The sequence below is a fragment of the Pollachius pollachius genome (assembly GCF_949987615.1).
Source record: "Pollachius pollachius genome assembly, chromosome: 8".
NCBI classification, from domain to species: domain Eukaryota; kingdom Metazoa; phylum Chordata; class Actinopteri; order Gadiformes; family Gadidae; genus Pollachius; species Pollachius pollachius.
In genome coordinates, this window is record NC_136941.1 from 11,064,938 (window position 1) to 11,132,611 (window position 67,674).

At 40.9% G+C, this 67,674-nt stretch overlaps 5 protein-coding genes across 8 annotated transcripts in view; 3 read left to right on the forward strand and 2 right to left on the reverse strand.

Annotated features, from left to right (window-relative positions):
- Positions 1–1,205, forward strand: part of tshz2 (teashirt zinc finger homeobox 2) — a 39,220-nt gene extending 38,015 nt beyond the window's left edge. For both annotated transcript variants that reach the window (XM_079741788.1, XM_079741789.1), the window contains exon 2: positions 1–1,205. This exon is cut by the window's left edge and continues 2,502 nt beyond it. In XM_079741788.1, coding sequence (XP_079597914.1) covers positions 1–527 — 527 coding nt within the window. In that variant the 3' untranslated portion in view covers positions 528–1,205.
- A 29,501-nt stretch (positions 1,206–30,706) lies between these two features.
- Positions 30,707–36,918, reverse strand: znf217 (zinc finger protein 217). The gene is made up of 5 exons (XM_079742234.1): positions 36,747–36,918; positions 33,657–35,025; positions 33,422–33,529; positions 31,895–33,274; positions 30,707–31,777 (listed from the first exon to the last, which is right to left on the reverse strand). Exons 2-5 carry the CDS (start codon positions 34,972–34,974, stop codon positions 31,668–31,670), a joined length of 2,916 nt encoding a protein of 971 aa, XP_079598360.1. The 5' UTR covers positions 34,975–35,025; positions 36,747–36,918; the 3' UTR covers positions 30,707–31,667.
- Positions 36,919–41,214: 4,296 nt separating this feature from the next.
- Positions 41,215–54,239, reverse strand: bcas1 (brain enriched myelin associated protein 1). Of its 3 annotated transcripts, XM_079742068.1 has the most exons (15): positions 54,115–54,239; positions 53,917–53,973; positions 53,612–53,690; positions 52,603–52,748; positions 47,913–48,089; positions 46,822–46,881; positions 46,460–46,498; positions 45,979–46,194; positions 45,780–45,842; positions 45,379–45,417; positions 44,828–44,869; positions 44,412–44,456; positions 43,998–44,120; positions 43,227–43,445; positions 41,215–42,226 (listed from the first exon to the last, which is right to left on the reverse strand). In XM_079742068.1, exons 2-15 carry the CDS (start codon positions 53,953–53,955, stop codon positions 42,146–42,148), a joined length of 1,368 nt encoding a protein of 455 aa, XP_079598194.1. In that variant the 5' UTR covers positions 53,956–53,973; positions 54,115–54,239; the 3' UTR covers positions 41,215–42,145. The 3 variants fall into 3 exon arrangements, with proteins under 3 accessions (XP_079598194.1, XP_079598195.1, XP_079598196.1); XM_079742069.1 differs by lacking the exon at positions 45,780–45,842; XM_079742070.1 differs by lacking the exon at positions 43,227–43,445.
- A 1,838-nt stretch (positions 54,240–56,077) lies between these two features.
- pfdn4 (prefoldin subunit 4) lies at positions 56,078–58,998 on the forward strand. The gene is made up of 4 exons (XM_079741003.1): positions 56,078–56,131; positions 56,703–56,810; positions 57,127–57,267; positions 58,663–58,998. The coding sequence occupies exons 1-4, from the start codon at positions 56,105–56,107 to the stop codon at positions 58,792–58,794; spliced, it is 408 nt and encodes a 135-aa protein (XP_079597129.1). The 5' UTR covers positions 56,078–56,104; the 3' UTR covers positions 58,795–58,998.
- An 8,093-nt stretch (positions 58,999–67,091) lies between these two features.
- LOC307079840 (putative N-acetyltransferase family 8 member 5) overlaps positions 67,092–67,674 on the forward strand; it is a gene marked incomplete at both ends in the record, with an annotated part of 1,355 nt that continues 772 nt past the window's right edge. Inside the window, one exon of the mRNA XM_079742348.1 lies at positions 67,092–67,110. Within this exon, the coding sequence (XP_079598474.1) occupies positions 67,092–67,110 (19 nt within the window). The remainder of the gene's footprint in view (positions 67,111–67,674) is intronic.

The window sequence follows — 67,674 nt, forward strand, 5'->3', positions numbered from 1 at the left end:
AGTTTGCCTCAAGCCTCTTCCAGACCTCTGAAGGAAAGTACCTTCTCTCAGACCTCGGGCCTCAGGAGCGCATGCACATCTCCAAGTTCACCGGACTCTCTATGACCACCATCAGCCACTGGTTAGCGAACGTGAAATACCAATTGCGGAAAACAGGCGGTACTAAATTTCTGAAGAACATGGACACTGGCCATCCAATTTTTTATTGTAATGACTGCGCGTCGCAGTTCAGGTCACCCCCCGCATTCATTTCTCACCTGGAATCCCACCTAGGCTTCCAGATCAAAGACATGTGCAAGTTGCCTGTGGAACACCAGACAAAGATGGAAGAGCCTGAACTGTCAAAGGCCCTTAACGTGAGACCTACAGAGCCACCGGGCCTGGAGGAGGATATTGACTCAAAATTCAGATGTAAGCTTTGCTGTAGAACATTTGCAAGCAACCATGCGGTTAAACTCCATTTGAGTAAAACTCACAGCAAATCCCCAGATAACCACTCACAGTATGTGGAAATGGAAAAGGAGTAGGTTTTAGTATACTCTCTCGTTTTGTGGGGAGTTTTGTGTTTGTTTGTCTATTTTACTTTTTATTTTTTACATACACGGGTCCATTATTCCAGTCATTTTTAAATTTGATTGTATAGTGTGCATTATTATAACGTTTCATTCACTTGAGTACACACACTGGTTAGAAATAACTAAGGACACACTTAAAGATACCTTTGCACCCTGCTCAAATGCATCACCAGTAATAAGAAATGTATTACTGCTTGAAGAAAAATGATTGCTAATGTTTGCATGCAATAGCTCTGGCTATGACTACTATTTATTTGTATAATATTTCAAGTTTCAATTGTATTTCAACAAGAACTAATGAATCAATTATAATTTACAACGTATTCTAAGTACTACAGTAAATTGCATAAACGTGCAGCTGTTTGAAAGGGTAGACAGACATGTGATATCACACACACAGAACTGTACAGAGCATTGCTATGTAAAGCGTTTTGTGTTGCAATGATAAAAGAAAAAAAGCACTTTAATAAATGTTTAATCACCAGTTTAGACTTGGATTCTGTAAATGTTGAAAAAAAAAGGTAATTTGGAAACAGGAATATCTCACATGTAAATATATTTTAGGGGGAAAACAGTGCATTTCATGCGATAAAATTATTAACAGCAAGAAAAAATATACCTGCACCTTTTTTTTACCTATTCAAATAAAGAGTTAACATTTGATAACAGCTTGTGGTCTTTTTTTTCTTGCGTCTGAAATATTAATTGTAGACAACAATGGCAACCAAATGGTGTGTGCAACCAAACCAAAAGAAAAAGTATTTCTTGTTGATATAAATCGAAACCAAACCTACACCACACATTTATGTGTTCATTAAATCTTTCAATCTCAGATGCATTCAATATATTTTGATGATTTGAGAATTTAATTTGGAGATTAAAAGACCCATAGTCACACCATGGTTTTTACATACACATGAACAATATATTTCCATGTCAGCTTTTACTGCCTCACTGTAAAGGCTGCTACTGTCTCTGCATGCTGGTATCATAACAATTAAACATATTTCCTCCAGCTATATTATTTCAGAGCTATTAAAAATGATTTCCTCCTAAATTTATAAACATTTCATGCAATTCATCTCTTTTCAAGCAATCAAGTCCGCAATTACCTCCTCCCATCAAATCTCTATTTTATAACGGGAAAGTGACATTTGATGGTAAAGGGGAAAAGGCACATGGGCACTGTGGTGATTTGAATACCGTGACACCGACTTGCCCCCTATTGTTGGAAATGAGCAGGCAATCACGTTGTTCATCAGATGACTCCTAATGCAGTTAAAGTATTCAGCTATAATTTCTCCCTGCATTTATAATTACTGTCATAGACCACACTCCTCAGTGAGCAGATTAAAGCCATAAATTATTTAGTGCCTCTCATTACAGACGGAGCTCACACTCCTCTGTAAAGCCATTGTGTTTTAGACTAGCAACCTATTCTCATTTGAAGAAAGCAATCATTTCTAAAATGGCTCCCAATGTGAAATGCTGCAAAACTCCTTATTTGCACTTATTGAAATCCAACGTTATGGTGTGTTATCAATTATTGATGTTAAGTGTAAAAGGGAAAGAGAAAACACCACAATACTTGAGATAAGGTTTAGTTGGAGTTGTATTTGTCTTTTTATTCTATTAAAATGTCTTTATGGAGAGGTATGGTGCAGCACAACATGCGATTAATACAAAACTAACCCCATCAGCAATGTAATCAGCAGGAGGAAATGAGTTGACCATCAATCTGTCAAGTATATTTATATATATATATATATATATATATATATATATATATATAAATACATGCACACTGGATTAATACAAATGTTATTCGGCTAATTAATTAAAATAAACACATAATTATTCTTCTGCTTTATATTAATTTATTTGGGATGTTTGCGTATTAATGCAGCTAATCGTACTGTATATCTAACATGTCATGGCTAATTACAGACCACAGTGAGGTGTAATTACGCACACACACACACACACACACGCTCACACACTGTAGACTCGCTCTTCTGTCTACACATCTATACAATAATCCTATGCTTTCAAATTTGAATGACGTTTTGATATGCAGACACAGTGATACATGTCTGCATGCCCATACATATAACATATATAAATATATATATAATGTCCTATGTTCACACCATCGATTCAACACTGACTTAAGGAGGACACATCCTCATATTTCAGTACAGGCCAACCATTTTATTTTCAAAATAAAAGGTTTTTTTCTGGAGGAATATAATTATATATGTCACAGTTTAGGTAGTGTGTCATTTATAATTTTGCTTGAAAATAACATTTTTGGAAAGATTTAAAGTGGTAATCTCCAATATCTCCAATGATTTTCATTTAAACCAACATCGGTTCAGTCACTATCTATCACCGAATGAGGTCAAACCATTGTGATGAGACTATGGCCTAATGACGAAACCCTTTGCCTGTGCAGTATGACCAATTGTGTGTTGGTGGCGTAATTCATACGAATCCCAAGCAATGCACATTTAGTGATGCATTTTCCATCACCCAGCAGTGTTTGCTGGGTGATGCCAGATATGGTGGCAGAGATGGCAGACAGAGCCACAGAACACAATTGCTCCAACTCACTTGTGTGTGTAGCACTGTACTGTTGTTCTCAGCTATAGGGGGCACCAAAGAGAACAAAACTGACATCTTCGAGATGACCCCTTTAACATTTGCTTTTATTTTTATTCAACACTCTTAATAGCCGAGTTGAAAAATCAAATTATGCACATAAGCTCCCTTGCCTCTCAGTCGTAGTTCAACCCTGACTTACAAAAACGGATGCCAGTTTGCATTTGCGAACCCTTTGTCAATCTGTCATTAAACATGCTATCAAATAATGATAAGTGTGCGCTCCTTGCTTGAACTAGCGTGCATCTTGCTGATGTTGATACGCCGTAATGGGACAAATGTGCATCGGAATTTGTCTGCTCGGATAGGCGCAAAACATTTACAACGTGGCTCGGTTTGCTTCAAAGCGACCGGGGGTAGACAAGCATGGGCTGTCTTGCATCATCCTGCCTGTGAGCCATAGAGAGAGACGGGGGGGGGGGGGGGGGGGGGGGGGGGTGAAAGTGTTCATCACACAGACCAGGGGTAATGACTGGCTCATGTGCTTAATGAAGGGCTTTTGAAATACTTACAGTATAATGACCAACATCCTCATTCTTTTTTTTTGGTGTTCATTTGTCCTTCCTAAAATCTATAGTTCATTAGGTCCAAGCCACGCTCTCAGATGATATTACATTTCCCCCTTTCACTGTAATCAACCGTACGGGAGATGTTGCAAATGATTTCATATTCCATAGGCTAATCAGGATCACTGGGATTGAGTCGGGTAACAACAGCATTGTCCAGTGATTCACGCCACACTACTATGGCTGCTGCAGAGTAGCCTTTGATAGGGTTGAATAATGAATAAACCGTGTTAATGCGAGCAGTTGTCAAGACACAAAAGCAGTGTGTTGTAACTCTTGGACTCCGCCATACCTCTAAAATAAGCCCATAGGCCTCCACTGATGACAGTGTTGCTTGGGATATGCTAATTAGGGAAAGCACATGATGAATAGATTTGATCAATCAAGTAGGCCCCTGGTGCTGCATATTCATTGTACATCATGAATATGAAACTGAAAGTAATTTATCAAATATCAATTGTGTATTTGTATCTTATTAATCACAAATGCTGAAAACTTCACACGTGTCACCGAAACGCTAAAGGTTGATGAAGTACTTCATACCAAAATGATACTGAGGGCGCATGGGGAGGTTTTGGTTGTAAACCCAGGGGGTGTTTTCATATGTTGGGAATCTCAAATAGTCAGTCAGAGTTATTTAGTTATTGAGGAGGTCATCTTCCTCCGTCTTCTCGGCAGTGTCCTTTAATCCTTTAATAAAGGATTACATTCACACATGTGACTTGACATAACGTGACAATGTCTCCATTATTAATTTCATTACCCCCACTGTGCGTGTCTCACAAAGTCCCAGTGATCATCTTTGCATAACACTATTTATATCCCGCACAAACTATTTAAAAACTCAGTGAGAGATGGACTCATAGTCCCGAACTTTCTTTCGCAAGAAAACTTTCACCAATGTCAGCTGCAGACGAATAAAGTCAACCTTCCCATTCGGAGGTGGACGCAAGATGCCCAGTCAGCAGAAAATGTAAAGCTAAAGGATGCAGCCTTCATAGCGAAGAAAGGAACATGTTATGGACCTGTTTCTGCCACTGCCAAACCCTTCTCTGTGACCAGCCAGGTAAAGATGTATCAGGTGTAGGCCTGCACACTGTTGTAGCTGTTGAGGATGGTGATGATGATGTCAAATAATATATTATTGTATAAAATACATGGTAACACTTTACAATAAGGGCATGTTAATTAACCATTAATTAACATGAGTTAATGCAGTGTTAGGCATTGTTATAGAGCATAAGTGGTGTTAAGGCTTGTGTTAGGGTTAAGGTTAAGGTTAGGGTTCGTGGTTATGGGTTAACACGCTAACCCTATTAAATAATGTATAAATTAGAAGCTTAGTTCACGTGAACACCATTACCTTATTTACCATGAACACCATATGAACACCATTAGTAAATGATTACTAGAACATTACTAAGACAAAAGTTCAGTGATTCAAAATTAGAAAAAAACAATGCAGTTCATCAAGTCAGAGTATTTCAAGTAGACCTAAAGGAAATCCTTTGTTTGTCGATCCATCAGAAATACAACACGTTGCCTGCGTCAGTCCTGCAGAGAGCTTTCCGAGACACTTGGCAGAGGCCTCTCTCACTTCCTGTGCGTGCAGCACAGAGGGTTTTCATTGGCATCCTACGCTGGATGAGAGAGAGCTACCCACTTGATTGCAAGCAGTTCATCAGTGCATCCTTCAGACGTGTCATGCGGGCCGCCTCGAGGCACTGTGCTGGCTCAAATTGAAGCTGACATCTCCCAAATATGAAAGCAACAAATCACACATTTTTATTGGGCTTAATCTCCAGCTCCGACCCCCTTTTGCAGACGTCAGCACTATCACGGACGCCGCTCTAATTCTTGCAGACTGGATGCTTGTGCCTCCCAAGCATCTCTTGAGTCACCAAACGGCGGCGGAGATGCGCCTGACACCTACGCTTATTAGAGCCCTTTAATACGGCGGCAAAAGGATGGCGTGCACGTCGGCGGCCCACAGAACGGGCGCGGGCCGCCCCGCAGTAATCCACAGACGTGTTGTTACTAGAGATTATATTTGATACCATGTTTACGTTAACGCTAAGTAGGTCACGTGACGGTTTAAAGATGGGACAAGGCGGCGGAAATTGCGTGATGTGTACGTTCTTGACCACTGGGTTTTAGGCTAGCTGCTGTTTTCGTTTCAGGAGTACCTCCCTGGAAAACAATCATTTCAGGTTGTGGGTGCATGGAAGGGACAAGACATGAGCAAGGTTTGTTTAGCTTGAGGGAGCCTAGCTTATGCTCTGTTACAGTGTAGCCCAGGTTCATAAGATGGTCTTACATAGAATAGTGTTTCATAAAACAATTGATGTAGAGGGAACAAATTTGCTGTACAATTAAGGGAGGTTCTTTCTTCATGTTGTCACTTCATGTTACCTCGCATTTATTAACAGTACTTTGGGATATTTTCTTTGCTGCGTTAAAATAGACCAACAGTGGCTTATCCAAATTGCCTCCTGGGCTACTACTACTAGGTGTTCAAATGTCCATTTAGCAGTGGTTTGTGGAAAAGTCCTCGAACAGAAATTATCTGCAGGTGTCATTGTACGTTCAAATGAAGGCCAACATTCAACAGCGTAACTAGATCTGCTGCGGTTGGCTTCAGGTGTTGATGCCCATGGGTCACATCCCAACGTCCACAATGAAAATGAATCACTCCCCTTTTACTCATTAAGTTGTTGCTGAGACGTTTTTCTTTCCTATTGTTTATCGCCTAATTGGCCGCATCCTTTGCACCTTTCTATTATTAGATGTTTTACTTGTAGCCATGTTGGCCCTAAGCCAGCAACACTTACGGTACAGTAGGCTACGGCTGCATGCATGAGGCTATACTGTACAAATACTACTTTGTGTATACTGTAGTGCGTAGAGCGTTTCACAGTGTGTCATGACGAGTCCCCTAATTTAAACTATTTAGCAATATTGTTTTGACATAGTCTTTGCACTTACCAAAACCCCACAATAATCACTCACTGTACCCCTATGTTGACCACCTCCTCCATTCAGTGCTTAACAAAGATAACTGTGTTATTCTACCTTCAACTGTGTAGGTCTCGACAAAATTCTGAAATGATGGGAAAAAAAAACCCTTCTATGTTCTCATTTCCTGCTGTCTGTCAGCCTGCCATGGTGGGGTTACGGTCGGAGTAGGGGGGTCCATCGGCTGTGTTGATGGGTGGGGGGGATGGCTGGAGAGGGAGCCAAAGGGGCTCCTGCCCTCTCTGTTGTCATCTGTTGCCCCCGCAGCAGGCCAGGGGTGGTTGGCGTTTTGCTCACTTGTAATACGTCTCACTGTCGGCCGGCCTTCAGGTCAGCCGTCACTCAGGGTGACGTAAATCAGCATGGACGCCAGCACATTGAAGCCTTTTCTTTCCCTCTGTAAACAGAGCCTGAGTCTGTTGGACCCCTGGCACCAGGAAAAATAATACTTATACTAATCTTAATAATAATCATAATGATACTTATACTGCTAATAATGACTATACAACTAGTACTATTACTACTACTAGTACTAATAATAATGATAATGAAATACATCTTACATAAGCAAAGGAGATCTCTGACATTCTGACCGGCTGTCACATCTGGTTGTTGTCAGTTTAGGTATGGATAGTGAACGTTTAACATGTTGTTTGTGAAGTGTGTTTGACAACTCTGTGTCCTCATACTAACACATGATGACCAGGGGCCATACACATTATATGAAAATGTTCACAATAAGAACAAACCAAGCAGTTGTAGCATTAGGCTAACGACATCATGTGACAATATGTTGCTTGTTGGGACATTATAATGACATTTTTAAGTTTTATTTTTTTTAAATGTATAGTACTTAATTTGAATTTCTGTAACTATGCTCTTATGCAATGCTGTGACACCAACATCCTTATGGAAAAACAAAACTGAGCTAAATCCTGCTATGTTTATGCCATAAGTTGATGACAGTTAGCCATTGTGGCTAAGATTCAGACATGGAAGTTACCAATCTGTCCCAAAAAGAGAAGAAAAAGCCAACCAGCAGGCAGACAAGTAAATCAATACAGCGTTTAGTTATCCATCTCTATCCTTACAGCTTAAAACAGAAAGATTACATGTCATAGAATGAGACTGGGCAGGGAGGTGAAGATCTATCATGTAAAGACTCACTGGCCTTTCCCTGAGTAAATCATGTGTCACATGGGCTGCAAGTTCATTCTCCGGCCATGGAATACATTCAGGCCTTGGACCGCAGCCTTTCATTTTTCTCTTTTGATTGAGTGCTCTCTCACAGCACCGGACCTGTAGGTAGATTATGTTCTAACACACACACACACACACACACACACACACACACACACACACACACACACACACACACACACACACACGCGCGCACACATGCACACACACACACACACATCTCCTGTTTCTTCTACTTCCTGCATCAAATCCAACGGGAAAAATTACATTATGTAGACAAAAAAAACAAGTGATTGATACATTTTAATTATTCTGCCTCTCCTAGGAATGTTTCTGTCAGTCGCGGAGTTCTTAATGTGACACATGTTTGACGAGACGCGAGGCAAATGACGCACCTGTGGCTTCTTCTGCTGTGTTTCCCCACCCATCCGGCCGTCCTTCACGTGTCATCCCAGAGCTTTCTTTAAAGGACTCCTCGTCAACACCACCTCAGATGGGACCGATGGCGCCGCACCGTCTCCTGACTTCATTACTTACCCCCCCCCCACACACACACACACACACACAACCCCCACCTCCTCCCACAACTTTGTAGACATTTGACAACCATCTGATAATATTATAATATAATAATATAGAATAAGAAGAAGAAGAAGAAGAAGAAGAAGAAGAAGAAGAAGAAGAAGAAGAAGAAGAAGAAGAACAGCAATAACATACATAAAAATAACAATAACAACAAAATATAATAATAATAATAATATTATTATTAAAATAATATAATTTTATAACACCATGTATGGAACAGCAACATAAATCACTGCTGGCAATAAAGTTGGCTTTGTTATTAAATATTAGTCTGGAGATGAAAAACAATCAACCAAGAAAAATCTTCTACCCTGAGCTAAGATTGTGCAAGCCTGTAGCCACGCCGTCATGTGAGCATACGTTTAGTCCTAAAGGCGATATTACACAACACCTGATCAATGCTGGAGATGTTAACTCCAAACATATCTAACAAGGCCCACTTTTCTTTTTTTTTTACGACATTTCTTTCATTTGCATAAGAATGGAATGGTGTGCTTTAGCTACACAGTGGGGGCTATATACTCCACAGGTACAGTTTATCCTCAATCTCAATTATGGGATGAGTGCAGGACCAGCAGATAGTCACTCATTCAAGACATCTATATTACATCTGCGAGATGAGGTCTTCCAGAGACAATGGTTTCTACCGTTTCTACGCACAGCCCCGAAGAATCATCCTATGTCATGAAAGTATGTGAGCACTGAAATTGTCAGACAGCTCCCACTCCTTGCTTTTATCATCTCCGTTCCCAAAGCATTTCTATTAAATTACACCGCGGCATTGAGAAAGAACTTTCTCGCCTTCTTTTAATGAAGTTTCAGAACTTTCCCAACGCAGTTGTGTAATGCAAGCTCGGTATAGACTGAAATGTTTTACTCTCTGAAAAATATCATCCATGTTTTATACGGCCGCTATAGAGAAAGATGTGATGATCAGGTAAGGTAGCTTATTATCTCAAAACGTAATAATAAAAGTTAATAATAAAGGTGAATACAAGGTATAAATAATGTACCCCTACCCCCCACGTACACATTCACACACACGCAAACACCCACACAAAAACACAGAAACACACACACACACCCACACACAAACACACACACACACACAAACAAACACACACACACACACACACACAGGCATGCATACACACACAAACACAGAAACTTAAACACACATACACATGCCCACATTCACACACACACACACACACACACACACACACACACACACACGCACACACAATGTTGACACATATGCACACATACACACACAAACAAACACTCCAACATTTACAGTTTATAGAGCCTGGTCAAAGGTAGTACATAAAGACATGAACAGTTTCCTATGAAAATCGTACACATTATTATGAAAAAAAAACATCCAAACAAGCCAAAGAGTAACGACTTACTAACAATAAACCAAATAATAAACAGTAAAACAAATGTAATAATGTTACCCGATGTTTAAAACGAAAACCGTCAAGTCGTTTGTGCTGCAGCAAATTGAAGCTAGCCCCCTACATCAGAGCCGAGCCGTGAGAGGAGACACAAGAGCTAACCCAAGCAGCACTAAACGTGACGTCGTCCACGAGGTGGCACGGTCCCAGCGTCACGCCGTACAAGAAGCCCCCCAACAGAGTCAGACACACGGACATTATCCCCTGGAATACCGAGCAGGGCCCTGTAGCCGCCCATATCACACTGAAGGAGAGCGGAAGGCGCCGTCGCATGTGAGCGCCTCAAGGCTTAAACTAATACAAAAACTCTAATCAGACTAGCAATCCCTGATGTTAATGAAGGTGTCACACATTCACAAAGAAAGTTGTGCCTGGCAATCTTCCATTTTTCGGCTGCCTACACCAGTGACATTTCATCTCACATTCAAAGAGCGCCGAGGCCCCTTAATGAAATGCATAATTAACATATTCTAATTGTGCTGAGCACAGTGATGGTTCTGACAGAACTCACTTTCCATGTCTAATTCAATGCTAATTTAATCTGTTCTTTTCCCGCCGACATGACCTTTCTTGATTGAGTTTCACCGCAAAGAATTTTCTGATGGATTGATTTATCAACCCTCACGGAAGAAAATGGCAACAAAAGTGCCTTTTTTTTTTGGACGGACATAAAAAGGAAGAGCAAGGAGAGAAACGTAAGACAAAAGATAGCGTGCTATCAGAAGAAAATAACACAAATCCGAATAACAGAAAGACAACAGCAACGGAAAGGTTGTGGTTTATATGAGTCATTCGAGCTGAAACCCCTTCTGGAGGATATCAACACACACGGGGTCGTGAATGCCACACGACTAAATGGCATCCATCTGAACATATTTTAAGCCATTCAGCTGGCTTACCTTTAACGCGGGGATTAGAGGGAGACTTAAGGCTTTCTTTGTGACGGAGAGAGCTGAAGACACTGGCTCTATTCAGGGATGCTTCTAATCGCAGTGTTTACCAAAGGTTGATGCTGAGCAGGCCGCGCACCCTTTCCTAGCCCCCGCACAAGATGAAATTCCGCCCCCCCCCCCCCCCCCCCCCCCGTTTTTTAAAAACCAGAAAGAGAGAAGACAAACGACATGGTGTGATCAAGACCAAATAAAAAAAGGTACAATCTTCTAGGGCCTCTTCCTCTGCGAGTATATATTATTATAATTTGTCTTTCTTGCGTTAATAGTACGATTTAATAAGCCCTCACTCACGCTCAATCCTACACAAGCTGAACCCACATCAGACACATTCATTCATCAGAGTTCAGGTATTATCATAATTTATTTTTCCACTGTTCAGGATTGGAATCTGTAGAAATTAAAAAGTACCTTCCACAAGGCGGCAATCTGTGTCCAGGGTTATTTTGAGGGTGAAAGAAAGAAAAGGTGTTAGGAAATGAGTGGCAGAAAGGCCGGGGATGGAGGAGTACTGTGGGCCTGTCAGTCAGTCAGTCAGTCAGTCAGTCAGTCGGAAGGGGGATTATGCAGAGCTCAGAGCCGTAATTGAACAGCGGCGGGCCCGCCCTCATTTACATCTCTCCCCTTCCGCCGGCTTTGATTGGCAGCTGTACATGAAATGCCACATCAGTTGAAAGTATGTTGTGAGCTGGCACTAACAATCCTGTGGCTCCGGGGAAACCTGCCACATTGTAATTTGGTTATCAGGCATGAAGGAAATAATTCTAAGTGCCAGGAAATGTGAGACAGAATAAATGCTTCATTCCTGCAAAGTTGCCCAGGGTGACAGTTCTTATTTAATGTACAAGAGCGTCCTGTTGCCGCTCGGTGTGTGTGTGCGTAGGCGTGTGTGTGTGTGTGTGCGTGCGTGCCAGGGAAGCTGAAGCTGGATGAGGTGGGGGAGGTAGACATAGACTAGCAGGAGGAGTTCTCCTCAGAATGGCGGCGAGTGGATAGAAACATGAAGGGCTAGACTGAGAGGCTGTCAATGCAGCGGTTCATTAACCAATCGTCACTGTGCTCAACGGAGGCACAGCCGGCGCTGCAACAGGATGACTAATCTCGGGTTCAAATCACAATGTAATTTTTTTTTTTTAAAGAAAGAGATATATATATATATATATATATATATATATATATAGACTGGTGTACGTGAGCGAAGAGAGAGATGGGGAGGGAGATCGGTCTCTCGCAGCCCGTGCCGTGCGGCCCCCCTGTGGCGCACGTGGTGAACACGGGTCTTGAGCTCGTCGCCGCCTCCTTGAGCGGGCGGGGCCTTATTTGTTTTGATGCAGTGTGTTTTTTCTCATTGCGGGGCGGGAGGGAGTGGCTCGTCCTCCTGGGATGGAGCTGTCACGCTGTCAGGAAGAAGCCCCCCACGCCTGAAGCCCCCCCCCAGGCTCCAGGAGAACAAGATAAATCATAAAGCAACGTCGTCCTGATGAATCAGAGAAGACCTCCGCATCCCCACAACATGGGACTTAATGGTGGTCCCAGGGGCAGGCTGCGAATGTGTGAGTGTGTGTCTGTTTGTGTGCCTGTATTTTAATGTGTGTGTGTTTGTGGGTGTGGTGTGTGTGTGTGTGTGTGTGTGTGTGTGTGTATGCCTCTGTGTGAGATTGTGAGTGTCTGTGCATGCATGTGTGTGTGTGTGTGTGTGTGTGTGTGTGTGTGTGTGTGTGTTTGGGTGTGTGTGGCTGTGTTTAGGTTTGTGTGTGTGTGTGTGTGTGTGTGTGTGTGTGAGTGTGTGCTTGTGCGTGTGCATATGCGAGTGTCTGTTCATGCGTGTGTGAATGTGTATGTGTGTGTGCAAGTGTGTCCATAAGGACTTTGCATTAATCTGTTTGGCTCTCTGAGTCAATTAACTGATGGCTAGTTAGAAGGATAGGTAAATATAAATCTACTATAGCTAAACATATGACATATCATACTATAATTCTAATAACATACCATAATATCTTAGCTGCAACTCATGTCCACACTGTTGCTGTTTAAATGTCCTACGGTGTGTCCTAATGGCGTCGGTCTGGTAGATGACCGGTCCTCACTATCAGCCCTCCTTTATAGGACCCACAGGGACTTAAAAAGAACCAAACAACAATTAAAGATTGCTCCATCGGACAGTGGAAGGGGAAACACACTCAAAGAGAAACATAAAGATGGGAAGAGGGTTCCACAGAGACGGGAAGGCGGACATTATATCGGCCGGGGCTGGGCTAATTATTCCCTAAACTAATAGGGTTAATAAGGGCTGGCCTTTGCCACGGTGTTGCCGTGTGAATGGACTGACAGGGAGCCTTGACGGGTGACAGTCCTGCCAGAGCGGGGGATCATTTGTCCACAGGAATAGGGGGGCTGCCGTGCTCCAAATGCCATGGTGGGGGTGTCCAGACAATGGGGCACAAGGCTGGGCTATTATCCCCAGTGTCAGTTGGGATTGGCCTCCCATTTGAAGAGGGCCACTTGTCGGCATCCAGGATACTTTTGAGGAACATCATTAGGTGGGGCCTGTCAATTTACCACCCCAATACTGTCTGGATGCTATAAATACCCTGGGAAAACAACCATGCGCCAACGCACACACGCACACACATGCACGTGCACATGCATGCAGACACACCACCACACGCACGCACGCACACACACACGCACACACACAAACACAATCTCTCATCGTCTCGCTACATTGCATACACACACATGCACACACCCAAAAAACACACACACACACACACACACAAACACACAAACAAACACACACACACACACACGCACACACACACACACACACACACAAGCCCCACCGTCCCGCTGCCTTGCCAAACAATCCCTGACCTCGTCCTCCATTTGTTTTCCTCCCCGGGATACGAATGGAATAGTGAGGTCACAGCAGCCAAGCGGCGGCATGAGGGATGATTGGATGAATTGTTTTGAAAAACGACGGTAAGAATAGAGTTTGGTCCATTAAGTAATGTGTGCTTTTGTAATGTTATACCAGGGTACACCACCCATCTACTGCACGGATATTTGTCTTTGGTGATGAAACGCTCTCCACCTCTCTCTCCTCTCTCTCTCTCTCTCTCTCTCTCTCTCTGTCTGTCCCTCTCTCTCGCTCTCTCCCTCCTTCTCCCTCCCTCCCTCTCTCTTTCTCTTTCAAGCACATTTTATCCTTAGTAAGGCTTATATATGTACACAGAAGTGCCAGACAGTGTACTACAAAGATGAAATAGAGAAGTCTAAATTATGCAAATATTGAGTGTCGGCTTGCCAAACCGAGGATTTTCAGGTGTGTGTGTGTGCATGTGTGTCTACATGTTTCTATGTGTGTGTGTGTGTGTGTGTGTGTGTGTGTGGGGGGGGGGGGGGGTGTTGGTGGAAACTTTAAGTGGCATTGATTTACCTTCCCACCAGATCAAACAGACCTTTGAAGGGGCCGAGCCCGGTTCATGCCATCGTCTCGTTCAGGGTGATGTTGTTGACTAGTACTACCCGCACGCTATCTCAGGAACTCTCACATATATACCCACACTAGCTACAAAGTGACACAACCCACTAAATGGAGTGCATACACAGAGTGGAAGATCTCCTCTCTCGACCCCCAGAATGAAGAATGTGCCGCTAAACACCTGCTAGGAGAGGGAGGCTTAGCCCACGTATTAGGCATCTTGTCGCCATATTGACACAGAGAATTTGTTAAATGAGTAAAGAAACACATTGGAAGCCAATTCAATCATCTCCCCCCCCCCCCCCCCCCCCCCTTAACAGACTCATAGGTCTAAAAAGGCTGAATATGAGATTCTCGTTTCAATTAAATTTGAGCTTCATTTAAACAACATATTTAATACATTACAGAAAATTGTATTTCCTTTGGATTAATACATAGAAAATGTCAACGGATAATACTCTTTACATAAAAAAATCATATGTGTAACAGTATTTGAAAAAAATAAAAAAATACACAACCATAGCAAATAATATGAACTCATTTAGTTGCTATACTATAGTTAAGCTCTTAATGCTGTGGCCTCCTAGTTGTTTGAGATCTTGGTGGTATAGAAAGATAGAGTATAATGTACACAGTATACTGTATACTGTAAACGGTATAAAGTATACTGTAAATTGTATACTGTATAATTTATAATTTATACTGTATACAGTATAATGTTCACTGTTAATTGTATAGTGCATACTGTATCATGTATGTTGTAGTTGTATATTGTATGTTTACTGTATACGTTATTCAGTATACTGTAAACAGTATACAATATCATGTATATTGTATGTATACTGTATAATGTATACTGGATACTGCATACTGTATTCAGTGTACTGTATGCAGTATACAGTACACTGTATAATGTGTACTGTAGTTGAATACTGTACAATTTATATTGTAGTTGACCACAGCAAAAAGGCACACAAATCCTCAGATTGCAATAATTAACATTGAGTGTGAAAGGCATCAAATTCATTGAAATTATGTGTACATACAATACATATTTATAAATATATATATATACATATACTTTATATACATATACTGTATATATAAATATAAATATGTATATATATAAATATATATATATAATGAGAGAGAGAGAGAGAAAGAGAGAGAGAAAGAGAGAGAGAGAGAGAGAGAGAGAGAGAGAGAGAGAGAGAGAGAGATGTGTATGGGGGTGATGCTTAGTTTGCATGAGATTTATGCGTGGTGCCGTTTTCTGACACATCTCTTACTCATGCTTTTGGCTTGTCTTTAAACCTCCTTTGGCATTGCCAGACTAAGTTATGTGGATTTCCTGTGAAGATGGGATATCTTGGAAGCACTTAGACTGCCCCAAGAGAATTGGCCTGTAAACCATCATTAGCGGGGAGAGAAGGCTAGTCTTTAAGATGTAAGATCCTGCTGTCGGCACACATACAGCCCTTTTCTTTCCAATGACAAACCAAACCATATAAAATCATGTACAATTATGGCGAGGCAAATCCAATTTGCCCCTACTGAATAAAAGGTTTTTAAACAAATGAATTATAGATTTTAAAGCGGCACAACTGAGAAAAAAGAAATGTATAATGAAAATAAAAGTCAGTTTTTCTACTTGACATAATTAGATTGTGAGTAGCATGATGAATCTTGCACCAATAAAAGAAAACAGAGTAATGTGTTGTTTAATCTTTAGTGAGGCTGCGGACTTCCAAAGACAAAAAGCTCTGACTGGTGATGCCACTATGGCAGGGCGAGGTTGCATATTTATCTGTTTTCTTCTTTGACAATCGGGGAGAAAGGCAACCTTCACAACTTCCAAGCACACATCAAACTTTGAGTGGTTCTGTATTTAAAGGTGTCACCAGTCACAAGTCGACACCTTGCCCATATTCGACAAAATCAACATTTCAAAGTCTTTGCACAGCCCTTGACTCTCTTGGCGGATCACAGAGAAGTGGATTGGCAAGACTCGATTTACATTGTTCAGGAAAAGTTGCCGAAAGTTAAAAGGAAAATGTGCCGTTTGAGTGACGTACTGTATTCATAGTATATAACCTTTAAAAGAAGTATAGCTACTCGGGTGACACGTGCAAATGCATTAAACCTTAACAGACAGCAACACAGAGATAGATTCATGGGAAATCAGACACCATTTGCACATGCAGGACTGGTCCAAAAAATACAGAAAGAAAGAACGAAGAAAGAAAGAAACAAAAATAGAAAGAAAGAAAGAAAGAAAGAAAGAAAGAAAGAAAGAAAGAAAGAAAGAAAGAAAGAAAGAAAGAAAGAACGGAAGAAAGAAAGAAGGGCAGAAGGAGTGTGGTTAGTGAAGTTGAGTGACTGGTTGGAATAACCAGATCTGCAGACCTGTCACTTGATTAGTCCTCTTGATTACCATTTATAAGAGGCCACCACTGCTCTATTATTTCCATTCCTATTTAACCACCATTTGGTGGAGGGCACGGCGTGATTAAACCTGTCACCAGGGCTGATTGACAGGGTCAACTCTCCACATTCCATCGAGCTGAAAAGAGGAAAAAAAATAAAACAAAAGTAAAACAGACAGTGAATGTGTCAACTTCCTTTTCCTTTTTCCTCTTCCATCAAGTCCAAGCTGTTCAGAGCTCTCTCGCTCTCTCTTTCTCTCACTCTCACTTTCTCTCTCCCTCCCTCTCTCCCTCTCTCTATCTCTCTGTCTCTCTCTCTCTCTCTCTCTCTCTCTCTCTCTCTCTCTCAGTCTGTCTGTCTGTCTGTCTGTCTGTCTGTCTCTCTCTCTCTGTCTCTCTCCCTCTTTCTCCCTTTCTCTCTCTCTTTATCTCTCCTGCTCTCTCTATGTCTCTATCTCTCTCTTTCTCTCTCTGTCTTTCTCTCTGTCTCTCCTATGTTCGCTACCCCCCCCCCCCCCCACACTCCCCTTCTCATTCCCTCACCCTCTCCCTCCTCACAGTCTTGTCATCTCAGATAGGTCAGGAATGTTTTAATTTTAGGAATAGATTCTGCTTGTCAAGCGAGGCTGGATGGCCCGTAGTTCAGGGGATGAGATGTGATGGGTGTAGAACAATAATACAAAAAGAGAAAGGGGGGCTGGGGGTATATAGGACTGAACAAAGAGCTCCATTTTATTGGACAGATTTAATTACAATGAATGAAGATTAAAGCAGGTTATTCACTGAGGTGTGAAATTAACCCTTGATTACTGATGAAGCAAGGCAGTGGGGCTTCCAACACAACAGTTAGAGAAATAAAGCTGAATACAACAGGATGAGGATTGACCACTTGGCAGCGGCAATCGTTGTGAAGGAGGGGGGACGCGTCAGCGACTGTGGACTTCATAATGTAATGGCTGCGACACGCATGGATGTGTGTTGATAGGTGACTGCCTTATTAACTATGCTTGAAGCGCTAACGGAGAAAGACTTGACATGAAGTGAGACTTAGCCGCTTGCTTGCATTACAGACTACTAACCTTTCAGTTGGACTGGGAATTGTTTTTCCCTGGGGGATTAGGGTTTTAGAAGAAAGGGAGGGGGGGCGAAAAAGAAAACAATTAAAAATGTATAAATGAATTGAGGCAATCTGCTTGCTGCTTCGTATCCTCATAAAATCGGGATGTTCCTTTTCCCTGATGGAACGGTATCCTGACAGACGGACGGATGGACGGACGGTTGGACTCCTGCCTAATGTTCTTTTCAATACTGCAAAAAATAAAAGGACAATAAGTGTTGTTTTGGTTTTTCACCTTTTAAAAATAAATGATTGTGAGCAACCTGCCTACATAATGCATGCAATTAAAAATACATTGCTGAGGATAAATGTGCACATTATCATCCTTATCATCTGGCTTCCTTGGGAAGCACAACGATGCTATCTGGAAGAGCGTGTATCCATCTTGTACCGTGATGATGGCGGGCTACCAAACCATCCACCAAACCTGGAGCGAAACCGGACATCTCTTCGCTCAGAGCCTGATGTTCACCACCCAGACCGGCAAAACGCATGCCAGCCCGACAAGCCAAGCTATTTGTGTAATTAGCAGTAATTAATGAACAGATCGCAAAGACTCGTTTGTATTTTAAATGATCTTAAATGAACTCATTAGCACTTGTCATCGCGGTGTACAGCAAACAGTGTGAGTACAATTAGATATTTGTCAAATTAAAGTGTTTTTTTTCTTTTTTTCTATGATGCCGTGTTTATGGCCTTCCAGTTGTTCTGTTAAATACCTGCAAGAAAACCATATCCTACCTCTCCGTAACATTTTATTCCTCCGCACGGAGATGCACTCTTTGACACATGACGTATTAAAAATACAATATTGAGGAAAATACTGCAATTCTGTTGTGTTTCCGAGGCTTGTATAATGATGTTTAGAAAACTGAATTGATTGAAATGTTCTGCTAAGCTTTCCTATCTGAATGTATGATCATTGGTCGTAGAATCGCCTTCGCCTCGCTTCTAAATCCTGAGCTGTGCGCGCCTGACAGGATGCATACAATAAAATATGTACCCTGTCTAGTACATCTCATTCTCCCCTGCTGAACCGGACAAGGGAGGAGGACCGAGCGGTGATATTAAGTGCCATAATGAATCTAAAAAGCATAATTCATTCTGATCAAACACACTCATGGATGAGTCATGCACCGGTGAACTTTCCACTGACCGCCGATGGCTCTACAGCATAGTGAGGGTGAGAGGATGGAGGAAATGAGAGAGGAAGGAGGAGATGAGAGAGGAGATAGGAGAGAGGATGGAGGAAAGGAGAGAGGAGGGAGGAGGGAGCAGAGAGGAGGGAGGAGATGAGAGAGGGGAGAGGAGGGAGGAGAGAGGAGGGAGCAGAGAGGAGGGAGGAGATGAGAGAGGGGAGAGGAGGTAGGAGAGAGGAGAGAAGAGAGGACAGAGGAGAGAGAGGAGAGAGGAGTGAGGAGAGGAGAGGAGAGAGGATGGTAGAGAGGAAAGAGGAGAGAGGATAGAGGAGAGGAGAGGATAGAGGAGAGATAGGAGTGAGGAGAGGAGAGAGCAGAGAGGAGTAAGGAGAGGAGAGGAGGGAGGAGAGGAGGGAGGAGAGGAGGGAGGAGGGGAGAGAGGAGAGGAGAGAGGAGAGAAGGGAGGAGAGGAGAGAGGATGGTGGAGAGGAAAGAGGATAGAGGAGAGGAGAGAGGAGAGTGGAGAGAGGAGAGAAGGGAGGAGGGAGGATAGGAGAGAGGATGGAGGAGAGGAAAGAGGATAGAGGAGAGGAGGGAGGAGAGAGGAGAGAAGGGAGGAGGGAGGATAGGAGAGAGGATGGAGGAGAGGAGAAAGGAGGGAGGAGAGAGAAAATGAGAGAGAGGGTGTTGGATTGACAAGAACACATCAATTCTAATTATTCCCAATATATGGGATCCTGAAACTGTCCTCACTAACAGTGGTGGCCGACCAAGCATCCCCCTCACCCCTCCTTTGCAAAACCTCCTCATCTTAAAAAAAAATGCCCACCCTAGACCTTTTTTTTTTCATGAGCAGCGTGGCTGGGACAGGTGTTTTATAGCCGGAGAAATAAAAGGAACAGCGAGTATAGCACCGCAGCAACACTGAGGACAAAGGAAACCGGGGGAAGGAAAAGGTAGGATGATCAATTAATCCCGGTGGTAATTGGATGACTGTGTATGTGTGTGTGTGTGTGTGTGTGTGTGCGTGTGTGTGCGTGTGTCTGTTTGTGTGTGTGTGTGTGTGTGTGTGTGTGTGTGTGTGTGTGTGTGTGTGCCTGCTCGCACATGCCTGTGTGTTTGTGTGTTCGTATGTGTGCGTGTGTGTGTGCGTGTGTGAAGCGGTAATGCCATAATGAAAGTCATCCATTGTGCACATTCTTTCCCTGGCCGGTGAACCATCCCCCTCATCATCCTCTGGATCTCAGGTGCTTAGCCATGCAAATCTGCCTGACAGCCCAGTACATCTCTGTCTGCCTAATTGGACAGTATAGAGTTGTTTATGGATAGTGGAGACATTTAGGACTCAGTTGGGGGCTGCTCAAAAATCATTAGCAAACGGCCCCTGTAACTGGACTGTCAACTCCGCTTCACCAGCGTCAAAGCCTGCGGAAAAAAAATGTGTATTTCTGTCAGCTATACGCCAAAGAGTTCTTACGAGAAACGGAAGAAAAAAAAAACTGGTAGGAAAACATAGTTGCATACTTGCTAAACATTCATACATGTTATGAAACAGGAGGAGCTGACTTCCAGCAGCTGGCTATAGAGCTCTCCATTGCATGGTTTTTGATGTGTAAGCAAGGTGGCGTTTTTTATTAATTAGCAAAACAATCCATCTGTGGAACTTGCAGGGGCTGGGGATGTGTACTGCCGCCTCTCAGAGGTGAGGCGGGGGTGCACACTAAGTCTCTCTTCCCTCCCTTTCTTTCACCAGGTTCGCACAATCTGTGCACAATCAGCGCATCCTTTGTCTCGGGCAGATCCAGGAGATAAGGGGAAAAGACCTACGCTTCGGGAGAATTAATGGTCCTTGTTGTGTTTCTCCTGTCTTCCAGATACATATCAACTTCATGTACGTAGTGATTTCCTATAGTGGGATCGATAGTTTCCACGGTGCTGGAGATGAGCCTCTCTGAAGGCCTTTCCCTAGAGTGACAGGGTATGGTAATGGTAAGTTATGATTGTAATAATGTTTGGGGTATGAGCTAACAGATGGTATATAAAGGTATAAAGCTTTAGGTATGAAGCTGGTTTTGATGAAGTATTCTATGGACTGTTTAGGTCAGACTAAGGCACTGTATTTGGAGACACCCACAAAAACACAATAAGACACGTACACAGACACACACACACACACACAGGCACGAACACACAGACCAACAAACACACACACACACACACACACACACACACACACACACACACACACACACACACACACACACACACAGCATCAATAAAAAAAAATCGTCAACAGGATGAGAAAATGTAATCTTTTTGTCAAACAGTCATAACTTTGTATCCTTTACATTTACAGCTAAGAATGCTAAATCTAGCCTCATGCTGCTAGCAGTAGCAAACTCCCACTGGAAGCATGTGTGGTCTGTCTTATTAATGCTTAAAATGAAGCCACTCCGATTTGCATTGCTGAAAAGGTGGGGGGGGGGGGGGTAGGGGGGCTGGGAGTCAGGTCAGGTGGCCTCCAGACATAAGCTTTAAGAGGGATGAGTCCCTGCCAATATACACAGAGGACATGTGTTTGCGCACAGGGATGACCTCACACCCTTACTTTCACCGCATGCACAGTCAGAGAATAGTAGGGGTAAGATCACAGGCCTAACATGGAGAATAGAAGAGGTAAGATCACAGGCCTAACATGGAGAATAGAAGAGGTAAGATCACAGGCCTAACATGGAGAATAGAAGAGGTAAGATCACAGGCCTAACATGGAGAATAGAAGAGGTAAGATCACAGGCCTAACATGGAGAATAGAAGAGGTAAGATCACAGGCCTAACATGGAGAATAGAAGAGGTAAGATCATAGGCCTAACATGGAGAATAGAAGAGGTAAGATCACAGGCCTAACATGGAGAATAGAAGAGGTAAGATCACAGGCCTAACATGGAGAATAGAAGAGGTAAGATCACAGGCCTAACATGGAGAATAGAAGGGGTAAGATCACAGGCCTAACATGGAGAATAGAAGAGGTAAGATCACAGGCCTAACATGGAGAATAGAAGAGGTAAGATCACAGGCCTAACATGGAGAATAGTAGGGGTAAGATCACAGGCCTAACATGGAGAATAGAAGAGGTAAGATCACAGGCCTAACATGGAGAATAGAAGAGGTAAGATCACAGGCCTAACATGGAGAATAGAAGAGGTAAGATCACAGGGTTAACATGGAGAATAGAAGCGGTAAGATCACAGGCCTAACATGGAGAATAGAAGAGGTAAGATCACAGGCCTAACATGGAGAATAGAAGAGGTAAGATCACAGGCCTAACATGGAGAATAGAAGAGGTAAGATCACAGGCCTAACATGGAGAATAGAAGAGGTAAGATCACAGGCCTAACATGGAGAATAAAAGAGTTAAGATCACAGGCCTAACATGGAGAATAGAAGAGGTAAGATCACAGGCCTAACATGGAGAATAAAAGAGTTAAGATCACAGGCCTAACATGGAGAATAGAAGAGGTAAGATCACAGGCCTAACATGGAGAATAAAAGAGTTAAGATCACAGGCCTAACACCGAGAAATTGCTGTAAAGTGCGTGTGAATGTGTGTGTGTCGTATTTTTGAATTTGTTTTTTCTTTGTGTTAATGTTTTCCATGCAATTGTCAGCTGTACTTCCAACTAGGAATGACAGCAGCAGTGGCAGTGTGTGCCAGCAGAGAAATGGCAAAGAACAAGCAGTGGTTTGTTTGGTGGGTCAAAACCAAAAACAGGTTGGCCAGGAGACCGATTTTTCTAACTTTAGACACAATATATCACGTGCAACACAGCAAGTGGCTGTGACCTAACAAAACGACATGAAGAGGTAGTAGTGTCTCTCTCCCTCCCACCTTCCCTCTCTCTCTCCCTCTCTCTCTCCCTCCCTCTTTATAGCTAACCACCAATCAATGGCAAACCGGTGTCTATTGTGTTAGGTGCTCATTCCCCCCCTCCCTTCCCCTCCTTGCCTCTCCTCCGCAACCACCAACCCAACCTCCACACACATCTCCACCCCATCCCCTTCCCCACATTACAGAAATGTTTCTTCCCATCAGTGCCTTGGCTTATCCCTTCCCGGGTGACATTGAACTTCCCATGCCCCAGCCGGGGAGACACATCTCTGAACTCCCACCATCGCTCTTCAGCCCCCACTAACAATTTAGTAATGAAGTATTGATTTCCAGATTCTTCTCTTATGGATGATATTAGATTTTGTTTGATAAACTGTGTCTGGGACTCTAATCCGCAGCGTGAAACAAAGAGCCACTGGAGGGCTAATGACCGGAGAACATCGATGAACTCATTTCATCAATTTGTAACACTTGACAATGAAAAAGGGCAGGCATTTTTCAGGCAGCAATGTCAACGTTTATTGCTCGGAGGTACCGTCTTATTGGTAGCCAGACATCTTGCGCAGCATTCAGCCTTAATTTATGGGCCCCAATGTGCCAGTTACTTTTAAAGGAAATGTTTGGATACTGGGGAGGATATTAGGGTTGCACCTGGGTTGTCTGAGTTCCAGTGCCACTGGGGATGCATGTGTCATGTCAGGAAATACTCATCCAGCGAATAGGGGAGGCACATGGTTGGGCTGCTGCCAATGAGAGGAGAATGCTATTTAGGACATAAATCACGCAATGTTACACACAAGTCACACATGCATGGGTGCATATGAATTCCACCACTATCTGGATTGTTTGTTGAGAGTTCACTGGCCTGATGTGTTCTCAATACAAGTGTGTGAGCAGCATTTTTATGTTTTTAATATATATTTATGTATTCATACATATTTTTATTTAAATGTCATTCTTTTGAAAAAATATAGCTTTAAAATACTGATTCATTGTTTAAATTGCAATCTTTGTAGTCTATTCACATTACACATGTATTTGATCACTTGAAACTAATTCTAAAGTTGAACAAATTTCAAAGCTCCTCAAGATTATTTCTATGTGGTAAAATATAACATTTTTAATTGCTGATGGAACTCGCCCGACCAAGCGTAAATGACACCAGTAAAATGACATCCGCTGGTGAGCACCTTCTTAATAACTGCTGATGCTAAATGTCATTGAACTGCAGTGATGAGAAAGGTGCTGCGTTCAAGACGACGCAAAACATTCTACAAGTCAGAGATTTGTGATTAGCAAAAGGCTAATCTTAATATATAATTTAATGAAGATTCCTGACAATGTCTTTGAAGAAGAGAGGACATGTCTGCATTGATATTATGCTGAAAATTTCACCAGTGACATAAATCAGTTTGTTGTTTTATAAAAAGGATCTACATATTATGAAGAATGCCCACATCTATATATATGCATAGATATACTGTAACTGCGTATGTCTCCTTATTTGAATCTGAAACTGAGAGAGATGGTGTGCATCTCTAATGCCATATTTTATTACTGATATTCAGAAATTATTAATCAAATAATTCTGTCATTTCTGCTTAGATTTTTTCTCTCTGTGCTTTTTACCTATGATATACCTTCAGGTCAGGGAGTCAAGAGCTCTGTATTGATGTTTAAAGTTGGTTTAAAGTAAAAAAAGTAAACTATTCAATCAGTGTGTTTAATTTTTTCTGGCTCTTTATAATAAAAGCGCTACATGGGAAGTAAGGAGTTAATATTCTTCAAATAAAAATATGAAATAATGTATGCTATATATCAAACAAAGACCTGAGAGAGAGATGGAGGTGGCACATTAAACCAGCCAAAGTGTTACCATGTTGTTGCAGGCATCCACCTGAGGGACATCCAGGTGCTAGGCTATGTTACGTGAAGGTGTTTTACTCAGACTGTAACTGTAGCTGGGCTTGCATTTGGCTAAAGAGTAAAGAAACCATGCATACGTCCTGTCTGCAGAGCATAGGAGAGTTATCTCCTCCATGTTCTGGACAACTTCACTTCTTCACAACCACTTCCAAGTTCACGTGGCACAATCGGTGAAGTTCGAACGTGTGTATACCAACATTAGCTCATACCGGTGCGTTTGAGTTGTTCTTTTTAGGCCTCTACATATTCTATTCTTGATAGTTCTAGAATTGCTTTTCTTAACTTAATAGCGGCTGTTGTGCCGACTATTTATCTCATGCAAAGTCAAATCACTTATTTCCCCTCATTCATCCTGATAGGACAGAGAGACCCAAGGAACATCAGCCAATTTAGGCCAAAAATCCCAGTTCAGCTTGGAGTAATGTGATTTCCCTCCTCCCTAGAAATCTACATTTATAGTGCTTATCAACTGCATTACTGGCAGGTAGGAGGAATAACCCAATTTGAGCTTACTTGTTTCTCTGTGTGTAGTATTCAGTGTCACAACGCATTAGAGGAGGAGCGCTATTGCCTTGTGGAGTGGAGGTGTAGTTGTCTCTATCCCCCCGCTCCCTCTCTCTCTGCTCACACAGCGACAGTATGTGCTCTCATTTAGCTGCATGTTTGTGCATTACACAGCCACTTAGGCCATGTACAGTACACAGGAATACCAATAGAAGTGGGGAATGTTCCCATCGAATCCAGAAGTACAGCGTCTTGTACAGTAGACTTACAGATCACAGCGATAATGCTGGTGGATTTTATGAGGGGAAAGATATATTCTAAAAAGGAACCCCTTTCAACATTGGACGTCTTAGAATATACCTCACATGTAAAACTATTGAAATGTTTTTCTGATAGGAATCTGGCCCCTCCCCGCCCCTCACATGGTCTGGTCATGTGACCTGAGGGACGGACCACAATGCAGGGGAGTCCCGGCCCCTCCCTCCCCCTCCCTTTCAGTAATAGGGTAATAGCAGTAATACAGCAAGGCTGCAGTAATGAATGACCCACAGTTCACACCCACATCACCACAGAGGTCAGCCCCCCCTGGAACAAGGGCGGCACTTCCACCAAGGTGATTATTGATAAAGAATGACACGCCAATGTAGCCTCAGGAGGGGGGTGGGGGAGGGAATACACCCCAGGGGCCAATCACAACTCAGCTCATGTTTTCATAGAGGGAAACCAGCGTAATCTATAAATACAGGGGCGGAACGTTATGCCCTACCTATCAAGTCTCCATAAAAGAAACGGAGTGGAAACCATCAGTGATGCAGGGAGCCATGTCAGATTCCTTTAGACACAGTACTCCTAATGTCTTTTAAAGGAGACAATTGTTTCCTTATCCTCTCTGATAAACCAAAAGGCCCCGTATCAGGCAAGGTTAATGTGTATTTAGGCATTCATATCCTTTATGCACTGTGGGCTAAGTCAAAAGTATTGTTGGATGGACTTTCTGATTCTATACCGAACAAATGATTGGATTTAATGAACATTTGTACTAAAAAGACAATGCATACAAAATAGGTGACAACGTAAATGTATATACAAGTCCTTTATGGGGCACACATATATGAACAAAGTGTATGAGTTTCTTTTTTTAAATTCTCCAAAACCGACTGCAAAATAAGCAGGAAAAAATCAAACATGAAAGACTAAATACAAAAAATGAGGTGTCATTGGCTCATTTTGAGGACATTGTAGAAAGATAGATTGGTGGAAACTACAAGACAGGGCTAAACTCTTGAAAGAAAAGGCAGTTGCTTAGGAGGGGCCATGTCCTACCAATCACTCTCCTCTCCTAAAGGGGCTCCAATGGCACCTGAGGGGGAATCTCATGGCTGTCATCCCAGAAACCCTGCCGCAATGAAGCCTGTTTACCATCTGCTCCCCATATGAGCCCAAAACAAGCCATTTTCTCCCAAAAAATGTACCTCCATCCCACTATCAACAACCCATATACGTGCACATATTGTGCATTAAGCTAGATCTGCAGTAGCCCTCCTAAAATCTTAACAATTTTGTGAAGACCCTGTATTGGCTTAGATATCGGCAACCTCTGACGATCTAACATGTTTTGTTGTCGAGTGCCTGGGAAGTGTATCACGGCCGGCCTCTGCTCGGGCCATCTGAGAGTGAAAAAGCATAACAGTGGGACCCCGTCAGCATAACACTTCCTGTAAATAACCCCTCCATGCCTTTGGTTTTATCATTCCCTGCAAATTATTCTGGGCCCCTCCAGAGCAGACGAGAAATAGCATTATTTTATGGCATGGAAAGAAAAAGAGGCGAGGAGATAAAAAGAGGAGTCAGGGAGAGAGAGGCAGTGGAAAGAAGATGGAGATGGGTCTAAAAAAGGTCCTTCAGGGAACATGGTGTAAATGAAGTTCTGGGAATGACACAGGCGTGCAATGAGGCGTGGATGGAAAATATACGCTGCACATCATCGGATAGAGATGCCAGTGGAAATGGCTTCATTGAAGTGTCAGCCCTCATCCATCAATCAATCATCCGCAAGAAACAATAACGCTGCAGTGATGGGGCAGCTTTTATGGGGCTTACTCATGGGTATCGGAAACAGCACTTAAGGGTAGTTCTGACACTGGGAAAGAAAGAATCCAGGGTGTGGTGCTTATTCCACATGCAGGGGGAGTTAAGGGTAGGTCTGACACTGGGAAAGAAAGGATCCAGGGTCAGGTGGTTATTGAACATGCAGGTGGAGTTAAGGGTAGGTCTGACACTGGGAAAGAAAGAATCCAGAGTCAGCTGGTTATTGCAGATGCAGTGAGAGTTAAGGGTCGATCTGACACTAGGAAGAAAGAATCCAGAGTAAGGTGCTTATTGCACATGTAGACAAATATAGAGCACATACAGAAAGCAAAAGGTTAAGTAGACAATCCACCCCTGGCTCGAGAACAAAAAAGGGAAGAAAGAAATCATGGGTTTAGCTTCACTAAACCAGTAGCATTGTATCTGTCTTGGATTTAAATTAGATATATAAGCTTGGGATGTGGCTATAGCGTACTACTTATGTATACAAATAAAGCAGAAACGCCTAGCATATTAAACCATTGCATTCTCCATAAAATGATTGTGCCTATACTTTTGTTTTGAGGCTGTGTACATTTCAATTAATATCTTGTAACTGACTAAATTATACAATAACTGTTCATTGGTAACCCAGTAATAACCCAGTAGTACTGTTACATTACGGCATTAAGGCAGAGGACGTTGTTTTCCTACCATGAACCCTCATTTGGTTCAGGGATCATAAAATTAAACAATAAACAAAAAAACAACTGCTAAATAGTCCATCAGTCGCTTTTGCCGTGTGCGAGTGTTTTGATTTCCCCAAACTAAGTCTCTTGATGGCTTCCCTGCAACATGAAACATGACACATCATCCATTATTCTGTACGTGTGCCTTGCTATCTCAGCCCTCTCCATATGGCCCCTGTTGTCTCCAGACACCCAAATCCCTTTCCTGAGGCCAGAGGCTGTTTTAGTGGGAACCATTACACTGCTCCTCTTCCTCAGAGGGATAGGGTGACGATGATGAGCAATCACAGCACAGCACAGCCTTTCTGCCTCAAATTGTGACAGGATATTCAACAATTGACCATATCCACATTGTTGGCCCAATTGCCGTTCATGCAACGTTGGCAATCTGGAGGGTATTAGTTGATGAATTGATTGAATGACTGAGGTAGGAGTACGTACACAGGAAGACACATACACTTGGTTTACTTAATTATATAGGAAGGCAGGAGTTAGTTTGATTGCAAACAGCAGGAAATGCTTATGGAAAATTGTCAGTTTGCCATTAGGTCTAGTCACAGAAGAATGTTACCACATCTAATGGCCACATAGCCTAAAATAAGTACACTGTCACATGGATGGGATGTTCCACACTCATTTACTATAACCCTTGTATGGTTATTTTCCTTTCAAGATTTTTTTTGAGAAAAAGATTTACTATGCTTTGGCAGCTCGGTGGCTCCATCTGCTAGTGTGCTAACCCTGTAGGTAGTACGCCTTGTAGCTCAGTGGATCAACACGCTAGTGTTAACCATGAAGGTAGTATGCCTTGTAGCGCAGCGGCTCAACCTGCTAGTGCTAAACATGAAGGTAGTATGCCTTGTACCTCAGCGGCTCAACCTGCTAGTGCTAACCATGTAGGTAGTATGCCTTGTAGTGACCTAGGCTCTATTCCTACCTGCGGTCCTATGCTGTATGTCATTTCGGTCTTCTACAATCCGCTTTCCTGTCTCCCCTCACTGCCCTGTCCATATAGGCCCATACAAATATAAACATTGGGCAGTGTCTCTTGTTACACACAAATGAGACAAAATCCATTATTGTGGTTGAAAAAATAACAATGTCATAAGTTGGTTAATAACTTTTTTTCTACAAGAAGGCCTAGAATACCAACAAGAAAAAAATGATTAATTAAAATATGCCATAAAACGTATGCATTCTCTGTATTTCTTTCCTCCCTAAAGAAATATTCTATGTGCTCAAATAAATCCCCCCAAATACATTTTACGTCATGTTTTCTAGGTTTAGAATAAATGTATTGTAATACAAGTATAACAATATAGAAATATGTCAACAAAAACCTGATTCATACAACAACAGTGTTCAGCTGTGAAAGTGCAGCAGAAATTCTCAATGCTGTTCATGTTAGCAATAACAAATAAATGTCAGTCACATTTGAGGGTTCCCAAATTGGAAAATAAACAAAAGAACAGGAAACAAAATAGAAAATGGGACATCTTGGTAACAATTTCGTACATCTTTGTTTGTAAAAGGTGCAGTTTGACATAAAAACCCTGGAAGCTTGTTGGGAAGAAAGGAAATGCATCATTTTGGGGGATTCTGAATAGCAGGAGACATGTCATAAACTATAGTCAACTTGGCTACTCTTACACACATTTGCACTACGTTTGCCACAGTGTGGGGGAATATGAGAGTGATGCTAAGTGAAATGCTCATTTTGTGATTACCGAGGGCCATGGGCAATATGCACTAATGTGAGCTAATGCAAAAGATTACACCGTGCTGGCTCAGGGGAACAGGCAGCAAACAGATGTGGTTTAGTCTGAAAGGGAGGGCTTTAAAAGCTGATGCGTTACTATTCGACATTGTTAAGAATAGCTATTTGTGAAAGATATAATTGTTGTCAATAGTCTTGGTTTAAATATGTCAACATCAAAAACCTATTTAAGAATTGTGTCTTTGTACAGGGCGTTTTTTAACTTTGACCATGGCGTTGGAATATATCGGCCTAATTGAACCAAACTGTTGCAGACATCTTCTGGCTTGATTGAAAGGCAGTATATTTGATCGTGACTGTAGCCTTTGAAAATACTGCCATCTAGTGTTCAGAATATGCATGCAACCGCACACAAACCACGAAAACTTGATTCTTAACCTGCCACAACGGTAACAAGCTATAATTTCCACTACATTTTGATTTGATATTTATTTTATAAAATTATGGCCTTTTATTATGAAGTGTTAGCAATGTTTGCCTAAACAACAAAGCTGGTGGATTGTGTCTGGGTAAGGCATAAATTATAACACTAATTATATGTTTGGGTAAACATTAGGGTACATATATATGTGAAAGGCAAATCAAAGTGGCAAATAACTTAACACAAGGCTTTATTTGTTGGAAAACATACTAATTAACACAACAGATGCATCCAATTTGTTAGTAGGTTTTGCTGAACCTGAGACTTTTCTCTTTCACAGTTTACAAAATTCAGAATTCAAGTAGTATTGCCTTGAAATTATGAATTAAATGTTACGTTCCAAGATGGAAAATACCAGATACAAAGTAGGCAGGCACTTGATACGCCTCAGTCTTCCAGGAGAAGATACATATCAGCCCATCAAATGTCAACACATAAACATCTAGCACTTACCCAGATAAAGAAAGGCACGCAGAACAGTCAACATGAAAGCTCAAGCAGCTTTAGAAAATAACTGTCAAGTCTCTAAACTGAGGTAGACCACATAAACTAACAATGTAACAGTTTGCTGTAGCCTGTTGGTAATCCACTGGTATAGGGAACCAAAATAATAATAATAAACCCCAACCATTCAGTGCTTTGGGGAAGAACAGTGCTGGAGTGCTGCACAATGATCTGACATACAGCATAAATAAAAATACCCAACTATTGCAAATACTAATACAAGCTTTAAACAAAATTCTCTCCCACATTTAAAAAAGGTAATGATGGAAATGGAGTTTCACAGTTGTTGTAGAGTTCTAGTGGCAATAGGTAGTGGGAACCTTGTATTCAAATAAGTAATGCATGTCTTAACATTCAGAGGAAAAAATGCTCTACTTTAAACATTGCCTGAGTTCTAGATAGCTTGTGCAAAACTATCTTTCATATAAACAATAAAATTAAGTAATAATAATAATAAGTGAACGTAAGAAATAAAGATAAGACCATCCTTCCGTCTTGAATCCTAGAATACAAACCCTCCTAAGAAAATAAATTGATTTGACTTTGTTAAATGACTAAAGTTGTGTACTGTAGCGAAGCAGCTTGGAAACAAGAAAGGTTCCAGATAGGATCTAGTCTAGCAGTTTTCTTAACAGTTTACCTTGGTGATATATTACTAACTCTTGTCCGCATTGCCATAACGTTCCCCAAGGAATGGGGCAGGATTCTCGAGCCTCTGAAGATGGGGCAGACTCGGTAGATGTTGGTAGTGAGTAGTTCTGCTTCCTGATTAAAAGAAACAAAGCAGAAGAAAAACATTGTTAAACTGACAATCAAATTGTGAACGTTATTATGTCTTAGAAATCATTTTATTCAATATATTTAGTTGAGGTGCTTGCATACCAGCTCTGGGATGGGCCAGCCCTCCGTGGCTTGGGAATGCCGGGTTACCATGGTAGAGTGTGGCCAAATCAGCCGGGGAATAGGATCGCAGGATGTTCATTATATTCCAGTCGGTATCCATGCTGCCTCCACCCACAGGTAGAGACTTTGATGGACCCGTGACCTCAGAGACAGTGGCGGTAGAAGAACTTTGTGATGACGTCTTCATGGTTCTCCTCAAGCCAAGCAGTTGGTTAGCTCCATCAACGTTTGGCACCCTAAAGTCATGCTTCTCAACGGGGTCAGTCTCCCTGCCTGGCGGGAGGCAATACTTGAGTCTCTTGTTCGAGGGTTCACCCAAGTCCATCTGGGGGAGGCTCCCGAAGCGGCTGGAGAGACAGAGCCTGGCCGCATTAGAGTGCCACATGACCCCAGGTCTCACCGGATAACTTCTCTCGCCAATCCCTACTCTGTCCGATTGATGGTATGGGTCCATTGCATGTTTATTGTTACTGGACTTCTTCACCACTTCTGTAAACCGAGAAGATTCCTGATTGAGTTGTTGTTGCTGTTGTTGTATCTTTGCCCCGTTTCTCTGCATCTCTGGGGCCACCTTGTGTGTGGGTACATGCATAGGGGAGTGTTTGGGAGCAACAACTGGGGGCGCTGAGGGAGTCTTGTCATCCGCTTTGCCAGCCTGGGGTGTTGGGGACCCGGTTCGACGGGGGTGTCTCCTGTCCACCATACAGAGTGGAGTGACATCGTTTCCTTCGAGGGCAGGGGGACAGCCCGTAAAGCGCTTGAGTTTCAGACTGGATCTGGTCTTTTTAGTCATGTCTGATCGATCTTTATGATTAAGGCTTTGATGCATCACCAAAACTTCGGGGTACAGTGTTTTGAATGTGCAGGATGTACAGAAATTTGGAACCAATGCGTTCTGGTGTTGAGAACTTGTCGACATGTTGAGTGTGACCTTTAGAGAAAGATTCAATGGAGCATCAGAGCTTTCATCCTCTGTCTCCGGCTTCATCATCAAGTTAATGGGTACTGGGTACGTGATTGATGTATCAAAAGTTGTGGAATCAGGCCCATTTGTTACCTTCTCTACTGGTATTTTAACTTGACCCATCAGTTTGTGAACCTTGGCGACATCACCATCCAGTATGTTTTCTGGTTTGCTATTGGAGTATGGTTTAGGCACAGGCACCCACAGTTTGGCTCTAACTGGGGCCCTTCCATTCTCTCTAAACTCTTTATCGGTTGGCGACGGCGCAGGAGACACAGGTCTGCTTGAGAATTCATTTAATGTTTGTTCTTTATGGCGTCGATCAAGGTGATACTTCAGTGACGTTTTCTGTGCTGCTGCATAGTCACAGTACATGCATTTAAATGGCTTTTCGCCTGCAAAATAAGTATATGTATTAGTTTAAGACAAATGTCACGACGCGAGCCGGTCAAGACACAAAAAACACTTCAAATATAAAAACAGGAATGGGTTGAAATCACTAGCCATCATTTCATTTTGTTGCCTCCCTTTTCTTAACATACCTGTGTGGGTCCTGAGGTGAATAGTGAGGTAATAGCTTGACCGGAACGTTTTGGAGCAGTAACTGCATTGCCTTGATCTGACTTTTGATCTGTCAAATCCGAACTCCCCTATGAAAAGACAAGAGCATTTCAAGTTTACTTTGTGCACAGTGAGGGTCGTTTTGCTCATTGTTTTTAAAATGTTTTGGAAATAAATACATGTAAAAGGGATTTTCAACACCGTCCCCCATTTTACCTGGCCCCACGGCTTCTGAAACAGCGGCCTCCTCAGAACCATCCTCCAAGCCCTCCTCTGTGTGGTCCAGTGTACCTGCTTTGGATAACTTCCCATCAGCACTGGGGCTCCCCCCTTCCCTTTCCCTTTTGTGGACCCTCGAGTGCAATACCAGTTGGTGATAGGTCCTGAAATGTCGTCCACATTCCTCACATGTGGTTGGCCTTGATTTGTCTCCTTGGATGAGAGACCTGTGGTCTGGTTCAGGAGATGGCGTCTCAACCATATTCTGCCTTTGGGGCCGCAGCTCTTTGCCCAGGCCCTCTTTTATGGACTTGTCTGCTTGACTCTCAGTCCATATATTACCCAACTCCTCTTTATCGGAGTTGCCGTCTTCATTGTCCGTGCTTGCATCCAACCCCAAATCTTTTGTGTTATTTGGACCAACTGCTATCTTCCCCTTAGTAGCGAGTTGCCAAGCTTGATATGTATTAAATGGGTCTAGCTGGGGAATCCATTTGGATGACCTTTCTGGTTGTACGTTCTTTACTACAGAGCGTGGCCTTAGTTTGAAACTCTCAAGAAAAGTTTCTTGTTTGTTCTGGGACTTGGGGCCATCACCCTGGAATGCCACCATGTTATCTCTACCAGGCTCCCCATCTCGATTGTGTACTTTACTATGCTCAGCCAAACTTTTGTGATCAGGGAAGAAAAAGCCACAAACCATGCACATTTTATAAAGGGTGACTACTGGCTGAGTGTTCAGACCCTGAGTAGCACCATTGATTGTGCTAGGGGTCTCCAGGTCGTGTTGGGCCTTTTTAGCTCCAGACTTGCTTCCATGCATCTTCATGTGGTTCTTCAGGAACCAGGGCTCTCTGAAACGCCGTCCACATACAGTGCAGCAGTAGGTAAAGTAGTCCTTGTGCTTACGCAAGTGGTTCTCCAGCTCACTGGCATCCTGGGACACCTGACCACACAAAATGCAGCTGAGCACTTCATCCTTATCCCTAGGTTGGGTAAACAGCACGGGTCGTTCTTTGCCCTCTGTGATGCGGAACTCGGCCTCTACGCATAGAACAGATGGTTCAAAAAGTGTGGTGGGGTGTTGGCTTAGGACATGGGGGCCGAGATCTGCCTGCTGATGAAAACTCTCATCACAGAACATGCAGGAGACAGGCAAACATTGTTCGGTTTGCATCACAGCTTTTTCTAAGGTTGGGCTGTGAGGTGTCATGCTAGAACCAGGGGGCCCTGGCATGTTGGCATGACTGCTGATAACATCTTGGCTGAGTCCATCTGGGCTCTCCGCAAACGCTGGTAAGGGGTGAGTGGGCATTTTCTTCTATTGATGGTGCAATCTTGCTTGTGGCTATCCTGAACTGGAAACCTGCAAAAAGAAAAAAGGCTACCTTTAAAACATGCAGTGTAAAATAATGACTATTGGTGTAACCAAATATTAATGTGATAATTGACAAGAAAGACATAATGCGTGTATACATAAATGTTAAGGACACATGCTAAGTGTTTTTCCATTGAAACAGGAAATGTGTTCCTTTAGCAATCGACTTGTAAACTCATTTCCTCTCTGCGTTAACCACTGAAAAGCTGATAGAACAAGATAAAGCAAAAGCAATGTTTCAGCTTGATTAATCTTATTTTTGTACATAGTAGATGGTTGCCAATATATAATATACTTCTAAAAGTATACAAGGCAAACTAAATAGTGTCAGTGTTTACTTTCAATATTTAAAGATTTCAGCTAACTTTGTACTCATTAGGCCTGCATGAAAACGGTCATAAGGAAGGGAAACCATACATAACCTACACTTAGGAATGACGTTTGTTTTGTTATTCTTGAGAAAAAAAACGTAGTACGGTGGTGGTATACTACCTATTATGTTTCAATATAGTATATGTTTCTATACTGAACGGCTTGAACATTTTAAAGAACTTGAATAGGAATATCAATGCTCAACTATGCTCAAGAGCGGAGTAACTTGATCAACAGTTAAATGGCTTAAGGCATATGCCTTGTCACAAACTCCTATTAATCAACAAGAGCCACAACTATATATATATATATATATTAAAAACCCAAGTATGTTCTTCTATGAAATGTGGTGAATGTACAATTAGCTAATTGAGTTAGGGGTTGGATACAAAAGTGTTTAACAAAATCAGAATAAATATACATAGAGACCACCATTGAAATAGTCGATATCATGTAATTCCACTAAACTGAATATGCTCATGGTATCACTAGGTTGTATTTAGCATGTTCGTGTAAAGTTACTTTATCGTGGTGTAACGTTATGCCACTAAAGTGAACACAGGCAGCTGTTGATAATGTTAATGAGCCACAGTTCAAGGTTTCACATGCACCCTTTCTGTAACGGATTAACAAATTCAACTATAACAACTCGTTATTCAGGGAGAAGTTCATCGTTTACTCGTTATTCAGAAGAAGTTCAGCCATAACAACGGTTACTCTTAAAGAATCCACCCCTAACAACTCGTTATTCAGATAGATTAGAGGTGACGTTCGTCGTAAAAACCAGTTGGGCCACTACTTGATGAACAGCTACTGATGTGCTTTCTAACCATTATTCGGTTGTATCTCAATCAAATTTAAATATATAGATCATATGTATTATACATAATAAGCACAGCTAGTCAATTTGAACAAAAATGAAAGTTTAAAAAAATATCAAAATCGATAGCAGATCACGAGGTTGATAACAAAAGAAAAGGATTGCAAAAGTTAAAGTTACCTATTGGCGATCAAGATTAGTGGCTACTGATTAAAGCCGAGTGCACTATGAAGATAGGAAGTAACCTGCTAGGAAAGAAATACTAGTAAGTTATCCAACCTTAATGCTTAAAACCTACTCTACTTATTAGAGCGCACCTACAAAAGATAAAGACTACAATCAACTGCTTAAAACAGTATGCACTCAATAAAGTGCAGAATAATGAATAGGTCGCCAATTCGTGATTCCATTGTAAGAAGGGTTGCGTAAGGTTTTCCATGCATTAAGACGAATGGTAAGCTAGCCTTAACCATGTCGGTAGCCACGGTTGTCTCAACTCAAAAGTGTTGAAACTCACCAACAACACCTTCCAGGTCTGAATGTCCGGATACACTTAGACTGATAAACCAGGGACTAACGTTCACCAGCTCGCCATCTCCGTGAGTTGCTTCCTCCTCGGGCGACGCTGGACGGACAGTGGTCATCAATATCGTTAAGAGTCGTCTCGGTTCTTAGGTCAATCCTCTCAGTTCTTAAGTCGTGCAGCTGTTGCGTTCTGGTGCGCGTGCTCGGCGAGTCTTGGGGAAGATGAAGCGCGTGCACCAAAGCAAACTTTCCTTAAGCGGGGTCACGTGGGCACGAAAGAAAAGATGATTAGCACACATGTGGAAGTGTACGTTTATACGATTGAGTGGTGGGATAATGGCGTTGTTTGTGCATGTCCATGTGCATGACTTTTATGTGACTCTCGTAGCTTTTGTCAATAATTGGTCGTCGGTAAGAATTGAAGTTACCATAAATATAATGCCTGTAATCATCAATGAGTGCTCCTTTGCGATGAAAATGTAGTATAAAACGGCTGACAATAAGACATATGACACATATCTAACATTTTGGTAGATAATATTTTATATATGCCATTATAAGGTATGGTAGGCCTACCTTTTTGGAAAATGGGATTTGTTCAAATCCTGTGTTCGGGCTCAACCATTTACAGCCAGCGGCTGAGGGGGGTTGGGGATTGTCTAGCACTTAACACGGCGATGGCAGGGGGGGGGGGGGGGGGGGTGCAAAGAGAAACCCAAAGAACCTGTTGAAGTATGTATAACGTTCTCGTATCTGCACCTTTTGGTTTAACCCTAGCCAAGTAGAGACACTAGGATATCTCCATGTAATCATCCATGTTATAGACGCTAGATTTGATCAGATCTGAAAGTATGCCACCATCGTTAAAGCAGATATTTCTGATTAACCGATTCTGATTAACAGACAGATAAACCGGTCAAATATTTAAGCATATTGGAAATTGCCAAGTTAAGCTTTGATTTGGCATTTGTACCTATTCAAGATTTGTTTCAATCAACTCAGTAAATAAATGCACACAAGCACATGCATGGACACGCACGCACGCATGCAAACACACACACACACACACACGCACACACACGCACACACATAGACACAGTTTAGGATTGTCACAACTCTACTCTGATATGATTTCAGAACAACTTCCCTTTTTTCATGAGCAGAAAATAACTCGCATCACACTGAACGCTAAAAGTATTTTTATCGTCATCCATAAGGTCTGACAATTGAAAAGGAAAATACCTGCTAATGCAATTATGAAATGCCACAAGGTAATAAGTCGCACAAACACACACACACACACACACATACACGCACGCACACAGACAAATATACACACACACACACACACATATATATATATATATATATATATATATATATATATATATATATATATATATATGCAGATTTACATTATGTTATAGGTTTCAGTCTACTTTAATTACACATGCTTCATCACTTAGAACTTAAGTTCTTAGTAAAGCTATGTGTAAGTGACTACAATAGTATCTGCATATTTAAATTAGCCTTGATTACATTAGCCTAAAATTTATTTTCGTGTGTATCGCTTCACAAATAATGCATCAATAAAGCATTGATGCATCGTTATTTAAATCAGATTGGTCTCACCTCACCCTCAGATCTTGCTATAATTACCCAAAAAGTGTAGAATTGTATTCAAAAGCACCACATGTGACACAAAGAATTCCCGCTCTCCCAGGCTGCCCTATTGTTCCCAGTCTGATAAAGCCTGAGGACATCTCAGGAGAATTATGTGACTACCCCATGAAGCATTTGTTCAAGCTTACCTATATGCTTTGTATGTGCACTTCAGAAAAAGTTGTATGTCGATAGGTATATCAATATCAAAACCCACCAGGAGATACATACTTCTGCAACCTTTAATTTGTTCCTCAATGATTTCCTTCTTCAATAACATAATGTTATGTGCAACCAATATGCTAAACCTGTTTTTCCACAAAGACTATCTGTCAAGGTTTGCATGGGCTTTCTGCTGCCAAAAAATACAGTATAATCCTTATAATACATTAATAAAAAACATGTGTAGTGTGAAGTTTTTAGCCTGTATCCAAATGTCCTAATGAATAATCTTGTACTAGGCTAGTTAGATACTCTTGATGGTTTTGGAGCAACATATGGGCGAGGGGCCTCTTGTGTGTTTTGACTTGTTTTTGTCTTGATGTGTCAGAAGCAGTTGACTGCATTGTTCCGCACCAGACTCACAGACTGCTTGCCTTTATAAACCCTGACTCCTGAAAGCCACTGATTGTTTTTAGTGTCCTTTTCCTACCCACTCCCTGTCATTCTTATCACACCCTATTATTAATGTTCTGATCTTGAATAGGATTTGATCAGATTACCTAATTTCTAATGTCCTGTTCACATTTCTAAAGTATTTTAATCTGGTTTTACACATCTAGATATGTTTATGGATTTTACTTTGAAATCAGGGTACTGTTGAGATGGTTTACTTATTCCAATGTTTTGGTCATTTAAGGAGAAGTTTAATAATCCAGACAGGAGAGATTATTGGAATTCACCACACCTCTCAAGATTCTCCCTTATTTGAATGTGTTTGTATCACAGTGTCTGTAATGCACTTACTCACACACACACACACACACACACACACACACACACACACACACACACACACACACACACACACACACACACACACACACACACACACACACACAAACACACTCAACACACAACTTGAAAGTAGCCCATCCCCCATAGCGGCTGATTCACCAACAAAGCAACAGTCACTGTGGCCTCGTCACCATCTTGATTGAACCGTAAACATGCCAAGAGCCGGATTGCATAGGGTCCATATCTCCGAGTTTTCTCTAGTACTACATGATACCTTGCAGCAGTGATACACATTAATGCTGACAACAGGGATCCCTCCCTCCATCGCCCCTCATGAGTGGGTCGCAGCATAACACAGTCACATTCCTTACTCTGGGATGAACTGCACCAACAGCCATTGAGGAAACCCCGATGGACCTTTTTTAAACTGCACTATTTATCGATGGCAACATTAATGAGACTGTTTGTCTGTTTATTTTTTTACGTGTGTATTCTTATTATCATATTTACCTTTCACATACACAGTTATTGTATTTTGTATGTCCTAGTACTTAAAAAAAATCTTAGCATTGTGTTGCATCTAATCCAAGCTATCTTGGTTGCATATGGGGAATGGGTTAACCTAGTGATTGTTGGTGCTTGGCACTTGCTTCTATGAACATCCTCACTGTACTGACAGCAAAATATTGTTGTTTCTCTTTCTTCTGACAAATGTTCTTAATATATGTCGCTTTGGATAAATGTGTCTGCTAAATGCCCTGAATGTAAATGTACATGAATTGCATTTGAGTGCGCTGTTATAAATTTTTGAATAGGCTGCTGCATGTTCTTGGGTAAATACAACATGAACACAAATAGAATACTAAAGCCCATCACATTCACCATAACTATTATAATCTATATACTGGGCAATAAACATGTTGTCTTCCTACTAAACTAAAGCTCTCTAAATGTTAAAAAAGTGACTGTGACCTCGGATCCTTTTTTAATTTAACTGTTAGTCATTACCATTCATTCATATGTATAGTATATACTATACATTGTTGTATATATCATTTCAATTTGAGCTTAATGTATAAGAATGGTTCCGATTGATAACAATGCAGGTACATCAGTTATGACTTTGGTTTGATGGCTCACCAGTGCCACTAGAAGAAAATAAACCACCTATAAACATATTCTATTTTTCAAGCAAACATGTTACCCATCACATAAATGGCATTCAACATTGAACTATTGAAGTCTCTCAGTAGTATGACATTTCTGATGTTGTTCTGTGCAGTGGCACTCGACAGTTCTTCCACGTTCCACCCATAACCACCTACTGTCTTTTTTGGTTCCTCTAATTAACAATTCTGTCCTCCTAAAAATCTCAGGATTGTATGACAACGTGAGTTCTGCATTTCTTTGAAATGGTGTGACTCATTGTGACAAACTGAACAGGAAATAGGTGAGGTTTTTTATGAGATATTTATGGTAATCATATTTATTTGGCACAGTTGTAATTCACTGGGTATTTCCTTATTTAAAAATATGTTCACAGAACTAATTTAATACATTACATTTGTTGGGCGGTTTATCCCAGGCATTTCAAAATAATATGAGAGCATTCTCTGCATGGGTGGGCCCGTGACAGAGGCAAGTCCTTTATCCAGGGCCTCCTGACGCTCTCAAGATGTAAACAGCTAAATGCTGTATTGTTTGTATGTGTGTGTGGGTTATGTTATGAATGTTTGAATGATTCAAATGTTGTTCTGTACTGTCAGTGGTTTAGGTTGCAACAATTGAAATTCCCATCAACTTCATTGCAATCTTTAATACTTTAAAAAATTGACAGGGCACATCATATAAACTTATTTATTATCTTGAATATATAGTGCAAGTTAAGGAAATAAGCCTCTCATAAAGAAAGATTTCATGTTATCACACGTTATCGTAGACCCTGATAACTATTTTAAGTTATGAATAAAAGAGGTGCAATCAAATCAAGCTGCAATGATGTAAGAATGTACCGGTTTTTTGTCTTATGGATTTTTAAAAACCGATCTACCTTCCATAGATTCCAAAAAGAACAGTAAAGATTGTAATGTCGTGCCATTAGGGAACTGCATGGCTGTTAACATATACAAACAGTTATATAAAGAAGTATTACCTAATATCGAATAAGTGCTCTGCAACATCAGAGTGCGGACCTGACAGCTGTCATTCGGCTTATCTTAAGTCATTTTAGAAGGATATATCTGCAGTAAGGACATTCACCTGGAAACCAAGAAAATATACAAAGAAAGAATATATAAAGGGTTTAAAAATGCTTATTGATGCAAAGGAATAACTGAATAGCGGAAAGTAAGTTGATGTACATGATTAAGATCATTAGATTTGTTAAATGGTTAAGTTACCACAATAAATTCAGATAAGTCGCATTTTACAGCAGCCAGGTAAGAAATTCCGAAACTCATACTTCAGTCGAATACACTGATTTCACCAAGAATACAGATTTCAATAGACTCAGTTCTGTGAGTGTGTCCTTAATAAACACGTGATCCTTCAACAACATCAAATCTCCAGAAAGTCAACAATCTGCAGTCTGCTTTTACTTTTACTATTTCATACAACAAATTCACTTGCTTGCATTCTTTCAATCACTTTCGTTTCCATAGTGTATTCGTGAGATACAGAATAATTGCTGTTAACGGAATCGGTTTTCAAATGGTTTCAGAAGAGTGAAAACACAGAGCCCAATCAGTGATGTCATCAGTGGCGTCTCTTATTTCATTTGGTCTTCTCTGAGGCAGGAGCGGCAGCCGCTGTCTCTGTCTGGACCCCAGCATCTAAAGAGTTGCGTTTCTGGCTCTGCAAATACATATATACAGTATTCAATATCTGCTGTATCTTCATGGGTCACTAGATAGATAGATAGAAATCTACTTTTCAACAGTATTTAGGTATTTTGTTGACTTTGCACATTTTTTTCACATTTGCACACTGTCTACGTGTGTGCGTGTGTGTGTGTGTGTGTGTGTGTGTGTGTGCGTGTGTGCTCTTGAATTAGAGCCAAATGAGGAACTGTCATTTCCTCATACCAGTGGTTGTTTTATGTGTTATGATATAAGCGACTGAGGTCACCATCTAGTGGAAAGAAAAATATCTGCAGGAAAAAATCTGCCATTGCTAACAAAAGTATTGAATTAAACATATATGAATCATTATATCTCCCCCTACATAGGACAATTAAATTCAATCAATGCATATCTAACCATGCATGTTCATACAAATACACAAACAAACAATTCAATGCAATAATAGATAAATGCAGGTGTCACATGATTTCCATGAGCTGATGGCAATCTAGTCAAAGCACACTACTCTGAACTCATTTGCATTATAATGGTGGCTTGACTTGAAGATTATCTATATGGATGACACAACATGGTGCCGGAAGCTGCCAGACCTCCCAGTGGGGGAGCCTGTGGCAGACTTTCACACTCCTTGTTGGTCACTGAAACCCCCTTCCCCTACCAATGATTAGTCCTATCTTAGCCTTTTTGGGATAGGCTGTGATGATGTGAACTTACAAGATCAGGATGGTTCCATGATGATAATTGACATGCTTTTTCAGTCACCGCTTGTATAAGTGTAACCCATTTGTGGCAATATGTATAAACTTAATAAAATAATAGTTAATAGTTAGTTAATAGACATAATAGACATTTTATTATTCACTGATAAATCAGTATCAGTAAACAATTACATTTTTCAATTTTCTATTGCATGTTATTTTCTTAAGTTTATTCCTAGTTCCGTCTTGTGTTCCTGATCATTGGAGCTGAAAGACAAAAGCAAAGTTCCCTACCAGGGTCTTGAAGAACAAGTTAATGGAGTTCCTCTTCTCTAACTTTTTGGGGGCTTTGGCGGATTCGTCTCCACCCTGAGCAGCTTCTGAGGGGGGCTTGTTTTCTACAGAGGCCTCTGCCGTTTTGGTGGCAGCTTTAGGCTCCTCCTTGGCCTTGGTATTTTGGGCTGCCTCCGCGGCTGCAGGGGGTGCAGCACTCTCCTTCTTGGGCTCTGCAGCCTGAATGTGTCGTCAAACCAAATAAGAATCGCACCTACAGAGCGTTACAGCTATCGGAGCAACGTACAGGGTGACAAACTTTGGGACACAAACATCTGGGACGTCTGGTTAGGACACCGACAGCATGGGGGGGGGGGTGACCTCGAAAGCAACGCAGATGAGATTATATCACTCTTAAAGCGTATAGTGACAACGTTTGTTAAGTCACAACGGCTAGGTTTTAGACAGCATGCGTTTGCATTTCCCCGTCACATGGAAAACAGAACGAAACACGACAAGCGTACGTCTGATTAAATCACTGGTTAAACAAACAGTAGCCCCAGGCTCACAGCCATCAACTCACTATAGTTACCCCTCCGGCAGTTCTCCTGAGGAGCCGAACTCCACTCGTGGAGGCGGATTGGACTTTAGCTGCCATTTGGTTTACCAGTACCTCCAATCACCACAATGCTCATGTTATTCTGAATCTCATAACGTCAACACCTGCATTTTCAATGCTCATTGCATCATTGATTTAACATTGATTAATTTAATCATTAGAATCATTAGTACCTTGGGCTTGAAGAAGGAAAAGAAGGGGGACTTCGCTGCAGGTTTCTTCTCTTCCGGAAGGGGGGCTGCCGCCTGTGGCTTCACATCCGCCTCCAGAGTGGTGGTCTTGGAGGCGTCAGCCTTCTTCAATGAATTGAAAGAGAAGACGCCATTGAGTTAAAAGCTAAAACTTGAGTTATAGCTACAGTTTATGTCTGCCAAATCAGCCAGTAGTTTGCCCAGCGGCCACCTGCCAAAACGATTGGAAGGATGAAGAAAGGCCAAATGATCCAAAACACCACAGAAGAAAAAATGAGAAGAGGATGGATGAATCCCGGTATGAAGTAGGAACGACCCTTGCGTCATGCAGAGCAGCAAAATAATCAATACAGGGGTTTATGGAAGAAGTCGGGTCAGATGCTCCCAAAGGTTTACCTCTACTTCTACAACAACAGGCTCTGGGACCACCTCCTCTACTGTCTGCAGAGAAGTAAACGATTTGCAGACATATAGATATGGGCAACAAACAAACAACAACATAGCTTTCTGATGCTTATTAATATTAAAAGAAGTAGCTTATGTGATATTAATTAAGGCAAGAAGGGGAAAGAAGTGAACACGATGAGCTGTTCTGGACATGACATCGCTTGGGATTCACATTTGCTTCAAGAGGTTCCAGTTGGCAATACATAGAAATAGCCTCACCTTTCTGTCAATACAAAACTACTGGAACAAAATGGATTCCTTCAAGTGTAACAGCTCTGCCTCTAGTCAACACAATCTAAGTAGGATGAATATTATTGAAGAAAAGCCTCACAGGGCCTAAATGATATTATTCCCGTGTGATTTACCTGCACCTCGACAACTGGTTGCAGCAAGCACTCCACTGTTTCCTGGCAAGACATTTTTTAAGGGGTTTATTGCTTAGGATGTCAAAATTAGTATAGTATAGTTAATGTTAGACTACAGGAGTCACAGAGACTTTAAACTGGTCTGTATTATTAACCGTTTAAAAAAGGATCTATCATAGGGCTAAGGATATCTTCTAAGAAGGATCATTTATCCCCTGATTGTGCTACGCTGGTTAACTTGACTTCTAAAACAGGCTCAGGTTCGTCCTGGAGAAAAAAACTGATTTTATATTTAGGTAAACGTAGAATGCTAAATATTTTTCTGTATTTCTAGATATGTGCCATATTTTATTCCATTAGATGGCTTTTATGCTTGGTTACGTTTACCATGCTGCACATTCGGAAATTAATCAAATTAAACTTTGGTTGTTGTGCAAATGCACTATGCCAGAAGACATTTCCATTCAATATTTTCAGCAATGTCTATTTACCTTCACGTTCAAAAAAAGTTTTCCTTAGAAAGAAATACCATATGTTATTCTCCTCTTTACCTGTGCTTGATCAACTTGTTGCAACACTTCCTGGATTTCCTGCCAGAAAGTGATTTAATGCCAAACATTTATGTTGGTTAGAATGTCACATTTTGTCTAGTTTGAGAGAAGATTGTGATAGATGCCGATTGTCCTCACTGGACCTCAGAGATGATCGAGGAATGGATGTATTTCCATATCCTTACCCGGCCATTCATAAAGATTGTTAAAGTCAATGTAATTGAATTTGATGACACTGACAGATGGCTACCCATGTAATTCTTATTTGAAAACAGTCATTTGTGCAGTTCTTGCCTCTTCCGGGTCAGAGCAATGTCAGTTTAATGTTGTTAGATGCAGTGTCTGAGGGGAAGCTAGCACAGTCAGTGGGATATTAGGAGACTAATGAGAATCAACTGTACCACTGCAGCTGTCTTGGCTGGGGCATTGGCTCCACTTGTCGGGGCACTCTTGGGTTTAGATGCCTCAAATTTTTACATACATTACATAAATATGTTATCATGGAACACACATAGGGACACAATTCTCTTTAGAAATTATTATAGTTATCGATTCAAATTAATAATGGTATATGTGTCTTTATCTCGCTCCCATCTTTACCTTTGAACGGAAAAAGCTGCTCAGTGTCTCCTTAGCCGATTTGCCCTTTGCGGCATCTGGCTGCTTTGCAGAGGCCTTCGCCCCTTCCTTTGGTGTGGGTTTCTGTTGCTGGGCGGCTGGCCCCCCTTTAATTTCCATTTTAGGTGGTTCTGGAGGAGGGGGAGGTGGGATAGACATTCCTTTGGCTGCAGCCGGAGGCTCAGGTACTTGTGCGACCTACAGCATTGGAGGGAGAAATCACATCTTTATTTTAATGTTGCTCACAGGGGGATGCTTTTCCAAAAAATACTTTCCCCCACTGTTTGCTCAACTGAACAAAATTGAAAATAAAGCAAATAAAGGAATGTGTTTATTATGTGGTGAGTGTGAGTGTTTATTATGTGGAGTTGATCTAAGTGCCAAAAGCATCTTCATGTTAATTCATAATGAAAGGCTGTACAACCTAATGCAACATAATCAATGTAATACACTGAGTGCTCACAGTTGTAGAGGCTACCGTTGGCGGAGTCTCCTTCGGGGGCTGTTCCACATCAAAAAAAAATAAGCGGTTAGTGGGACAAATTAATGAATACAAAATTAGAAAGAAACATCATTGGTTGGAGGGTGCGCCATAACTCAAAATGGTAGGAAAAAGCAAGCATTGGTCATTTACTGAACTATTTTAAAACATAGGAATCTAGAGGCAAATGTCCTCTGTGTGCTAGAAGTCGGTTTGGTGCAGTCTATTTCATTTTCCATGTTACTATTATTTTATATTTTCCCAAAATGTGTGGCCACAGGAATACATAGTGATGACTTTACGTGTGGGGCTATTTATGTTTTATCTGGGTGTATTGTGATCACCTGATCTTTTGTAACATCAGGGGTAGCTGTTTCCTTTTTTTGAGATTTAGTAGGAGTCACCTGTATTACAAGAAAAAATATATCTTCACTCCTGTTAAGTGACATCATACGCACACACATACAAACACAAAGGCAAAGAAGCAAACGTAGCAGAAAAGCAAATGTCATGAGCTTCTGATTAAAATATCAAGGCATCCTTTCATATTTCTAAGAAAAAAATGAAATAAATTAGGTACATTGTAATATTAAGTGTTTAACATGAATATCTATGGGTTGGAATTCATACATGATTACTTGGACAAAACAGAAGCCTTTTCAGATAGGCAGACATAGGTCGCTATGATAGCCCCACACTGAGCCACACAGAGGCCCAGGGACAGAGCACATACAGTACATACACTGTCACTGGGACAGCCATTGTCTGGTGGAGATGGCGTAGGCCTGCCCTCGCTCTATCTTCACACATCTCAACTTCCAGAAGCACAGGCCTTCGTTGTGAGCTCACACTATGGCAGGAACAATGGCCGCCACAGTGCCACATGTTGGGAGACTTGATTAGAAGGGGGCTGGGGGCAATCCTAACTCTTTAAACAGGCACTGTTCCAAGTAGAGGCACGATAAAGACGAGGAAGACACAATGGCTTCCCGTTGTACTGCTTTCATCGCACGCCGTCAACATGACAGATACATTTCTGAACAAAACAATTATTAATTTATTTTATATGGAATGGGGCCTATACCCAACAATTTACCCTGGGAAAGAATACACGAAGCCACTGCACTCATGGAAAAGAAGAAAATTGCAGTACACATTTAATTAAGTTCTAAAATGCAATGCATAGTTTGAATGGTATACATTTTCCCTAATCACGTTATTTAGGAGCTTTATAAAGTTGCCTGCAAAAATCACTTCTTCCACCTCAACCTCTTCTTATTTTACTTCTTCCATTCCTTATATATAGAATTTAAGGCAAATACTTCAATATTGTAGGATGGATAAGAAGCTTATGTTGAGGAAAACGCAATCAAATGCAGGTTCAGACTATATAACCTTTACACCTATGATTATTTATTTGATATGTTGCACTTACTAGTGTTTTGAAGAAGTTCATAACTGGATTCTGGTCGCTCTCCTCTTTTGTCTCCTCTGGTTGACTCTTTTGATCGTCGTTATCAGTTTGTCCTGCAGCTAGTTTAAGATCTAGAGTCACACTTTTTGGCTCCTCAAGCGTCTCTGAGTCTTGATTCTTCGCTGTGTCGGCTTGCTCCTATATGCCACAAAGAATTTGCCTTTGAGAAGTAGAAGTAGAAGTGAAGCTGATATGCAAGCAGTGAGTGTGTTTAATCGCAGCATTGAGATGGGAGCACAATTCCAACCATGCCTCTGCCTACTCAGGCCCATGGCAACAATCACCCTTTTATTAATGCCCGTGCCCCCCCTCCACACACACACACTCATTGATATTCAACAATGCCTAGGCGATATGCTCTGAGAAATGTCAGAAATATTTGGTCCCTTCCTGTGTTGTAATTGCAAGACTCTTTACATATTGTAAAGTTTTCACCAATGAGTGAATGTTACTACATTAATGTTGTTGATGTTAACTATTCAGACTTTAATAGCACACGTTTATGTATCGCACAGTTGTCACAATTTTAAATAATGTGAAATGTTAAAATAATAGTAACACCAAAAAAGGAGCCATCTCACCAACAGTTCTTAGATTTTTATTGAGAATTGCTACATTGCCTGACACTACATTATAATCGAGAGCTATCTGCCCTTTCTAATGTAAACAGAAATCATTGTTTAAAAATGCAAATCAGACATTCTACAATGTAAATGTCATAACTGACATTAAACAGGAGCAAATTAATAGCTTGATTATATTATAAAGTATTTGCTATTTCTCATCTTCATTCAGCTTCACATTCATCATAACAGGACAAGGAATGAAGATGTTTCAACACTTTCAAGATTTGATGCTGACTCTTCCACAGCTGATGTTGTCAGCATGACTGCATCCTCTTCAATAACAGACACGTTTTGTTCACTGTCATTCAAAGTGTTGACTGTGTATGTATTGTTTGGTTCTTCACATTCTAGCGGTGAAGTGACAGGGATGTTCCAATGTCACTTCATTGCGTTCATATTCCTTAGTACTATCTATCTACTATCTATTTCATTGAGTTCAATTGCCCTGTGTGCCCCCTCTTGTGGCTCCATGTTCACTTCCATCTCCATTACTGGATCACCCAAAGGAACAAAAGTGTATTTGGTTTCAGCAGCATCTGTGGAAATGTTTATTTCTTCAATGTCATTCACAGCATGCTCTGTAATCCCCTTGGGAATTTTCTTTGTCAACGTTTTCTCATCAGTGGGAGACATTAAATCAGCAGTACTTGTCAAATTATCTTTTATTTTTTTAGAATCCTCATCAACGTGTGATATCTCTTGGGTGACATTCTCTTGATTTCCGTTAATCATGACCTGTAGCAATTCAGGTTTTGGTTCATCAACGAAGATATTAACAATGTCTTGCGAACATTGTTTCGGTATTTCAGGGAACTGGTCGGCTGCCTTAGTCATTTCTGTGTCTTTAAGATTAAACCTTTGTTAAATGCAATCCAATAACAAATCCTCAGGGCTGGTATCCTCCAGTTGTACCTTTTCAAGATCTTGAAGGCTGGACTCCATGAGTCCTTCCAATAGTACATTGGGGGGTTCATTTCTGCTGGATTGTTCATCAGAACTTTCTGTGACAATGATGAGTTCATTAGACATGGCATCAATTGCTGCTTCTAAAACCTTTTTGGCAACAGACTCTTCTTTGGGTGAGATGACATTGTCAAGTAGAGGGTCACCATTAAAGATGGCACTATGCTCATAGTCTCCAAAAAGAGGCATCACATGTGTAGCACTGAGTGTCTTTTCCACAACTTGAAGACAACATACGTTGGCTTCAACAGAAGGTTCAGCAGGGACAATACCTTCAAAATAATTGATGAGAGAATAGATGGCAGACTCCGGTACCACTTCAGCAATCAGGTGTTGATTATTAGGGTTGAAACCATAGATAACAGGATTGTATTCTTGTTGTTCTGCCATTGGAAAAGACATATCAGGTATTGCAATCTCTTCTTCCTCGGTAGTAATCCTTGCCGTCAAAGGTTCTTTGAGGAAGGATTCTTCTGGCTGAGTTTGGATTTCTTGGTCTTTGTTATCTGGAACAAAAGGATTCCATATTTTTGATGGCACGTCCATGTCTGCCACACTCATAATTTCAGCTGCAGCCTCTACTTCTTCAGGGTTATTTCCCTTTGAGGGATTAAGCCTAACCACTTGTCTTTCTTTCTCAAAATTATCATGGATAACATCTTCAAGAGAAGTACTGTCCTTGATGGGCGTTTGCTGCTGACCCGCAGGAACCTGAATTTCTTCTGGAGGAACTTGAGTCACTGTAGGTTCTGGAATTGCAGGTAAAATATCAGATTTTTTTTCCATCATCTGAATAACTGGCAGATTTCCCGGGGAGCCATCGCTTTCCGTCAAACCAACCCGAAGAGTGGAATGGTCAACTTCTGTTTCGAGGGTGGAACCATCTGTAGCTTCTTCTCTGGAAAACTCAGTTGCAAATTCAGGGGCTGTTTGTTTCGGCTCTGTTTCAGATTCCTGAATATGAACAGTTTCAGTTTCTTCAGTTTTGCACTCAATTAGAACTCTATTAGCTATGGCCTCTGCTGACATTTTGACTGGCATGTCATCAGTGGACGCCACACCAGCCTCATATACAGCCAGAGTACAATCAGTATTTTCTGGAAGCTTTTTTGGAGCTATTTCTGAGGCATCTTTGGAAAGGGAATCTCCTTCTTGATAGCAGGTTTCCAGTTCTTCTAGAATGGATTCTTTTGTGGAATTTCCTTGCATAGGTTCAGTGTTTTTCATCTCAAGGACATTGGCTACCTGATCAGCAACCATGTTCGTTTTGATTTCGCTGACTTCATGCTCCTCTGAGACGTCCATGCTCTCCGCTCCGTGCACCTCCTTCTCCTGCAGCCCATTGCTCTCCACGATGACCACTTCACTGAATACCATCTCATTTGTCTGGGAATCCATCCTCTTCTCATCTTTAATCTCTTCTTCCTCTGTAGTAACGTTTTCAATCAAAGCTTCTTTGAAGAAGGATTCTGGGCGAGTTTGGAATTCTAGGTCTTTGTCATCTGGAACGAAAGGCTCCCATATTTGTGATGGCACATCCATGTCCGCCACACTCATCATTTCAGCTGGAGTTTCTTCTTCCTCAAGGTTATTTCCCTTTGAGGGATTAAGCCAATCCACTAGTCTTTCTGTGTCAACATTCTCATGGATAACCTCTTCAAGAGGAGTACTGTCCTTGATTGGCATTTCCTGCTGACACTCAGGAACCTGAATTTCTCCTGCAGGAACTCGAGTCACTGTAGCTTCTGGAATTGCAGGTAAAATATCAGAATTGTTTTCCATCATTTCAATAACTGGCAGATTTCCCGGGGAGTCATCGCTGTCCGTCACAATAACCTGAAGAGCGGAATGGTCAACTTCGGTTTTGAGAGTGGAACCATCTCCAGCTTCTTCTGTGGAAAACTCAGTTGAACATGCAGGGCCTGATCCTTTCGGCTCGGTTTCAGATTCCTGAATATGAACAGTTTCAGTTTCTTCAGTTTTGCACTCAATCAAAACTTTGTGAGCTATGGCCTCTGCTGACATTTTGACTGTCATTTCATCAGTGGACGCCAAATCAGCCTCATATACAGCCGGAGTACAATCAGCCACGTATACAGCCGGAGCACAATCAATATTTTCAAGAAGCTTTCTGGGAGCTACTTTTGCTGGGGCATCTTTGGGAAGGGAATCTTCTTCTTTGTAGCAGGTTTCCAGTTCTTCTCGAATGGATTCTTTTGTGACATTTCCTTGCAAAGGTTCAGTGTTTCTCATCTCAAGGACATTGGTAAACTGATCAACAACCATTTTTGTTTTGATTTTGCTGACTTCCAGCTTCTCTGAGACTTCCATGCTCTCTGCTCCGTGCACCTCCTTCTTCTGCAGCCCATTGCTCTCCACGATGAGTTCCTCACTGAAAACAATCAGGTTTGTCTGGGAATCCATCCTCTTCTCATTTGCAATCTCTTTGCAAACAGGTTCACCAATAATCAGAAACTCAGATTCTTCTTCCATTACTACTTCCAAATGTTCTTTAACGAAAAAATGTATCTCTTCTTTGGCAGCAGCTTCTGGATATATGATCAGAGCAGTCTCTGTAAAGTGGTCTTCAGTCTGCGTGAAGGCATCTTCTTTAGATATCTTCTTGGTCTGCGTTGCAATTTCAGTGTAATGGGGTTCCAATTCCATATGCGATGAAATGATGTCCGTAGTGGCTTCTTTGTTACACGTACCTGATTCCTTTATTGTGAAAATCAACATTCATATTTGAATTAATAGATATTTCAGTTTCATGTTTTTTGCTGTGCAGTTCAGCAACCGTGAGATGAACACAATTAATCAATGTGTTTTAATGTTTACATTTACAGTTAGATGTTCAAAGTAATAATCAATTCAAACATCCAATGATACAAACCCTCAGCCACATGGATTACTGAAAAATGATAAGATAGTGCTTAAATGAACATGAAGATGGCACTTATGGCCTGTTGAGAAGAAGGCGCTTCTTCATCAGCCTTGAGATCCCCTTTGGCCTCATCCGTCTGCTGTTTTTGAATGGTTGGGACATCTTTTGGGGAAATTACCTGAGCTTCTGTGGAAATCCCTGGGATGTCCTTACTGCCGTTTACCGGTGCTTCAACATTGAAGCCATCTGTTTCAACTATCGATTCTTTATTTTCGGTGTTTGCGGTCAGCTCACCATTTGGCTTTTCAGCCTTCTCAATGGTAGCTGTGAATAAGAAATTATTCTTGTAATGAGCTATAATAAATCAGGTTTGATAATATCAACATAATAATAAATTGTCTATTAATGAATTACTATCAATATTATTATCATTGATAACTTGACGTTTATCACTAATATGGCTAAGTTAATACCTAATATGTTTCAAATGCAATTAAGGTTTGGATCCTGTTCATTAATGACTCATGCACACTGCATTGTCTGATCTACCAAAGGATGATGAGCCGATATAATATGCTGCAATGAAGTTAATCTATATAGAAACAAGAACACTGAATGTGAAGCTTAGTACATTTATTCAAGCGACAATGACCACATAACATCCACAAAGCAAACATGGGTTAGTCTGCTCTGGGAAAAGTGACATAACAGCCCATCATCAATAGAACGTCTTGCACAAACGACTTGTTGAAATTCTGCTTGCAAATTCAGTGCATGAGGCTATGGTTCAGTAACAGATCAAACAGCTGCACTCTGTACATATCCATGACAACAGATATAGTTTACCTTGGAAGACAGAATACCTAATATAACAGGGAGTCACTGTGTTTACAGAGCATTACCCAATCATCTCAGAGTAATCCCATCTACAGTCATATCAAAATAAAACCTGTGTGTGTGTATGTGTGTCTGTGTGTCTGTGTGTCGGTGTGTCTGTCTGTCTGTGTGTGTGTGTGTGTGTGTGTATATATATATACACACATACATATATGTATATAAATACATACAGACCAAAGTTTGAAGTAGGATAATTAATCAACAAAGATTTATGAATAATGATACAGTGTGCAATAAACTTAGTTTACATTAAGTTCCTATCCATATGTTTCAGAATAGTGGGTACTCGCCTCCATTCTCATCTGACTTGTTTCTCACTTTGAGGCTGTTTACTTTTCCATTCAAATGCTTTTCCCCATTTTTCCCATCCTGTAAAAAATGAAACATATAAATATTATCAAAGTTTTACTGTCACAAAACCGGAATAACATTTGGAAGTTTAATTGCTCCCGAACCCTAACCCTTAAGGAACACAATAAGATTAACGAATACTGTGTTTCTCTGGAGGTCAAACACTATGCCCTGATTGTACTTTAATGTGTGAGAAAGCATGTAGACAATGTGTTTTCCGAATGAAATAAAAATAACTGTTTACCTTTATTGGGCCTTTCTTTTTTGAATTTTCGTTGCCCATGTTTGGTCCAGCTGAGACCTTTGGAAAAGGTATATTCAATATGCATTCAGTAAGTACATAGAAAAACATGTCAACCAATGCAAGCTTGCAAAAGGGTTCTTTTTTTTTGTGGTTTTTTTCACATGAATCATCTATATTTTGATGTATTCATCATCTTACCTTGTGTGTCCCTTGTAGGTTTAGGTAAGTTATGTCCTCTTCTGAAGAGAAATGTGGGCTATAGACCTTTCCCTTGATGGAAAAAGATAATCGTCCTTCTGTATAAGGGTTGGCCTTTCCATGTGACCTGCTGAGCATAGTATGTGTGTGATTGTGTATTTATATAGTCAAGTATGTGTGCTCAGATCAGGGTGTGACTTTCTTTCACATTGGATTTACTTCCTGACAAGCTCACCATCAGTCAAGCAAGCAAATGACTCACATCTGTCTTGAATCACTATGTATTAGTGATTCACTCATAATAATCTCTAATAAAGCATCCCCCCCCCCAGAGCATGAGTGATGGGGATGATGGGTTTACCTTATGGGATCCCCCCAGGTAGCTAGTTACAGCATAACTGTGTTTGTTGACAGAAGCAACAGGGAAGAAACAGGATGTGTCTTAAGGATATTCAATGGTTCAGGCGAGCCATCGGTTATTGACTTACCGTGGCTTTTGTCCAAACACTTGAGAGGAGAAATGTGGTGGAAATGTGGTAGGCTGTTTATTTACTTTATATATATACATATATATATATATATATAAATGTTCCCTAAATTGTATCTATGCTTTGTCAAACTTTAAGATCTAAGTAGTGTGTCAACACATATATGCAAGACACATGGAGACACTTCTATAATTAAATCAACTGTGATTACTGACCTCCAAATAGTCTACCCACCAAAGGGATTACCTACGCCTCAATAAATAATCACACGTGTCAGAGGTCAAATTCAAACCCTGTAGACTACATCATTTGATTACCTTGATAGTTTTGCTCAGACTACTGTCTCAAGTGGCAAACACTATAATGCATATGATATAGTCTCCTGCGTGACTATACAGTCATATTTGAACAATGTAATTTATTATTCGTAAGAGATTTTAATGTAGTGCATACATTCTCAGTCATCACTTTGTTTTATAACAGGGATTGACATTTTTGAAAAACAAAACAACAGTGAAGCTGCTGGGAGTTGCATTTAATGTTTTGTAACCTCTACATCTCAAACAGAATGCATGATTAACGTTTTCATATAATATTATTAGGTCATTAAAAGCCAAATATATATATATATATATATATATATATATATATAACAAATTGAATGACAATCTCTGATTTCCCACTTCAGCAAAAGTCTGGCGTCCCTGATCAAGGCACCTAACCCTTACTGCCGACAAGGCTGTTGCATCGCATGGCTGGCACCGCAGGGTGTATGAATGTGTTTATGAATGTGTGAATGTGATGCAATAGTTGTAAAGGGCTTTCAGTTGCTACTGGTCTGAAATGTGCTGTATAAATGTATTCCAGTTACCACGAACCATTATCCAGCTATGTAGAGGCAATCAGTAAATATTTGAAGTTGGGTGTGGTACTGTTTGCTATCAAAATATTTACAAAGCAGCAAGGATCCGGTTCATCAAATCAGTTTTATTAGCCCAATGATTAAATTAATTAAGCACATATATCCCATTTCTGTTGAGCAGAATATGAATGACATATTATAGTGTGCTTAGAATTATCTTTCTTTGTGGTTGGGTCCTACTCCCACATTCAATCATTTTTTGATTGCGCGTTTTCAGCCAAGAAATCTAGACGCACACTAGCGGCAGCAAATGTAATTTGCAGCCGGGTGGGTCTGGCTTGCCAGGCTAACATTCATTGACACAGTGGGCTAAATCATACAAATACCATACTTGCCTTAAAGCTATCTCAAATAAATGGTTTGATAAAAGAGAGTTAGAGAGGCATTTAGGTTTATTCGATCTTAATACCAACTTTTAATATCTGTCTTCCATATATTAAAACTTACGGTGTATGCGTCTTTTACATTGTCCCCAGACTGTCAAGCCAAACCATATTACGTTAAGTCCACTAGGTGGCGGTATTATCTCAACCTCCCAGTAGCACACCAAGCTGCTGCTTCCACCGTCGAGGAAGTCAACATGGCAGCCACGATGAAACCTTCTGTAGTAAGTTCAGATAATAATAATAATAATAATAATAATAATAATAATGCTTTATGTGAATTCGTACAGGTTGTAACAATGCTTTACCACTATGAAGCCGTGTGTAATAAGTACAGTAAAAAAATACTGCTTTGTGTGTATTAAGTACAGATGAGATAATAATACCCAGTCAGTGCTCCGATGGTGATGAGTGGTCCGTTTCATTCTACCTGTATCGTTACTCAGTAGGTATTGCGTTATGATCGTTGTGACCATTGATTTTATATTAAGCCACACCCTTGTGTTGTTTGCTGCTAGCCAGCCATGCTAGCCAGCCATGCTAGCCAGCCATGCTAGCCAGCCATGCTAGCCAGCCTTGCTAGCCAGCCTTGCTAGCCAGCCTTGCTAGCCAGCCTTGCTAGCCAGGCCATCACCAACATGATAATGTTGATGATAATAAGAATGACATAGTTCCTCACCATGGAGGACATCTTAGTTATCATTAGTAGGAACAAACATGTGAACTAAGCTGATGACGTAAATACTCATTATAAATGACATCTCTCCTTTTAAACTTATTCTTCCTTATCCCCAGGCGGTTGAAGATGTCAACGTCACTTTTGAAGACCAACAGAAGATTAATAAATTTGCAAGAAGCACAAATCGAATGACAGAGCTGAAAGATGAAATAGAGGCAAAGAAAGTAAGTGTCTGTGACATATTGTGCTGTTGGTTGTCTCTCTTACAGGACCTTTTGCAATACCATTATTCCTTACCAGACTCATTCGCTTTGGATTTTAAATCTTAAGCTTTCATAAGCTGAGCATGGACAATGCGTCTCTATAGTAATAGCCACATTACTCGTAAATTACTCACTCATGAGTGGTGTCAATAAATAATATACTATACTTACTACTTATATTATAATGCCATTCTCATAGGTAGGCATACAAATGTACAATGTTCATGCAGTGCTCCAAAATGAATGGAAATAATAACATGTCAATGTATCTTTTTAGAAATCCCTGCAAAACCTGCAGGATGCAAGCGATGACCTGATGATGTTCGACGACGACTCTCTCCTGATCCCTTATCAAATTGGTGACGTCTTCATCAGCCACTCCCAGGAAGAAACTCAAGAGATGCTTGAGACTGCTAAGGTGTGCTTAAGCTCCTAACTAAAAACCTTCCCCTTTACCTAGAGCCCTCTCCACAGCCAAGAAATATATATATGGCGCTAAGGGATAAAGAATCATCAAATTTCTTTGTTGATTCAAGTTTTCATCCTTAAAGGTGACATATTATACCACCAGGTGTGAGTGTGATTAGCCATGACAAGCCTTTTTGAAAATCTGCCTCTGCTGACATCACAAGTGGGCGTGTCCACCTAGATGTGTGCTGGATAGATCAGTCTACCAGCCTACCCAGTGGACTGTAGCAAACGTTGCTCATCTCTCCGTCATACATCTAGGTGGACACGCCCACTAGTGATATCATATGGGGCAGATTTTCGAAAGGCTTGTAAGGCTAATCACACTCACACCTGGTGGTATAATATGTCCCCTTTAATATCAGTGTTGTATATTTGCTCTGCGGTATCTGTTTATACTGAGGGTGTCAAATTCTGCTGTTGCTGATAAATACATAAATTAAATGCACACATAAGACATGTATTTCCATCGCAGAGGGGAAGTGTCAATAGGTGTAGTAACGGAAAAAGAAGCACAAATAGCGGACCCCAATACTAACTAGTTATTCTTGGAGGGGAATGCTAAACTCAATCAGCCTCACACAGCCAGACCACCGCTCAAAAGGTCTGGAAAGTCTGCCGTCAGCAGTGTTTGTTCTGGGGCGTTCAGTCAACCTTATTACCAAAATAAATGCCACTCACAAATGTTAACGCCATCACAAGTAAAAACTTATTTTTGTTTGATTAAAACTAATTCTAAAGAAGTATACATATAATATAATGAAGCCTTTCTAGAATTGTCTAAAGCGCCACACTACCCAGTTTAGTCATCACGGACGGCACTCCCTGGTGTTCGCTGATTCGCTGACTGAATGTGGTTGGGAAGCAAGCTGTTGGCCTGGCTCCAAACTAATGTCTTGAGGCGAAACCCTTGGTGAGATTATAGCTGGCTTCACAATGATGCGGACAATGCAGACATAGTTTCTTCAGGAAGAGCTCAAGTCTATTAGTATATATGAATGGTTAATGTTATGTAAAGAGATGAAGGATAATGCATTATTATTTTTCCTAACAAGTCAATTTAAGCTTTTCTCAAAATGAAAAACCACAATGACATTTCATTCAATTTACTATTGCACATTTTATTATTGGGCTTACCAACCCCCTAATGAATCATCTGGTTAATATTTATTTAGGTTTTGTCATCTGATGAACCAAATAACTGTCAAATGTTACTGTGACCCCTCGAGTAACATTCACAAAGCTCATCCCGTTGTTGACTTGACACAGTCGAGGTAAACAACAACAACAACAGCAACAGCGGCCGGGGTTTCACCATTGCCTTTTGCCCTAACCCTCCCCCCAGGAAGTGCTGCAGCAGGAGATGAAGGAGCTGGAGGGTCGAGTGTCTGCGATCCAGCAGGTCTTGGGCGACCTCAAGGTGAAGCTCTACGCCAAGTTTGGCAACAACATCAACTTGGAGGCTGATGAGAGCTGAGCAGGGAAATGGACATTGACAGCTCTCTCAACATGGACTTTCTTTTTGTCATGCGGCTCTGATTTTGGATCACAGTGGACTGTCTTAATATATGTATACACACACACACAATCAAATGTTAAGTTGTTCTTGGTTTTGGAGCCAAACCTTGAAACAGGACAAGTCACTGAAAAGTACAATAAATGGAAGTGATGTAAGATTTTACTTGGTCATAGTATTTTTCATACGTTTGTGTGGTTAAGGGTTACAACATGCTTGATCAATATTCATCCAGCACCTCCTCCACACTCTCAGGCCATAGAATTCCCTTGAGTGAATGTAAATATGTACAATAAGACATCATCCTTCGCAACCACTGGTATGAATAAGATGGACATTTTTAATGAGTTTTAATGAGAAGGAATCAAAGCAACAGCTAGTCTTGTTTAGTGTCAAGGGACAAAAAGAGAACCACTATCTTAACATTTAATTGATATCTAGCTCAATATTTACCTAGAACCAACTCGTTTTAAACTTTGAATACGTTCAAATATTTGTTAGGGTGTGAGGTTGTCTATCACCCCTATGGAAAAGCAAAACAAGGTGGCTATTTCTTTATCCTGGACAATTACCTATGCTGTGCTCTGCAAACATTGCACAGCATGCATAATTCGCTTGGGAATGAAGATCAAATAATTGCTCAGAATATATTTCCACGTATACGCATTTAGCAGACCTAAATTAAAAATAATATATAATATGAAAGTGGCTCACTCAAGCTTATAAAGAGTTAGTGTTGTTGATTAATTCGACCTAAAGAATTACATCACAAAGCAACAATTGAATGGCCAGATTCAAATCTAAAAATATTAAATATATAAAATGTATATATTTTGTTTGATGTTTGCCACACCGTCTGTTTGGTAAAGTACATATTATTTTAATCTTGTCATTTCAACCATGGTGCAGCAACAGCACAAACAGGCCAAAGGGTGTCTCCGTTTCCCAACACATATTCACTGGGATGCGTCCAGTTCACAGGGACTTATGGCAAGCTCCTTTGTTATATCCCTGCATAGTAAGCATAGAGGGAAATTAAATATCATGAATCATAATTATATAAAATGGGGATTCCAATCACCATAACAACACAGAGTTGGAAAGAATTGCGCTAGAAAAGAAGCCTGACCTTTCAAACCCTTGTATTTGGTTCTCTTCTCAATTAGTCACACTGACAACAGATGTTTGTTATCACAGATGTTTACAAAAAAACATTGTAATATGTTCGATCCTTAGTTAAATTGCTCTCCTATTCGTCCCCCGGTTTCACGGTATGGTATCTCTGATTCAATTTAAGGGAAACACAATCTCATTCTTGCAAATGATTGCATCTGATGTGTTCTCTCATTTTGAGGCACCAGGCAAGGTATTGCTAAACAACTGTTTCCATCATTTAGCTGCATTGCCACATGGCAGCTCTGGGCTGTGAGCCTGAGTCAGTTGGATCACAGATCTCCTGACAGGACACCCGTTCATCACCTGGTCACCACAAACATACAGAAACAGCAATGGGATTTGCTGCAAAACCTTATCGATGGGATGAGACCATAGCTCATGATGAGATCACTTTGCTTCCAGGCTCCCCAAGACTTCTCTTTTCTATTATCTTCAAACCAAGCCTAATCAGAGGACAATTTAATTGCATTACCCATATATTTGTATTTGCTTAAGATGATCAGAAGAGTCAAAGTATTCAGCGGGACAGTGGTCTCCCATCTAAAGAGAGGGTGAATGGATGGGATTGTAGAAAATAGAAAGCTGAACCATGAGTGGATAGACCAGGATGAATTGCATCAAGGGATAGTGTTGAGGAGGGACTATGAAGACGAAGTGTGTAAAGTGATGTAACAGTGGGCAGACTCACTATTCCAAGCAGGCCTGAATGAAATATAAAGGCTTATGGCACGCCTGGATTATCAGCCTGACAATTGTTGCTGTTGCGAGAGTTAATAATTTGACTCACTTCAAGCCTCTTCTACTCCTTCTGTGCCCGGGTCGCTCTCTAGCGCCAGCGACTACCTATGACATTGATTTCATTACTGTTTATCAAGGGTACCATGTTTGCTGAGGCAGCTCGGGAGGAGCTGAATGTCAATGACCTTCACAGGGGTATCATGTAATCCTATGTGAATTCTCACTTTAGCTGTGTGTGTGTGTGTGTGTGTGTGTCTGTGTGTGTGTGTGTGTGTGTGTGTGTGTGTGTGTGTGTGTGTGTGTGTGTGTGTGTGTGTGTGTGTGTGTTGGGGTGCATGTGTGTGTGTGCATGTATGCCTGAATGTTGGGGTGTGTGTGCGTGTGCACACGTGTGCCTAGGTGGTCATGCTTGTGTGTGTGTGTGTGTGTGCTGATAAAGTTGTGATTATGTGATATGAAGCGTTACAGGGGGAGAGTGTGTTGATGTGTGTGTGTGGTTGTGTCTGTGTGTGCGGTGCAATGGGCAGCGGGGGCACCTTGCAACTTCAGTCGACCTCAACGACCACTTCCTATCACCTGCAAATACAACTTCCTGTCCCCATGGAGTAGAGTTTCATGTATTTATGAAAGACATCTTAGGAAACGTATCTTAAACTATCTAAAGGAAAATCCAGAGCGTATCTTAATGGTTCCGTGACTACCTTTAACAGATATTGATTGTCGATTACAATGCTGGGTCCAAGACTAAAAAGTTCTGCATCATAGCATTCCTCATCACCTTTCTCAACTAATCAGTATTTAGTAGTCAATCTAAATGTTATAATAATAAATAAAACTATTGACTATACCCCCTCCTGACGATTTGTATAATCATTATATGCTATTTATGCATTATATGCTTCTGTCTGATAAGTTACATAAGGGACTAGTCATAATAAAGTCAATAATGGATATTGACATGTGCATAATGTGCTTAGAGCTCATAATATGCATATATCGGACATTTTACATTAGAAATATTCATTTAAATAAATAATTTATATCCCATATACATTATATGCTTGGTATGCATAATCTGCCTTCATCTGATATTTGACATGTGGTACCATTAATTTAAATCAATAAAGTATACATTTCAGAATAGTTCAAAAGCAACTGACAAATGGATAGCCAGCCAAGCCAATTAAATGTTTTTCTCCTCACAATCAATGAAATACTTAAAGCTGTATATTTGTCTTATTAAGCACAAGGAAACCTAGCCTAATTTAAGAACAATGCCTAACACATGTATATTCAGATACTTAACACATTAAAACAGTGATATCAATTTTTAACCTTAAATGTTAAATAAGAAATCAAAGTATATCAGTATGCTACTCTTTAACTCTCATATTGACCTCGTTTTCAACTATCCTATATACTACAACAGAATAATGGAACTTCTGGAATTCTGTGTCATTGGCCCATCTAGCCACCCCTCAGCAACACTTTTAAGGAGGCCAGCAATTGTAATTCTAAGCCATCTGTCCAAGAGACTACTACTGTCCAGACTACAGCTTGTTTCTATGACCGACTAAGATAAGATAAGATATTTCCAACTGCGTGGTAATATGTATTATATAAGAAGAATTATATAATTACATTATATAGTAACATTTGGATTAGATGAACACTGAAACAAAAGAGATAATTTTGAAATACATCCTCACCAAAGCGTGTCATTGATCATCACTGATCCCTAAGATGAAAATGTGTTTCTATTGATACATTGAACATGTTAGTAAAGATTTAAACTTACACTATACATCTTCACAATGTGAGTTAGAAAGTGTGTCAGCTTTGGTACTAACAGATGGCTCTTGTTGTGAAATGGTCTTTAAATGATTGATTACACGTGTCCAAATAACAAAATAGACAAGGTTTGTAGCGTAAAATAAATATTAGCGTAAGATAATATTTTACATCTATATATTTTCCTGTCGCTGGTAGTTTAATATTCTATATAAAAAGTGTGCTATGTATAAATAAGTAGGAACTTTAATCCTCTGCATCCCCTGTTTGTCAAGCTTAATGACACACAGCTGTGTATAAGTTGATTCCATTAATTAAAGTGATTATATTCACCTCATATTCAGGTGAGTACAGCCAAACCCTTTAGAGATTAATAATAAGTCATCATGGCCATGAAATGCTTGAATTATAGGCATCCTCAACTGGCATCCTCCAAAACAGTTTGAGATACATGTTAGATACAATTAAAGATAAGTGACATGAGTAATAATTTATACGACAACTAAGATAGCTAAAGATAAAAACTCACTGTATGCACTAGTGAGAAACGCCATTTTGTTTCATTCGTTACGAAGTACAGTTTTTTGAAATGACAATATAGTGAATCTTGAATCTTGAGAAGGAAATATGAATAGTCAAAAGCACTGTTATTAAAATAGGATTTTGCAGATATAGTGCAATAATGTATAAGGGGTAGCAGTAGAAAACACAAAACGAGGATAAGCTAAACCTATGCTGAGAGACTGAGGCTAATATATACTCCCCCAGCCAGATTCTAGACCAACCTGAGAACAATAGGTTGTTGAATATATATAATACTTATTTTTGCACCTTGTAAATTGAATCCCGCACACTATATTACCTACACGGGGACCGTGAGACCTCAATATTAACACAAAATAATAAAATATTTTAAAAAATCTGAAAGCAGCTGCTTTGTCATCTGCATATTAAGGCTACAATCCCACGATGAAACAGAGGGGCGGGGAGCTAAAAGACCATCTAAAAAACTTCTGCTCTTCTCTGATGGAAACTGTTTATGTTTTATTCCCCCCCCCCTAACTTGCATTCATATCCATGGCCTGAGCCTAGACCAAGAGGGAGATGATGAATAAGAATGAGTAAAACTGTGGATGTTTTATTTTCCCTTTTTTAATCCCCGATTCACTTTATATTCCAAAGCAGTCTTCCAACCGTGTAAAATGCCAAGAAATTATGTTTTGATGCATAATGACTTAGGGACTAGGACATTTGTCATACAAGGCTCTTCAGATGAAGATATCAGTTGCCAAGACAGTCAGCTATTACAACTTTAAAATGTCCATGATTTAAATGATACAGCCAAAGGGAATAGGTCAATAGTTATGCAGTGTGGAACCACAAGATGATTAGTGATCGATTGCTTGTGGTTGAGAGACTAAGAGAACAATCGATCCAAGTTTTTGTTCAACGGTTTATCTTTTCAGTTAGGGGGAAACTCTGCCATTATTAGAGTTAATGGGCAGGTCTAATGGAATCTCCCTGTTTCCTGTAGCTTCAAACATCCAGTTCAGGCACTACGTCTGCCATAAAAATACTCCATTCTCTCAATTCCCTCACTGGTCCATGAAGCAGCAACCTCCGTTCAAAAGTGAGACATCCTTTTGAGACAAATCACTTTTTTCAGTCATTGAACGTGATGATTCAAAGATGTGCATTAATTCCTCTGATCGTCTGTCACCGAGTCAGTTTTAATTAACCTTGAATAAATCCTACCACCACTTATGTGGAAATGGCCCAATGTTTATTCACTGTTCATCCCGCAACACAATAACCCTAATCCCCCAGCACCCTTGGCATATCGGTGGCTGGGTGGATGCGGGCAGCGTTTTAAGTGTGATAGATGGAGTTTAGATTCAGGCGGCCGCTGTTGCAGCCTCCCTCCCTTCCCCCCAGAGAAGCTGGGATGAGCCTCTGCTACAATATCACTGTTTAGCCTGGATGCTACAACGGTACCCGGGCTGCTAACAAATCAACACAGGTTTTATTTTGTGTTTTTTCTTCTTCACTCACACTTTTATTTTTGCCTCTTTTTTTAGTTGTCGTTGCAATTAAAAAGAGATAACAGTTTACATAAACGCATTTACATTAAATATGTCTCTATATTCAGATGCCGTTGAGAGAGGAGATGAGCAAACAGCAGCACGATGAAGGGGAGGCCTTTTGACTCTTCGCAGACGCAGACGCAAAGTTTCAATATCATTTCTGATTAACAGTGGGCCTATCTATACCTTTGTATCAATATATCTCCTTCAAATAGATGTTAACTCTGCAGCACCAATGCTTTTAGACAGAGACAGACGGACAGACGACCAACCGACAGACATGCATACAGACCGTCAGACAGACAGAAAGATAGGCAGACCGACAGACAGACAGACCAGCCAACTGACAAGCAGGCAAGTAAACAGGCAAGTATACCTTTGTATCAATATATCTCCTTCAAATAGATGTTAACTCTGCAGCACCAATGCTTTTAGACAGAGACAGACGGACAGACGACCAACCGACAGACAGGCAGACAGACAGACAGACAGACAGACAGACAGACAGACAGACAGACAGACAGACAGACAGACAGACAGACAGGCAGACCGACAGACAGACAGACCGTCAGACAGACAGATAGAAAGGCAGGTGGGCATGACTACAATTAAATTTGGTTATTGTAATTAATTTTGTATCAGTGTCAAGTCTTTTCCAAATCCAGGCAAAGTGTGGCAGAGAGTGTGTATGAATTGAGTGTATCCTGAATTATGTATTGTCCCTTGCTGTTTAGCTAAATAAGGAAGAAGCCAAGAAAAATATTATCAAGGAAAACATTTTCAAGTGCACCATTATTATTTTATTTTGGACTCATTGCTTCTCTTTAATCCTCACCTGCATGTATAAAATAACATATACCCGATGGATTCTTTATTTCTCTTTGATTTTCATTCAAACGCTTGTGTCAAAACATCCTCCCTTTGAAAGTTGTTTTGCTGGTTCTACCTCCAGCTCCTCCACCTTCTCTACCCCACCTCTACCTCCAGCTCCTCCACCTTCTCTACCCCACCTCTACCTCCAGCTCCTCCACCTTCTCTACCCCACCTCTACCTCCAGCTCCTCCACCTTCTCTACCCCACCTCTACCTCCAGCTCCTCCACCTTCTCTACCCCACCTCTACCTCCAGCTCCTCCACCTTCTCTACCCCACCTCTACCTCCAGCTCCTCCACCTTCTCTACCCCACCTCTACCTCCAGCTCCTCCACCTTCTCTACCCCAAGTCCTACTCCCATCTCCAACACCAGCTCTACCTCCAGCTCCTCCACCTTCTCTACCCCACCTCTACCTCCAGCTCTACCTCCAGAAAAACACAGAGGCTACACAATAGGATGTCATTGCATGTGCAACATGATTCTGTAACAACCAACATACCAAAAATGTGTGTTCAGAAAACAATGCCTGCAACATTGAGCTTCACAAACTGAAAGTCATTGTTGCATTCAGATGAAGCTGCCAGTCACTGGACCCTCCTGTTCCCAGGGAACGCTGCATCTTCTTGAGCCATGAAGCAGTTTAAACAGCGGTGAAGGCCCTCCCACTGCAGAATAAATGAGATCTTCAGGCAATTATATCAGAGTCAGACACTGAGAAGAACCATTGAACATTTTGTCCATTATTCATTATCATTTTGCTTATTTTGACTTCTAGTCTGGCGTGTGATGGAGACATTGGGCATGGAAGTTGATACCTGTGACAGTTCCACCAAAACATTTGTTTAATTAGTTTGGTGTACAAGGAATGTTTATTTAATCAAACCCTCAGCACAGCTATCCAGGAAGAGCACAGAGTGTAGGTGTTCCTCAAATATGATCAGTATTCAGAGCGAACAATACAGCTTGTTATATTGTTCTTCCATGGTAATAGATTGGTAAACAGGGAGCCAAATTAAAACACGATCTCTCTCAAGCTTGTTTATACTGGGTGATTCATTTTCATTGTATTATACTGCAATCAACAGTCAGCTGGCTCCTAAGAAAAATAAGAAAAGAAAAAATACATATATAAATACATAAAACAATATGGCTTATGAAAGAACTGTAAATACAAAGGTTAAAACCACCAGTCTGCCGTTGCAATCTATTTACATACAGTAGCTGTTCGAGAGTGTGACTGTGTAGATTTGTTTGTTGTGTACGGTGTGTGTGTGTGTGTGTGTGTGTGTGTGTGTGTGTGTGTGTGTGTGTGTGTGTGTGTGTGGGTGTGTGTGTGTGTGTGTGTGTGGGTGTGTGTGTGTGTGTGTGTGTGTGTGTGTGTGTGTGTGTGCGTGTGTGTGTGTACATATATATCTGCATATATGAGTGTGTGGGTACTTAAAGGTGAGCATGCCCAGACTGATTTTAATCCTCTCTGTGAATGGGTGATTATCACAATCTGTAGCTTAAATTCAGAGTGTGGAGAAAGTAGGGAGAGGTAGGACTGGTCCTGAAGGCTTTACACTTAGCCAACAACGAGGGAAAAGAGGCAAAAGCATGGAAAAGAAAAACAACCGTGAGTAAATATTTAGTATAAAGTTTGATAGCTGTTGAGATAAGGGATGTTTTTAACTGATACTTTTGGGCATTGACTTACAAGTTTAAAATACGTTTTGCTTACTTTTACTCCATTGGATTGGGAATTGGGCAGTGTGTCCACATTTGTACTGTCATTAGATATAATAAGGTGTATTCAATATATGTGTATGATGTACACATTTTGTACACAATACAATGTGTATTGTGTATAATGTATATGTGTGATTATATTTTTCTTTCTTCTGTTATGTTCCAGATGTGTGTGAAGCAACTTTAACCATATTAGAACTATAAAGACCAGTAACTATAATTGTTGTACACATAAAGTTATGTGATCCCATTGTGAAATACAACAAGATTCTGTAATAGTCCCACGAGGCAGATTAGCGTTAATAAACCATAATACCCCCCCCCTCCTGACTCCCTCTACAACTTTCTCCCCCTCTCCCGCTCTCTTACCCCCTTTCTACCTCTCCAATCCTCTTGCTCTCCACTCCCTCACTTCCTCTCTCTCCCCCCTCCCCCTCTCTCCCGCCTCCCT

Bases quoted from the DNA above. Each gene is read 5' to 3' on its own strand.
- znf217 (XM_079742234.1), bottom strand. From the start codon at position 34,974: ATGCCCACTCACCCCTTACCAGCGTTTGCGGAGAGCCCAGATGGACTC. The intron at 33,530-33,656 runs GTAAAATGGGGG...GTCTTTTCATAG, and splicing joins TTCAGAAGCCGTGGGGCCAG to GGGAGTTCGGATTTGACAGA. The intron at 31,778-31,894 runs GTATGCAAGCAC...TCTTTTAATCAG, and splicing joins GCTGGCCCATCCCAGAGCTG to GAAGCAGAACTACTCACTAC.
- bcas1 (XM_079742068.1), bottom strand. From the start codon at position 53,955: ATGGGCAACGAAAATTCAAAAAAGAAAGGCCCAATAAAG. The intron at 45,418-45,779 runs GTACAGTTGATT...ACTTTCTGGCAG, and splicing joins CAGCCAAGACAGCTGCAGTG to GAAATCCAGGAAGTGTTGCA. The intron at 44,870-45,378 runs GTAAAGAGGAGA...ATGTCTTGCCAG, and splicing joins AACAAGTTGATCAAGCACAG to GAAACAGTGGAGTGCTTGCT.
- pfdn4 (XM_079741003.1), top strand. From the start codon at position 56,105: ATGGCAGCCACGATGAAACCTTCTGTA. The intron at 56,132-56,702 runs GTAAGTTCAGAT...CCTTATCCCCAG, and splicing joins CCACGATGAAACCTTCTGTA to GCGGTTGAAGATGTCAACGT. The intron at 57,268-58,662 runs GTGTGCTTAAGC...CCCTCCCCCCAG, and splicing joins AGATGCTTGAGACTGCTAAG to GAAGTGCTGCAGCAGGAGAT.